At 54.8% G+C, this 69,990-nt stretch overlaps 3 long non-coding RNA genes across 7 annotated transcripts in view; all 3 read left to right on the top strand.

Moving 5' to 3' along the window:
• Nucleotides 1-11,443, top strand: part of LOC116665496 — a 12,863-nt gene extending 1,420 nt beyond the window's left edge. The window contains exons 2-5 of one of the 4 annotated variants that reach the window (XR_004322149.1): nt 123-5,074; nt 6,263-6,338; nt 6,734-8,174; nt 9,254-11,443. This is a non-coding gene — a long non-coding RNA (uncharacterized LOC116665496). Of the gene's footprint in view, nt 1-122; nt 5,075-6,262; nt 8,175-9,253 lie in introns of all 4 variants that reach the window. The other 3 variants (XR_004322150.1, XR_004322148.1, XR_004322147.1) reach the window with 3 other exon arrangements.
• A 20,825-nt stretch (nt 11,444-32,268) lies between these two features.
• LOC116665497 lies at nt 32,269-35,797 on the top strand. 2 transcript variants are annotated; one of them, XR_004322152.1, is made up of 4 exons: nt 32,269-32,337; nt 34,090-34,277; nt 34,708-34,744; nt 34,855-35,797. It is a non-coding gene; the product is annotated as an uncharacterized LOC116665497 (long non-coding RNA). The 2 variants fall into 2 exon arrangements; XR_004322151.1 differs by lacking the exon at nt 32,269-32,337 and having other exon boundaries at nt 32,798-34,277.
• A 5,396-nt stretch (nt 35,798-41,193) lies between these two features.
• Nucleotides 41,194-47,087, top strand: LOC116665495. The gene is made up of 3 exons (XR_004322146.1): nt 41,194-43,727; nt 44,307-44,513; nt 44,607-47,087. It is a non-coding gene; the product is annotated as an uncharacterized LOC116665495 (long non-coding RNA).
• The last annotated feature ends 22,903 nt before the right edge of the window (nt 47,088-69,990 follow it).

Below are 69,990 nucleotides of genomic sequence, written 5' to 3'. Positions count from 1 at the left end.
AGGGAGGGACTCCCAGAAAGGGTGAGGCTGGACAGACAAAAAGTCCCTGGTGATCACACACACCCGCACATCCTTCAGCGAGATACCCTGTTTCAGGTCCTGATCCGCTTTCCCATCTGCAGGGGCATCCGCGGTGCCACGTTACAGCTGGATGAAAGGCCCGGGGAGCTCGCGGCCCCAGGGCTGAACAGGCACCTGCGTCTGTGCAGTGGCCGCCCCGCTGCACCTGCCAGGACGCTGGCTGCGTGAGCTCCCGCCCCCGATGGAGATGTGGAGGAGCAGAGACCGGCCTCTCAGCTGATTTGGGGTCTGGGTGGCTGGACCGAGAGGCCCGGGGTCCCAAACCTCCTTTGAAGAGCTACATCTTCAGTCACAGGGCCCAGAGGAAGGAGTCCCCGAGTGGGGAGGAGGTGGGGCAGGGGCCACAGGGTCCACGGCCAGCGTGCCTGCGCGGCCGGTCTTCCCAACCACCTCTGTCCAGGGGAAGCCGCGTCTGCAGAGCCCACGACTGCACCTGCAGCGTGGGGGCTGCTGGGTAATTATTCACCAAAAGGATGAACCTGATGGCCTAATGTATGAGACATTTTGAATGTTTTCTGTTTCATTTCTTCTTTGAAAGAGGACCGAGCAGCTGAGACAGGGAAGGAAAGAAAGGACCCGTTTCTGTGTGGAATCCACCCCTCCAGCCTCCCCCACATCCCGCAGGGATGTAGGCACTTCTGAATGTCTCATCACAATGTTGGTTGATTTGTAGTCAATTACCATTTGAGAAATATGTTCTGGGAGTTTTTATTTTTTAAAATTATCTAAACACTGACATTTATAAAAAGACAGAGAGCATTTTTCTGTCTCAGCCACAGTAATGAGGCGCTGCCCTCGGCCAAACGCTTTGTGTCAGCCTTAAATGACATCAGAGCTTTTGATATTATCCGCTCAATCATAGCCTGTCCTGTCCCAATTGGGAAGGTATTGTCCTGTAAAATCTCCCTCCTGAGCCAGGATTTCCTTTCTTCTTTTGAATTCAGGGTAAATTCTAGCTCAACAAACAGCTGTGAAATCTGGAATCTCCCATTTCTGTTTTAAAATGAGGGTCTCTCTTTGTGAGGCTGGATTCACAAAACTGGCCTCAACCGCTTTGGGCCTCTCACTAATATATTTGCAAATGAGAAGAGAATTGGCACACGGGGCTCCAATTTGTCCTGCCAGTCACCCAGCGTCTCCTCCCCACATTCCTAACCAGACGGATTTTAGATCCACTAGCAGCTTTCAGCCTCAGCTCAGTGAACCCCAGCCACGTGGGTGGGGTGGGGAAGGGATGCCTGCCTGCCTCACAGGCCTCTGGGGGAGACCTGAGGGGGCTGGGTCCACATTCTGTGCTCAGAACCGGAACCAGGGAGGAATGCGAAGGGCAGATAACGGGGGCCAAAGGGCTTCATTCTGTGCCAGGGTGCTCCTGCCTAGAGCCCAGCTCGACCCAGGGTGAAGCACAATCTACCAGAACAGAGGTGGTGAGACGGTGGCGAGCATCTCGTTCGAGGGTTTGTGGAAGCAGAGCTCAGCCGTGCTGCCCAGCACGTGGGCACGGGCAGGGTGGGGCGGCCCTGGGCCTGGCAGACCAGATGCCTGAAGGCCTGAGTTCTGTTTGGTAGCCTGGTTGCTGTGACCAAAGGTGACCAGGCAGCCTCTCTGCGTGTCTACATTTGTAAAATGGAGACTGGTGATAACTTGCTGCTTGTGAAAAATCAGAGAAGCTCATGGATTTGAGAACATTTAACAGAAATTGCTCTATGTGCAGTATACACAAGTCACAGGCAAATTACTAGAAAGACTCTTGTGTTACTGCTGAAAAAACGTTTAAGATCAGTAAAACCAATGAGTGTGACAAGGCGCACTCATGTGCAGCTTGAAAAAGGGCTAAGAGGGGAAACGTGCCCTCCCAGACACAGGGACACGGAGAACAGCTGTCTGGACCAGGGTGGTGCGGGGGGAAACATTTGAACAGCCCGGAAAGGAGAGTCCAGACTCATTTCAAGTGAGTAATGGGAACTGTAGGTTATTTAATAAACGGTGTTGAGATAATCATTCATCTATTTGGGGGAAAAATTAGATTCCAATTCACAATCTTTGCAAAAATAATTTTCAGATAAAAAACGAATGCTGTGAAAGATTCTAAAACTGATGAATGAAAACACATGAGAGAGTATTTCAGTTTTCAGGGACAGGCAAGGCCTTCCTAAGCAAGACCCCAAAAAAGGCAAAGAAATGAAGGACTGATAAATGGGGCCACGAAGGGTTGGTGGTGTTTAATTTTTTTCCAGTAGACTTTAATGGAAGCACCACATACACAGAGAAAAGCTCTCGGATCTGTGCCTTGCTCTGACCAGCGGGCACCGTGTAACTTGGAGAACACGCCTGGAGTTGTCACAGTCTTGGAGCGCTCCCTCTCAGAGGCCAGCTTGAGAAACCCAGTCAGAGGCGGGAGGAGTGGGGGGCTCTGCACCGCCGGCAGCCGGGCTCAGCCATGGGTCTGTGAGTGCACCGCCTGGAACCTTCCAGCTCTTCCAGGACTGCGGCCTCCGCCCAGTGGAGTGCACCTGCAGAGACTGAGACTAACGCTTTGTTACTTTAAGTCATGACGTTTTGGGGTGCTTTGTTACCGCGGTGAGAGCCCCGCCTGGGAGGCATTTCGGGACCCTCCATTCTATCCATTGGTGCAAAGCCCCACTTCTGCCAACACCCCGGCTTGGGGAGAGCCAGTGCTCCTCCGTCTACAGGAGAAGAGAGCAGACCAGGAGCGCACCCTCTGCCTTTAGGGCTGATGCGCGTGGGCCCTGGGACGACTTTCCTCTCTCCTGCGTGTTCACGGAAGAGCTCTGTCTCCACAGAAGGACAGATGAGCGAATGCTCCTTCACTGGTGAGACAGAGAGACCCAGCTGCTCCCTGTGAAGGCGAGGGCGTGCTGGCTTTAGGCACAGACGGATCCAGGGTAAGACCGCAGATTTAGCAAAAAAACAGAAACCAAACCAAACCAAACCAAAACAGGACACCCAGCTGCATTTGAATTTCAGATGAAGGATGAATAACTTTTTCGTATCAGGATGGCCTGTATTAGTTCTCCGGCTGAAATTCCACTCTGCTCTTTGCCCGGCAACCCTGACCTCTGCCCTCTCTCCTTGTCTGTTGTTTCATCAGTAAACACCTGCAGGTATAACCCCGCCCAGATAGAGGCCTTTGTCTTCCTAGGGTTAAAGGGAAGCCTCAGGCGGAAAACCCCACGGCCAGTCCCTGAACTCACGAGGCGGCTGGAGCGGTGGAGCCTGTGGCCCCAGTGCGTGGTTTCTGGGGGGACCTGGGTTCTGCCCTGAGTCGGTTCTCCACGGGAGAGAGGGGTTCTGTTGCCAGAAAATGGTGCTGGGGACGTGGTGATGGCCGGACCCCAATTCACTACAGGGTCACGGCTTGCCAAAAGCAGGGCGAAAGTCACCCCACTGAAATCATTACAGCAAGCGTTGCTTCTGTTTTTAAAGGATTTTCTCTCGTTTTAGTTCCTTTCCCTTGTGTTTTAGAAGAATCCATCCGAGTCGGCAATAATGCTCCTCTCTTCCATCTTGTAAATCTGCCCAGGCCTGGGGGCAGACACTGTCAGTCGATGTCAGTGATCACGGAAGATGATGTAGAAAAAGAATTTGAACTCCTGCTCCAAGAGCTATTATTACAGCTAAACTTGGCAGCAAACCCCCACCCTGGAGCTCCATGCAGCCAATAATAATCATGAGGATGCTGATGATAAAAGCATGTTCTAGGGTCAGAGCCAGACCAGGTGGAAGTCCTGAGCTGCCCGTAGCTGGCGGTGCACTCCCAGGGCGTGGCGGCGTTTAGTTCAAAAGGACACATGGTTTACTGACTTTTGCCCTGTGGGGAAACACAGGGTTGACACCCTCGGGTCTTGTCCCCCAGGGTCTGCAGCACCGTAGGGGTGCAGGTGGGCGACCATGACAGGAGCCGAGGTGGAGACGGTCAAGAGTGGGTCTGGGGGCTTGCAAAGAGGCTGGTGTGAGACGAGGAGTGGGGAAGGGGAGAAGCAGGGCTCGGTTCTCTGTCTTTCCCACTTCTCTTCAGGAGATGCAGGGCAGACGCGGAGGGAGGAAGCCCAGAACCTTCCAGCTGAGTGTGCTCCCAGGTGGACGGCGAGTTGCAGCTGGGTGTTGTGGGGAGGGGGCGGCGAGGCTAGATAAACGCACTGCTGTCTGCGGGGGGAGCTGGCTTGGGGGGGATACCGCGCACAAACACCCCTGTTGCTCTTGCTGGGGTGTTTTCTGAGAAATGAGGGACGTGCGCCACCGGAAGCAGGCTGGTGTCCGTTTCAGATCAAGGGTGAAAGAGTGAAATAGAGACGATTTGAACTCCTCCCCCCTCCAGCAGTGCGTCGGGGCGGAGGGGCCGGCGGCCAGAGTCCTGGGCTCCGTCTGCCCAGCAGGTGGACCAGCGCCTGAAGCTGGCTTCATCTGTCGCACACGCGAGTAACGCCGCTGTCCCGAGGTGAAGAGGAGACGGCGCGACTCGCTTTCCCTGCTCCCCACACGCTGGTTACGAACAGGAAGACAGAGAGGAGAGGCCGCCGGGCTGTCAGAGGGAAGAGCGAGTCTGACTCCACGTGGGTCTGTTTCTCTCACGTTAACCTTTGTCTTCTGTTGCTTTGCTACGAGTTAATCACTGAAGGGAGGTGCCTGTACACTTAAATGAGACATAATGGCCCATCTCTGGGAACCCTGCCTCCCAGGTAGTGAGTGTTCAGCTAAAACTCCTTTGTTTAGCTCACAGGAAGCCTCCTGACCAGGCCACCTGTGAAGGACTGCAGGAAGGGAGAAATGAACAGTTCCCCTCCGGAGGTTGACCAGGAAATATTTGACATTAGCCCCTCCCTTTTTGCATAGAAGAAGCATGAATTCTAACTCAGGCAAGATGCTTCCTTGGGACACCAGCCCACCATCTTCTCAGTCTGCGGGCTTTCCTTGCGAAGTCACTCTTCCTTGCCCCAGCAACTCATCCCTCTACGTCCTGGCCTGCCGTGCGGTAAGAAATTCCAGCTTGGACTCAGCGACAGTGTGAGCCCATCCAGCCAGGCCACGCACGTGGCTCACTTCCACGCACAGAGCGTGTGGTCTTGTGGCAAGGCAGGGATAATCTATCATGCAGTTAGTTAATAATACACAGACGTATAACTCAGGGCTAAATTATTTAGTGCAAAGTATAAACCCTGTAGGAGTTCAGGGAAATGAATAGCTGATGTTTCAATAAAAATGTTCAGCTGGATCATTTAGGTTTGGGTTCAGTTGCACGTCACAGAAAACATGCATAAGAGAGATTTTTAACCAGATAATGGTTTATTTTTCTTTCCCATAAAATAAATCTGGAGGTAGGCTGTCTAGAGCTGGTTTGTTACACTTCCCTTCTCCCAGTATCAGGGATCCAGGCCTTTCCTTTCTGCTCCAAATTTCCTCACAGTTGCAAAATGTCTGCTGTGGCTGTGGCTATCACGTCTGCATTCCATCTAGCTGAATCAGCCATGTTTAGACAGCTTTCCTGGAAGCCCCACCCAACAGCTTCTTACACGGCCATCCCTGCAGCAGGAGCTGGGAAGGCTAGTTTCACAGAAGACACGTTTCTGCTTCTAACTTGTAGGGATTTTGTGACCCAAAGGAAGAGATTGGCTCTGGGACTCAGAGTGGTGGCTGCTGGGAGCGGGCTCCTGACCGAGTGAGACACTCGGGCTCCTTGTTCCTTCCGCAGGGTCTCCTTTCTCTCCACCCGCCCCCTCCCCTGTCCTTCCAGGCTCAGCTGGGCTGCCCAGGAGAGAAGCGGCCGCCCAGGCTGTGGTAAACACGTCCATGCCGCGGCCTGTTCCCGGGGCGGCCCGGCTGTCGGCCCAGCTAGGGTCTCATTCCCCCCGGGGCCCCAGCGCCTGCACGAGCCAGGGGCCCGCCGGCCCCGGGGGAGCGTGTCCTGTGCCGCCGGCGGCATCGCCCGCCCCGAGCGCCTCAGTGAGGGCAGAGGAGAGAGGCGGCTCAGGGGGCTCCCAGGCCGGGCCGCTATGGGTGCCTCGTAATTACTTGACCAAAGGCCTTTTTCGGTTCTGCTTTGTTTGGTTCTAAACACGGCAATTCAGCCAGGCCACCCCCTCACTGACCCCTGACCTCACTGCGGCAATGACCCCCTTTTGCTCAACGGAAGGACATTTCTGACGCTGAGGTGCCTTCTCAGATTATTTTAATTGGATGGTGATGACAAGATTCTGCGTTTAAAACGAGGTGGAGCAGGGAGCGCTCTCCCCTCACAGGTCAGCCCCGCGACGAGCGCACGGACGTGTGGGGAGGGGAGGCCCCGGGCGAGCACGAGGACAGCCAGGCCGCGGCCACGGCACCGAGAGGCCCGCTCTCCTTGTCTTTCAAAAGTAACATCGTGTTTATGAGAATGCTGTCCCCACGAAAGGCAGAACTTCATTCCAAATCTCGTCACCCAGAAATCATTACTGTCCATCTTTGGTCAACCCGCATGACCACCCTGCCCCTGCCCTCCCCGGGCTCCACGGCTCAGGGCTGGGGGCGGGCAGAGCGCTGCCCCCAGAGGCCCTTTTTATTTATTTTCCCCAGACTGCCCTTTGGTCGTTTCTTTTCCACTTCAGGTTTGTTGGTGGAAATTGTCAGAATTTTGTCCACTTACCTTTTCCCCAAGGTGTTGTTCTACGGGGCAGACGTTCGTTGGTTCCTGTGCTTCTCCACCGGACGTCACTCCTAGAAGACAATGGTGTGAAATTATCGCCTCTCCTCCTTTGGATGTGACTCCTGTGCTACTAAACCGGCGTTTACAGGTCGACTATTGACTAGGGTTTGCAGAATGATGGCTCTGTGGGCTGGCTGTATTTGGAGGAGGCCCCTTTAGTGTATTTTAAATAATTTAAAATTTAAAGGTAATTTCTGTAAAGGTCAGTTTCTGGCTTCCTCTTATGAAACTTACTGCTGGGGTCTGGCCCCAGGCCCGCCCCCAAGTGGTGCCACCTCTCAGACACTCAGCCTCCTTGGCTGCCCACCCTCCCTCAACCTTGACCTCTCACCCCTGGCCCCTGACCTCTCACCAGTCCTCAGACCTTCTTTTCTCTCCTCCCCTCTGGATGTTGATGGACCCACCCCCGCCCCGTCTGGGTTCCGGGCAGTCTTCTCTTCCCCCCGTGTCCCCCAAACAGCTCACAGGTGGCTCTAAGGGGCTCCCGGCCCACCTGCAGCCTGGCCCAGCATCCCCGCCACGTGCCCAGCTGAGCGCCTGGAGCCTGCGGGGTCCCTCCTTCTCACGCCCGCACCCAGTCTCCAGGAAAGTGGCTCCACCTTCAAAATTCAGATCTGGACCTCAGCCTCCACCCACCCCTCCCACCACCATCGTTCCCCCTGCAGTGCTCTAAGGGACTTCTGTATCACTGTTTAAGTGTCCTGCCTGCCGAGAATTGACTCTCCGCAGAGCAGCCGGCATACTTGCAACGGCTCCTCTATCCTTTCAGAATGAAAGCCAAGGGCCTGACACCGGTCCGGCCCCCTCCCGGCCCCCTCCCGGCCTCCCCCTCTCCCCATGCCTTCCTCTGCTGCCCTTCTCCCTCCTCCCTGCACGCGGACCTCGTGCCCCCGTGGGCTCCCACCTGGGGCCCTCAGCTCCCGCACCTGGAGGACCCTCCCCCGTATCCCTGTGCTAACCTCCCCACTCTTGAGTCCTTGCTTAGCTGCCCCTTCGTGGTGAGGCCTCCCCGGCCTTACGGGGTGTGTCCCCACATCCTGTCCCGTGGGTCCATCTCACTGTCTTCATCTGTCTCTCTTGCTAGACTGTCAGCGCCTTGAGGGGAGGGTCTATTCTGTTTTGTTCACAGCTGTGCCCAGCACATAGAGGGCGATACACACATAAGCACGAACTCAGCCAGTGAGCTACAAAGGAATAAGCCATGGAAAGCGAAGAAGGACTTGGATTCCAACCCCTCGTCCGCCAGTGCCGTGGCGGCTCTGTGATTCGGGGCTTCGCCCCTAAAAGGGGGGAGTCCTGCCTCTCAGGACCGTGGTGGCGCACCTGCCATCACACTGGGGCTCTGCTTGTTCACGGAAACGAACACACCTTCCAGCCGGATTGACCGCGTACAGTAAGGAGTTATTTGGGCTGGGAAAGTCACTGAAGGAGGAAGGTTTACAAGGAGGGGGTTAGAGAAGAAATAAAGGGAAAGTGTGTTCTGGAACCCCCTGCCCAGGGAAGGACATCTCCCACCCACAATTAATCAGCACAGCCCCACAACAGCCAGCGGCAAACGGGTGCCGAGTAGTCACGCCCATTTCAGAGGGTGGTGTGGAGCCGAGGCCTCCGCCCACCCCTGCCTGGCTGCCCGCGATGCCACAGCACCTAACCCTCCCCTGCTGTCACTCGTCACCACTTCACTTCTTTCTGAGCTTCTATTAATAGACGGCTTTGTGGGGACCTGGCGGAACACACCGCTTGCAATCAGCTTGAATTTAGAAAGTTCAGTTTTGAAAATCATCGATTAGATTCAGCAGTCCACGTTTCACTGAGAAATTTCAATTATCTAGACTCAATGCCTATTATTCAATTTGCGCATAGAAACCCGACATTTCTGCTTAATTTTGCTTGTGTCCTGCTGGGCTTTATCTCGTGTCTAAGGAAGTCATCGTAGTGACGATTAGGGAAGTTCCCAGAAGTACCCAAATCCCCCGAATCCTCACGTTACACTTAAACTCACCACCAACCTTCCAGAATTCCACTTTTCCTCCTTGGTTTTATGCAAATTCCAGATGTGAGGATTTACATAAGTGAGTGTTTCTTTAATAGCTTTTCCTTGAAATGCAGAGAAAGGGGCTCTTATGTCTTCCTGAAGTGGCTCTGGTGCCACTAAAACCCAGCTGGCACCTGCCTGACATGTGGGCCACACGGCGACCGTGACCGGGGCCCGTGGGGACCCGAGTGCGAGGGGCCTGGGGTAGCCGTGTCGCCCCCCTCCACCCAGAGGGGGCGGGGGGGGGGGTCTCGTGCGTCCCTGTGAGCACAGCTCACACTCCTTTCCTGCGGTGCCAGCTCGGTACTCACGAAGCGCTCGCGGGGGAAAGCGGCTCCGTGCGCGTTCGCGTTACTAGTGCGGCTGGACGGAGCGCACGGAAGCTGGACTGAGCCTGGAGTGAGGTCACCGTGCGCTCCCTCTTTTTTTCTGATGAGTTTCATAGCGAGGAGACGGGCAAGGACTTGGAGAGCCTTAAGTCATCGCATGGCGACACCGGGCCACCAGGCAGAGCTGGTTTGCTGCGGGCCCAGAGAATTCTTCTGAATCCTGTGTCCTCAGTGTTCTGGTCCCGTCCTCGTGACGAGAACTCCTCCTCCCTTGGCCAGGCCTCCCCCGAGAGGGGACGGGAGGCAGGAGCGATTTGGAAGGGGAAGTGGACAGAAAGCACTGACTCAGCCCCGGGACCAGCCCCACCGGGAGGCTGTCAGCCCCTCAGGGCGCCGCCCCCGCCCCCCCAAGATGCTGGGACACACCCCCGGCGGTCCGTCCTGATGGCCTCCCAGCCAAGCTGTAGGGCCACCTGAGGTGTCCAGAGTGCCTTTCCCCTTCATCCAAAGAACACACTCTTTTTGAAAATAAAGCTCCTTGTACATAAAAAACTGTCACTAACCATTCCTGAGCCGGCATATTGGGGTGCTTCAGGCACTTGTCCCTAGAGAGTGCCTCACTAGCTTATTTAGAACAAATACGTTAAACAGTGGTTCACACTCGGCTGGTTTTCCAGGTACCGTGGACGTCACTGCTTGCCGTCGTCCCAGGAATGTGCTGCCCTCAGTCCTACCGCATGTGTAATGCATTTACCTGAAAAAGAAAGCAGTTTTCAGGGGCTCCAGGCCATGCTGGCTGCTGGGAATCCGGAGAGGGAGGCACATGGGCCTGTGTTTGGGTCCCCTCCCTCCCGAAACCTGCCAGAGCTGCTGCCTGCCCCGGCTCACAGCTCTGCTTCTGGGGTCCCCCCCATCCCACCATGGCGGCAGGGCAGCCGGCCTCACTCCTTGTAGTGTCTCTGAAGGAGCCTCGGGCGCACGGAGCAGGTGGGCCTTTCGTGTGTGTTTGAGAGACTCTTCCTATGAGTAAACTTACGTCAGAAAGCCCACTGTTGGTGGGTCCCTGGCTTTTTAATGACAATATTGTCACCGCGCCTCCACCACCTGGCTGGCACCCGCCGTCCCGCCTCTCAGTGAAGTTGCTGGACTTTTATAGACATCTTGTGTTCTCAATTAGCTCCTCAGCTTTTGAAACCAGGCCTGCTCCTCGCTGTGTCCCTTCTGTGCTGGGGGCTCAGTGTCAGCTTCACACGCCCAGCACGCCTACCCGGGTCGCACACCAGCTGGGCTCAGGCCCCCACCAGGGACAAGCTGTGGGGGGGGTCCCCATTCTCTCTAGCAGCCACCAGAGAGAATCTCACTGAGACTCTAGCCCTTTGTGTTTCACTGTGAGTTTGTGTGCATTTTCAGCATGTAATCCCTAACAAGGGTCGTGAGTTCTGCTTCTAAAACCTCATATTTCAAAAACCACATGCAGCTAAAACCATCTATGTTCTTTCGCATCGATGACAAGTAAAAGCAGAATAAATTAAACTCATCAAACATTATTTATCAATATTTTCCAAGATAAATTCTTCCCGAGTGTGGGACACAGGCTTGGCACTACAGGAAACAGCTTCAGGGGCACGTGCAGTAAGGCCTGTATTTGACCAGTTATTTGTTGTGATTTGTGTCGGGAAAAGAAAATACTGCAGGCCTAAGGCTGCACTAGGCTTTTAAGTTAAAAAGAATCAATTTAAGAAAAACTCCAAGGCAATGATGCTGTGTGTGGTAAGAAAAAATGGCTGAAATTTTGCGAAAAAATAGTAAAGTTTGAGAATTGCAAAGTGTGAATAAAACATGTCCCCAAACTGAAGAGTTTACTTCTCACAGCTTGTTTCCTTAAAGGTGCGTGTGTGTGCGTGTGCGTGTGCGTGCGCGTGTGCGTGTGCGTGTGTGTGCGAGTGCCTGTGTGCATGTACGTGTGCGTGTGCACGGGTGTGTGTCCTGTACGTGTGTGCGCGTGTGAGTGTGCACGTGTGCAGGAGGAGGGCCATGCACGGCTCTGTTCTCCTCCCTGCCCCCACGCTCAGCCCTCTGCCTTGGCTTCCCGGCTTTTGTGCATTTAATCTGGGGTTTCTGTTCCTGATGGTTTTGTTGTCACTTTTATTGTGTAGATTTTTTTTTGTTTTTGGAACTTGGTAGGTGCAGAAGGTTGTTAGTTAGTTAGTCTGTTTCAATAAACTGGCTTCCGTGGCCTCGCCAGTGTTTCCGCGGGTGAATCTTGCCTTCTCGAGCCAGTTCCTGCTTCTCATCTCAGTCGGCTGAAGCGTATTTTCAAGCGGATTTTTCCAGGAAGGTGTCTTTGTCAGTTCTTGCGGACTTGACATGATTCCTGTTGCTTTTAACTAGATTATATTTTTTGATCAAAGGACAGGACATAGTTTAAATGCGCAGACCTGTCTTTACACAGGAATCCAAGCCCGACTGGCTTCAGGGTGTGGGGGCCACGTCTTCCTCCTCCTTGAAGTCTTGTACAGGCCTCGTCACAGGCCGCTGTGGAGCGTGGTGTGCTGGAAACTGAAGATAATCTTAATTTGCTATTTCTTTGTATGTAATTTTTTTTTCTCCTTCTGGGCATTTACAGTGTTTCGACTATTACTTCCCTAATGGGGGTGGTATTTATAAGGTTAGGCAAGATGTCCTTGTTTTGCGATCCATAAACCCTTATTTCCAGACCCAAAGCTCAATAACCATGGAGACAAAACCATACACTTAGTACTTGAACACGCCAAGTAATAGCACATCAGTGTGCTGATAGTTCCTGAGAAAGACATCTTAATTTGGGGGGGAGTAATTATGTTTACTTGTGTATATGGGGGGACTGGGGTTTGCACCCAGGACCTTGTGCATGGCAAGCACGCGCTCCACCACTGAGCTACCCTCTCCAAGACACCTTAAATGAAGAACACTGGGACTGAAGCAGCTGTCCATGGGTTTTCTGTCCATGGGGGGCGCAGAGCTCAGAGTCAGGGCCCCACGGTCTGGGGCTCATCCCACCAGGAAGGCTGGGAACGGTTGGCAGGTGATCCCCGGGACCCCCTCAGGCTGGACCACACGTGCTTTCACGGCTCCAGGAAAGTGGGGCAGTGGGTTTTAGCCATGAATGGAAATCGGTGTCGCTTTCAGCCACGAGAAGCAGAAACTCTGACTCAAACTGGATTTAAAAGAAAAAAGGAAATGCATGACCTCACACATCAGGAAACCGGGGCAGGCGTGGCTGCAGAGGCTGGGAATCAGCACGCCATCGGTCATCCACCTCTTCATCCCGAGGCCGGTGTTCCCTGTCGTCCGAGGCTGAGAGCAGCCGGGCGGGGAGGCAGCCTTCACGCCGGCCCCAGCCTGGGGGTGGGCCTCCTCCTCTTCAGTCTGACCAGCGTCCTGCCCGCATGACCCAGACTCCTCCCAGAGGGGCACCTGCCGGGGGCCCACAGCTCACTGGTGGTTCTGGACCCCAGACACTGGGGGGAAGCCCAGAGCCTCCTGGGGTTTCTGATGCCACCAGGCTCAGACCCATGCCTCAGGAGGGTGAGATGATGTGGGGAGGAGACAGAAGTGAGAACAAAATTGGGGTTCTGTCAGCAGGGAGAAAATGCGCTCACGGAGGGAGCAGCGGGGAAGTGCGGGAGGAGCAGCCTCGCCTGTGTTCTGACTGATGGAGGAGAGAAAGAAGAACCCGAGACTGAAGAATCTGCTCCATGAAAAGGCAGGTGCCGGGGTCCCTGGAATTTGGGGCCCTCTTGCGAAGCCGAAGCAGAGACCCCGCCTAGCACCTGGTCTGGGGGCCTCTCCAGTCTCCCCCACCCCTAGCCTGGGGGCTGCTGGGAAAAGCGTGGGTTCTGCAGGACTAGGTCCAAGGGGCCCCAGCTGGCCCCCTGCCCTATGCCTGGACCGCGCTGTGAGAGGGCAGGGCCCAGACTTGGGGCGGGAGCAGAGGACCCCCTGTGCAGGATCCTGCCTCGAGGGCAGGGACGCGTGTCCTGATGACTCGGGTGCTCAGTCCTTCCCGCTCTGCTCCTGTCCCTGACGCAGGGTGGAGATCACCCCGGTTAAGGAGGGTCTCTGCAAGAGGAGACGGGACAGCCCCCGGGCTGCCATCCCCTGCTGGACCAGGCCATGTGGCCTTTCCCCTGGACGGTCCGTGGGCCAGGGCCTGGCTCCTCCCTCTGGCCAGCGGCCGTCTCTGGAGGAGGCTCCGATGTCCTTCCTCCCCCACCCCGCTTCCCGCTCTCCTGGGCCTGCTCTGTGGTCTGCACGCTCTCCTTTCGCCACACACAGCTCTGGCCCCCTCACCACCTTTCCAAGTCTTTCATGTCCCTGCACATCCACCACACAAACTCCAGAACATCTATGATGGGGCAGGTGGCGACTGCCCCACACACATGTCCCTGTCCGACAGGCTAAACCAGTGCTTAGCCAGTCCTCCTCCAGACTGCTCACCACCTGGGACCCCTCCTGGATGCACTGGAGCCCCGGTCAAGCCCCCAGTCTCCAGAAATGGATGCCTGGGTTCCAATCTCAGCCCTCCCTCCATGTGGACGAGCTGGCCACACGACCTTAAGAAGCTTTGTCATTGCTTAAGTCTCAATTTCATCAGCTGGAAAAGGGGAAGTGGTCATTACCTTGTGCAGTACAGTAGCATCAAATAAAGAGTGACTCCAGAGTGCTCAGACACTGTGAATGCTTCACACACACGTTTAACCACGGCCCCACCTTCAGTCTCCTGCGGTGGGGGCGGAGTTATGGGGGGGGCATGTCAGGAGTCCCGTAGCAGCAGCTGTGAGCATCATGGCCCCTGACCTGCTGGGAATTAGTGCCGCCCTTCAAAGCCTCATTAAAAAAAGAGAAGAAAGAAAGGAAGGAAGGAAGGGAGAGAGAGGAAGGAAAGAGAGAGAGAAAGAAGGGAGGGAGGGAGGGAAGGAAGAGGGAGCTCCCAGCAGCAGGAGTGGGACCACTCACACCTGAGGCCGCAGCCCGGAAGAGCCCGTGGGCAGCTGGATGGTGTTTCCGAGAGGACTGGGGCTGGCAGTTTTGGGATGACTGCCTGATGGCCTTGCCTCAGGTGTCGATTTGACAAGTGAATATCCTCCTGTTGTTCATCCAGCACCCACACCTCTCCAGAGGACAGGCTGCTCGTGGTGCCAGGGTGGTAAAGGTATAAAGATGCTATTTAAATTATCTCATTAGTTTTATTTATCACTTTGTTTATAAAAACGATGATAAATGGAATGAGCTTTGAATTTCCGAGTGCTTTATACACCCTGCGGTGTATATTCAAAACGAATTCTTTCCCGACACAAAAAGAATCCTTTGCCAAGTGGGTTTTTCACAGCCCACATCCCTTCTCCCCGAAAAAACGGCCAGGAAAAAAAAAAAAAAAAAACCCAAGACAGAAGGACTTGGCAATGCTCAGTTGTGTAACATAATAATCCTGAAAATTCTGGGTAGACAAACAGATCAGATAAAGCCCGAGGTGTCAGGGTAAATCCTTTCTTATCACAAAGGCCAAGAGCAATTTAAAAACTCATGTAAAGACAGCTTTACAGTTAAAAAAGAACCATCTCTTTATTGCTTCTCCCTTATCTGTACAATAATACAACCTGGGGGAGAAGCCGCGGAGAAGCAGGAAAAGACTGGAAAATAAAAATGTCCATTTCCGCTGCGTGGTGCGCCTTCTACTCAAAGAACCACATTCACAGCCAGCAAATATCCTTCCTGTTCCGTCTGTTTTTTGCTTTGTGCCCAAAGCGCAGAAGGCTAGAGCACAGCCTAACTCCCACGGCCCTGGGTGCTGTTATGCACACGACCCTCGCACCTTCTCCTGCTCAGTGAGGTGTCCTGGGCGCCTTCCCACACCAGCAGCTGCACGTCTGCTCTCGTCCTTTGCCCAGCGGCGTTGCAGGGCTCGACCAGCACTTGCCCACCAAGCCCTTGCCAACTGGCATGCAGGTTTTCCCCAGCTTTTGCTATTATAAGAAAATGCTGCAGTGAACATCTGTGTGCATAAATCTTTGTGAATTTAGGTGAGTCTTTTTTGGATGCATCCCTAGGAGTCACTGCGTCCTCTCCAAGCCCGTGGGAGAACGGGAGGGGCGGGCGGACTTCCGTGGGGCTTCCTTGGCAGCAAAGAGCTTAGCCCCTCTGGGCAACAGCCCGTAGGGCTGTGCCCCCAGGCCCACGAGGCTGCAGGAGGCTCAGTGCCAAAAGGAGGAGGGGGGAATCACCTCTGTCCGAGTCAGCACATGGAACACAAATTCCTGGTGCACGGTGACCCTGCAAATTCGCAGACCCGGATCGTTGATCTTGTCCCGTGATTACAGCCGTTTCTCAAAGCCTGGTCCTCAGACGTCTGAATTAGAAACTCCAGGCAGGGCACCGACTGCCCAGGCCCAGGTTGCAAGACGGCTCTGCTGCCTCGGATCCAGGTGGCTCCGTGTGACGATCTGAGAACGTGGGGCTCGGCCGTCTCTCCTGACAGGGAGTTCACTTTGTGTATTTCCTGCGCCCCTCACATACTGGGACTTACCCGTGAGCAGTTCCTGTCGGCATTTCTTTTTCATTTATTTCTTTTTATTTATTATTATTTTTTATTTTGGAGGGACGTAATTAGGTTTACTGACTTATTTTTTTTAACAGAGGTACTGGGGACTGAACCCAGGACCCCAGGACCACGTGCACGCTAAACACGCGCTCTACCACCAAGCTCGACCCTCCTGGCCTTGTGTCGGTGTTTCTGTTGACCGTGACCTCCCTCACCTTTCTTCAGATTTAGTTTTTTGCACTCTACTGAAATGATCACGCTTATCTTGTCCCCCTTTCTCCTCTGGAGGCTAGAAGTCACACATTGTCCGTCTAGCCCCTTGGTGCTGCCCCTAAACATCAGAGCAAGCCCGCCCCACACAACAAGACCTGAGGTAAACGGTCTGTCCCCGCGACCTCCGGAACACGGGGACACCCGAGCTTGCACCCCTGACCCATCTTCCCGGTGCTGGTCTCGTTTCATCTTGTTATTAACCGCCTTGCAGTCACTGCGGTTCATGTTACTACTGTGAGGAATGTCTCTGTCCATGTTTATTCATGTGTACCATCATTTTTATACATCTCATTGCTCCCTATTCCCATCAAACCCCATCCTTCCTCTGGTTCTAACTTTCTTCTCACTGAATGAAGTTCCGCAGTCATTCCGTGGAGGGGGGAGCGCTTCAGGATCTTTGTCTGGAAGTGTCCTCTCTCTCGCCGTTGCACAGTGGTTTATCTGAGTGTGGTTCTTGGCGTGATCTGGTGTCAGTCCAACTGCAGTGACATTGCGTTTTGGTGGCAGTGTGTCTTTTCTTTCTGGTTGCTTTAAAAATGTTCTCTTTGTCTTTGGTGTTACTCATCTTTGCCTTGATATGCCGTGAAATAACGAAAAACACTGTATAGGCAGGCTTCGGAGATACAGCAGGTTCCATGATTCTCATCTCTGGTTAAGGGAAGGTCTCAGAATCAGAGCCCGAGTGAAGGGGGGAGGAAACTTTCAGAGAAACTCAACCAAATGTGGGGATGACTTAATGGGGATAAAACCTGGCCCAGCAGCCTGGTGCCCACGAACCGACCAGGCGCGCGGCCAGAAAGCTGTGCGGCTCAGGGCAGTGGGGGCCGCCAAGCACTTCTGTTACAAACCCACCTGTCTGTACTGTGTCCCCAGAGATCTCTGGGCAAAGGCTGCAGGAGCGTCAGCGTGAGTGTGCGGGTGGGGCAGAGCCCCGTCTCCCGGCCACCTGCCAGGACACCGCTGCTCACCTGGGCCCACTGCATCTTAATTACAGCAGCCAAGTCCCAGAGTCCCCATTTGTCAGGTCCGTCACAGCAGCTGCGGCGTGCTCGGAGCATCCAAGACCAATCTGTGAAGTTCCCAGGCTAAGCCACCGCCGTACGCAGTGCCAGGGAGGGGGAGGGGTGGCGCCGAGCATCATTCACGGGTTATCCCGGCCTCCAGACGGGCAGCATGGTGGCCTGGCCAGGGCGAGACCCTCCCTTCTCTGTAGAAGAGGAATCTCTCGTGGCTGCCAAACTCCCGGCGTGGGACCCTTCCTTCCAACCAGGGGGCTGCGGAAGCCAGGGAAGGAGACCGCCATTCTTCAACAGCAGACTCTGGTCTGCAGGCACCACAGGGAGGCCCAGCCCCAGCACCACATGCTCTGCGTGAGCTCACAGCCCAGGCAGTGCTGTGCACCCTCAGACGTGAACACACGTGTCCTCACCTGGACACCAGGAGAGCGGGCACACACCGCGCTCCAGAGGGGAAAGCGAGGGAGGGGTGGGTCTCACCCGCGGGAGAATGGGGGAGGGGCGGGGACCCTGACAGAGCAGAGCTCGTCGCTCTGTCTTCTGGGAACCCCTGAGTCCCGCGCGGAGGGCGCCCTGGGAGTCTTACCCCTGCCCTTCTCCCCGGAGCGTGCACGCGAGATCAGCGTGGGGCAGCCGGCCGCCAGCAGCACCGGCGGGGGCGGTGTTCCAAGTGGGGGCCTGGGAGGCGCTGCCCCAGGACCGCCCGCACACGCGGGACGCCGCCTCATTCTGGACGCTCCTTCCAGGTCGCCGACTCGATTTTCTGAAAACCATCTGGATTCTTCGAGAGCGGATCCTGCCTCCATCTGTTCTTTGTCCTGGTTCCTCTCTTCACAGGAACCGCACTCTGGCCTGGGGGTTCGGGGAGCTGGGCTCTCAGGCTCCCAGCAAATCACACGGCGGTGGTGGCAGGGTCGCAGGCGTCACACTGGCCCCGAGAGGCGAGACCTCCCTGCTGTGGGCTCCACGCGAGCGCTTAGCCCCCAGCGCACCCCGACCCGTCACCTCTGTGGAGTCCTGGCATCTCTCCCGCTCTCTGCTCGCTTGTGAAACCACAGCTCCCCTCGCTGAGAAAGGAGGCAGTTTCAGTGGAGGCCCAGGGTCCTGGAGCCACGCGGCACAGGGCTGGACGTCTGCTATTTCTCTTCCTCGAGGGGCAGGAGGAAGGCTCAGACTGGGGCTCTCGGGCGCTCCCTGCTGTCGTCCTGGGGAGAAAGGGCAGCTGCTCCTCCAGGTCCCACGTGCACGCTCACACACGCGCGCACACATGCACACACGTGTACACATGCATATACACACCCACCCACATACCCACACAAATACACGTGCCTGAATACACACACACACGCACACACACACACACACACACACACACACACACACCTTCACATTCATACTTACACCTTGAATGCGCACACTCACACATACATACACTCACACGCATGTAAATACACGTGTGTATGTACACACACATCAATACACACACACACGCATAATCACGTTAGGGCTTTCCCAGATCAGCACGTGAAGTCCGTCTTGCTCCTGAACCTAAAGAGAGGGGAGCCACGTGCGGGACCTTCCTCCTCTGAGACAGGGGCACATCGCTGCGGGGACAGGGTGATGGGCAGACACCTGTGGTCCTTCCTGGCCCCGCGAGGGCAGAGGCTGGCAGGGCCTGCCACCTCCTGCGTCCTGGCTTCCAGCCCGGCCTCCAGCTGATCCAGACCGCCGGGATCCACGCCTCACCCTGTGGCCGGGGGGCGGGCGTCCGGGACTGGTCGCTCACACATTTTTAAACGCGGCACTGGCCGCTGCCTGTAAGACCTGGCATCGGCCAGCAAGAAGGCCAGACTTCCCAGGGGACAAGACGTTGGTAACTTGCGGCCATTGATTGTGGCCCCCACCTTCCTGGCCTGCAGGACGGCTCCCACTCTGACGTTACCGCTCTCCAGAGGCGGGGAGGAGGCCTTGTTCCCAGGGGCGCCCGGGCACCCACGAAGCCCACCGCCACTCCTCTCCCATCGTGTTCCCCATGAGTAGGAAGAGAGGAAGGAGCCGTGTCAGGGAAGGGAGACCTTTGGGACTACGTGATGGTGACTGAAAAAGCTGGGAAACTGACGCGTCAAGTTTCCAGGCACAGCCTGGGATTAGGGAAGGCAGAAGCGGGAAGCATGATTTTAAGCCTCTGAGGAGGAGATAAGATACCAAGCACTGAAAAGTCAAAGTGCACAGACAACCTCTGGGGACGCGATGGAGCGCTGTCCCGGGCAGGATGGTGGGGGCCGGGGGCAGCCGCAGGCATCTGACAGGTGAGCCCACAGGGTTGCCCTTCCCACCCTCCCGGGGACAGCACCGGTGCCCGAGCTGCCAGAACAGACCTGGGGAGCCAGCCCGGACGCATCCAGACCAGTGGGACAAAATCGTGGTGGTTTCCGTGTGTTCCCCCGAGGTCAGACCAAGAACTCTCTGCAGTCAGGGATGCTCACCAGCCCGCCTTCCCTTCTATTTGGCGAGTGCTCTGGGGGAGCAGACGCCCCGCTCAGTGCAAACCAAGGCTGTGTGGGTCCACTGCTCGCCCCCTCCAGGGCAGGGGACAGTGGTCGTTCCTCCTTTGTAAGAGTTTCAAGTGACTGTTTCTCAGGTGTCTCTACTTTTCCTGGGGGTGGGGTTAATCTGCATCAGAAACTCTGAGCTTGACAGACGCTCTTGAGAACCCAAAACAAGACGTTCAGTTCCCAGACACGAGCGTGCCTCTTGCTGATGGCTCTGCGCAGAGCAGCATGGCTGGTCCAAGCAGGGAGCAGCTCCCTGGGTCTGGGTCTGCAGCTGGCGTCTGCGTCAACACGCACGTCTTGAGTGTAGGACTGTTCTCTATCTGCCGTGAAAATCCATCTTTTCTCAGAAAGGTACGTGCAAACAGGACAGGACACTAGGCCGGCCGGCTCATTGGAGCCCTGGTCTCTCAGCCTCGGCCCCCGGCGTCCCTGTCTCTGGTTTCCTTGCACGTTCAGCACGAGGGTCACCACCCTCTTCTCCCTTCAGTAGGTGCCACCGCGAACTCTGTTGTCAACCGTGAACTCCTCAAACTGCATCAAAGACTGGGGACCAAATCATATTTCCCACCAAGTCAGCAAGGGCGGACACTGTCTCACATGGAATGATGAGTGCGTACTCGTGTGTGTTTTGTTTTGGGCCAAACTGCTTGGTGGTGTCACTTGGCATCGTCAGGGGGATGCACATAGTAAGTGCAGGGACAGGCGCCCTGGCCACGAGGACGACAGGCTTCTGTGGGGGGTGCGGGTGGGGGTGGGGATGCAGCACTGGGTACTGAAGAAACATTCAGGGGACGTTGTCTGAGATGGGAAAACCCACACGCCCACCGTGGTGAACCCTGACCTCCTGGCCAAACAAGGAGCAAGGCTCTCTTGTCCTCAAGCCTGAGAAACGGCTGGAAGAACGCATTCCAGCTGTGAGTTCCGTGCGGATGGAAACGGGCCCCTGCTGGTTTGATTGAGGTGGGGGAGATAGGGCAGGGTTTGGTCCTTGTTGGTGGAACGCGTGCCCAGCCAGTGAGTCACCCCCCCAAATCCATCTTGACCTGGGGCAGCTCCCCCGACAAATGAATGCTCCTGGGGACACTGAACTTGTCATCAGTCGGAGGACTTTTTGGATGATCACCAAGTATTTTGCTAATTAAACCTATGTTACTACATATCTAAAAAATGGAAATATTGAGAACTTTCTTTGTCCCAAGCAACTTTTGAGGGGGTTGGCGGATTTTGACTAAATTTGTTTTGAATTGAGAAGGCTCCTCATGCATCTGACATCTGCGTTATCACCCGATCATCTTGGAACCCACGAGGCTGGAACCAACGTGGAGGGTTTTATATCTAATCCAGGCACTGACTGCAGAGCCCCCAGGGAAGGCCGATTTATTTCCCCTCCACTGAGATATTCAGCAGCTTCTGCAGCTGCTCTGAGTCCCTGAGAGTCCCCGCAGGGCTGAATGGGCTGGCCCTGAGCAGCCTCGCCTGAAGCCCTGGGGAGAGCCCACCTGGACCATGGAGGCCTCGGGGAAGGGGCGGGGCTGCTGCTGGGCGGCGGCTAAAGCAGAGCCTGGCCTGGTGACTGGCCCGGCGGCTTGGTTGGTCTCTTGCCGACTGGATTCCACACTGACACTGCCTCTGTCTTCTGGCCGATGCTTTCCCTTGGAAACCAGGCATTGCACCTGAGCCCCATCTTTTGTATTGCGGGAAATCTAGTCGCTCCCCAAGTGTTTCTGAGGATTTCTGTGTTTTGGGGGTGGGGGAGTCAGTGGGGGCTGGAGTTCTTCCAGATCTTCTAGATCCGAATCGCAGTGTCTACGGGTCTCAGCTCTCGCCCCTCCTGGGCCAGCCAGCAGGTCACCACGGTCCTCTGTCACGTGTGAGTGGTACTCTGTGGCCGCTCCCCCAAGAGCACTCTAATGCAGAGCTGGACCCTCAGAGCCACCCGAGGGGGTGTGAGGACGCGGGCACAGGCAGGGACAACCTCAAACTGCTGACCGAGTGTCGCTTCACTTGCCCCCTCTCCCTTCCCGGGGGTCTCTGCCGGTCTCCCTGCAGTATGGCTGCTGTCTCCAGGCTGTGCCCACCTCCCAGTCGGTCCGCATTCTGGGCTCCCCCGAAGTCGCTGGGGCCCATCCTACCGTTCGTCTCCCAAGAGCAGGTTAGCCTGAGTCCCAGCACTCAACCCGGACTGGCCTGCGCCTACTCACATGACCCAGAACTGCTTCCCAGCACAGGTGCCACCTCCCCCGAGCTGCACCCCCAGGTGCCCAAGACCAGTGGAACGTTCCACCCTGTCACATTTCCTTTCAGAACCTCCCCCGTCGGGCTCCCTCCCAGCCCCCTACCCCGGAACCAGCCCTGGAATTGTGATTCCCTGTTCCTGCCGCTTCTGTGAAGTGAGCTCAGTCACTGTGATGTCAAGCTGGTGGTCAGTGTCCAGGCCGGTGGTCAGTGTCCAGCCCCAAGCTCTCTCCCTGCCATGGGTGCTGCCCATTGCCCTCCAACTTGGCCCCACCTGGGACCAAGCCTGGCAGAGATGAAGTGTACCCCTCAGCAGTCACGTCCTAACCTGGTTAACCACACTAGGACATCACCGCTGGGCCCGGGAGAGCCATGTCGTTATGGAATCACCAGTGGTGCCCAGGAGCTGGGGGCCGGGGCCACACGTGAGCTCGGGGGCTCTTGGGAAGCAGCGTTGACAGGCTTCTACCTTGGGGTGAGAAACACGGACCCCCTCAGCTCCCAGCCACGTCCCAGATTATCATCAGCCATTCAGATCGGGTCCCAGCCAGGAGTTCTGAAACCTGGAGACTGCCCTTCCTGCTCCCTCCTGAGGACCACTGTCTCTGGAACAGGCACCGTCTCCAGACAGACGCCCAGTCTCGCTGACCTCCCCGGGCTCCCCCGGGATCCTGCCAGCACCTCTGGAAACTGGCTCTGGGGTCTAAACGTGCTGTCACCCAGGGTGGGATAGGGCAGGGGGGCTGGACTGCTCGCGGGCCCCTGATGGGGGTTGAGCCTCCCCATCGGAGGATGTGTCCACTGGAGAGAGGAGAGGAGCCCCCCCCCCCCAGGCCAGCAACCTTGGCAGACCCAGCCCTCCTCCCACAGAGCGTGCCAGACACGCCAGCAGCAGCCCTAATGTGCTCCCTGCTCTCCCCAAACAGACAGGAGGTGTTTAGGTCACCAGGAATGATTTCTGGGTTATGTGCTTGGCATCCCTGGTGCCAACAGAGTCCAGGGGCCGCTTACAACAAAGCTTTAATGCCTGGTTACAGGCTGAGCAAACAGCGTGCGGAAAAATGCAGTGCATGAGCTGGTAGAGCGGTCTCTGCAGACTCTGGGTGCCTCAGCTCCTCACACGGGCGCCCTAACCCCGGCTTAGTGGAAAAATAAAGGGTTGCTTCACCAGATCCTGCAGGAGGGGACTGTTCAGGTCTGGGGTATGTGTATAGCGCCACGGGGCGATAATTCATTGCTGAACACCCTCCGCTAGCCTACGGACCCCAGACCACAAAAGCCCTCAGTCCTTTTGAATAATCTCTTCTCTGGCTCTTAAACGGGAGATAATTGAAGACTGTTGTAGACGGTTAGTTTATAGAACAACAGCCCTGCAGGACACTCAGCTGCCTCTCCTTTCCCAATCGCTGGTTTTAATACGGACCCTTCTAAGGCCCAGGCTTCCTGCCCAGGAGAGTTATGGCACTGTTGGCCTCGCACACCTCCCTGCTTCACTTCAAAACGTTTTCTGTCATTTTATTCAACGTGACCTGCAGCCTGTGAATTCACAGCAGCATCAGAACACGAGTTTTCCTTAATCTCCCCAAAATAGTGATATGAAAAGCACCGGCCACGGAGAAGCAGGAACCAGGGACCCCAGGGGTGCCTCCTTCCAGAGGAGACTCAGGTCTCCTGGCCCACCTGAGTCTCCAGCATCCTATTAAGTTTTCCAGCCCAGGAACCAGGGAGGGGCCGGAGCCCTGTACCTTCTGCTCTGACATTCACTCTAAAGTATCTGTCTCCCCATGGCTGTGGGTTCCAAGCCACTTTGGGTCCTGTGGGATCTGCTGTCCTCTGCGGGCCTGACCCGGGGGAAGCTGAAGCTTCTTGGGACTCCTGGGGCCAGGCCCCTGCAGCCACCCTCTGCCTGGAGCTCAGCACTCTGCTGCCTGAGCTGAGAGCGGCCCAGAGGATTTGTGCAAGCAACAAACGCCCCAGGGCGCTTCGGTTCGTATGTTAGGAAGCTTCTGTAATTGGTGTGAGAGGAAGTGGTGCGGCTGCCTCAGGCGCCCCCCGGGCTGAATGGCTGTTTTAAAAATAATCCCCCAGCCCCGCCCGCAGGGACAATGCAGCGGGCAGCTGGCTGGGGCGGGGAACACCCTGGGCCGGGGGCCTGAGGGCGGGGCAGCGCGGGCCACCCCGGAAAGCGCAGACACTGGGCTGGCCCCGGCGGGGACCTGATCCCCGGACGCGCCAGCACGTGCGCCTCCGCGTTCTCCGCGCTTCGGGAAGACGAGCCCTGCCGTGGAACGAGCGGGCGTGCGCACGCGTGCAGAGGCCCGCCGGGCTGTGTGTGGCGGTCCCCGGTCCCCGTTACTACTGCGCCGAGGGCTCCCCCGGGGAGGAGGAGGCAGAGCGCCCCCCACAGTCCGCGGCTGTGGGCGGAGCCGCCCAGGTGTGTGAGCCCGGCTGCCCCTTCGCCAGGGTCTCCCAGGCCGGCTCCTTCCGCCGCCCCTCTTGAGGACGGTACCCGCCGGCGGAGCTCGGGGGCCGTGCATGTGGAACGCTCCACCTCCGGCCGGTGGGCCTGGGCTTGCCGTGGGGCCTTGCCGCGCCTGTTTCGTGCAGCGCTGAGCAGCGTGAAGACTCAGGAGACCCCCCTAGTCTATGGAGCCGCTCCTCCTATCCACGCGACCGGCGGCATCCAACGCTAGGTGGCAACGCCCACCCCCATCAGAGGAGGGTGCCGTGGGTGCGGGGCTTCATTTTCCATCTCACTGGGTCGGGCGGACTCCACCGTGGCCAGGTCTGGTTTTCTCTCCTTCACTCCTGGTCACAACATCCTGGGTACAGGATGTCTGTTTATCCGGGAGGATCGGGACTGAACTTAAACAGGCCCGGTATGCAGAGTCAGAAGGGAACCGGAGTGAAAAGTGCATGGGCGTGCGTGCTGCACACAGGCGTGGGGGTCCGGGCCTGTCTCCCAGTGCGCGATGGGAGGGGGATGCGCCCGCGGGGCTCCAGCTGCAGGCTCCCCCGAGGTTCCTTTGCATCCTGTTCTGGACCGAGCTGCAGCAGCCCCTGCCGTGGACGTGGGGGAAGCCTTTGCTTCCCTTGGTGAGTAGGTGCCTGCTTGTTGCCGTCCACACCACCCCGGCTCTGAAGGAGGAGGTCAGTGGTGAGTGACTGCCTGGGAGAAGGAGAACACGAACACATTGTGGGGACAGAGGGCATCACTCAGCAGCGAGGCCTCCTGGCTTGGGAGAGCCTGGCTTTTCTTCCGAACCGGCTTCTCTTCTCCTGAAGGGATAACCTGACCAGGGCTGTCCGGGCCTTGCCTGGGTTTGGGGAGCTGGGACTGGCCTTTGTCTAGGGCCATGGTGCCGCATTTCCAGTAACCTCCTTTATGTGAACGTTGCCACGTGGCAGTCAGAAGTCGAGCTCAGCACACAGGGTAACAGCGTGACAGCTCCTGCGCAGTCTGTGTAGTGGGAGGAGCCAGAACAAGAGGTCCTTAAACACGTCTTGTTCATGTGACTCCGCCCATTTGCATGCAAGGCCCCCAAGCCTGGTGTCGTTCTCAGGTCCCATGTGGCAGCAGCACCCGGATCAGACCCGGCCTCCCGGTTCCCTCCCAGGGCCCACAGCTGCTCTGTCTGCTTGTCTCTAGGGAGATAAAGCGAGATAAGGGCAAAGCTTAGGGTCATCGCTGACGCAGAATCATCAGGGACATGGGCTTAGTGGACAAATGACTGCCTGAGGCCGCCGAGCAGTGCGCTGAAATCAGCACAGTCCTGCAGGCAGCGCACCGGCCACTTTTGACGGACAGACAGGAAACACGTTCCTTCCGTCAGAGCCGGGGTCCCAGGCCACTGCGAGTCCGGCAGCAATGATCTGTAACAGTTATAGATGCTCCGAGGAAGCGAATGGGGTGACGCGAGGGGGCACTGGCCCCGTCTGCAGCTGAGGCACTCAGCTCCCATGGCACATCAGATCAACAGAGGGGCTCTGGGAACGCCCCGGTCCCGGTTAATCGGGGTCTCCTGGGACTGGCCCTGGGCACCAGTACTTTTTACTGATGATCACCAGCTGGTTCCAATGTTTGGGAGCCACTGCTCTAGAGAAACGTCACTAGACAGAACCCTCAACAGTCCCGGTCATGCACAGCTCACCGCAGTTCTCATCTGTGAGACATCACGAGATGTAAAACAAAGCCCTGACTTAACACACATTTTTCAGGAGAAAACATTACTCACATTGCATGTGAGATGCACCCTTTCCCCAGAAATATTACAAGATGAAAAAGTACACATAAGAATCAAGGATGTATGATATTTGAGTAAAAATGAATAATCTAAGCTTCCCAAATTTAGGTGTATCTTCCAGGCATAATTAATAGTCACATGTCAAACCAAGATTCAACATAATCTGAAAGATGGGAACCACGAGCTGATACCAACCAGCGGGCATGTAACGGGGATGTGAGCAGAGAGGTTCAGAAGATGAAATGTACAAAACACAGCAGAGCGAAGCATTAGATCTGGGAGCCTCAGCAGACTGAAATTCAGAATGACTTTGTGCTAAAACATAACAGCTAATATTGTGACAACCAAGCACTTTATATATGCTGGGAGTATTACACAGAAGCCTTGTCATCGCCTTTCTGAGTCGTGAGCCTCAAAGGCCACGGGCCCCATTAAGTAAGACTCCCAGGAAAATGTCCGAAAGCAAATGCTCAAGATGTGTTCACTGCCTCCCCGAAGTCAGCCCTGAACCAAGTTCATACCTCCTTTTACGGTAACATCACTGACCTCAGTCCATCCTCAGAGGCTGGCCAGGCTGATAAACGTTCTGACACCACTTCTTAGAAGAAAGGGTAAGGGCATTTTTTATGTTTATCTTGGAGACGAAAGAGAAAGAGTATGTGAGAAATCTCAGAAATGGCTCCAAAAATTTCCCAAGTTGTCATACGAAAGAATTTGCAGATACAGTCAGCAGTGGACCAGAGGGCAGAGCTAGCAAGGACTGAGAAGTGGAAATTAGAGGGAAATTTCCCCTTCACAGAAAGGATGACTTTTCCCCATACAGTTGCCTCCAAATGGATAACTCTGATTGTGAGTGACAGGAGTCTCTCCTAAACCCTAAATCTCCTAAATCTGAACAAAGTCAAGCAGAGGAATGGAGAGAGACCAGGGAAGATAAGGGAGTGGGGCTGGGTCTTCTTCTGGGATGTCCTCGTCTCTCGGAGCTTTTTTAAGATCATAATTACACGCAAAACAAGGACAGGGACCATGGAGTAATGACGTGATGATGGTGGTGATAATGGTGATGCTGATGCTGGGGATGGTGATGGTAGTGATGATGCTGATGGTGATGATGGAGATGGTGATGATGCTGATGATGGTGGTGATGCTGCTGCTGATGACAGTGGTGAGGATGGTGAGGATGGTGGTGGTGATATTGGTGACGATGACTGTAAGGAGACTGCAGTGCCTTAAATTCAAATAGGCTTCTGTGTGCATTTCCATACTAAATAGAGAACAAGATAAACTCTATATTAGACTACATAGTGGAACTAAGATGAAAAGCCTTATGAAAAACTGGTCAGCTTGCCCTGTGTATATGAGGTCATTTTGACTTGACCCTGGACTTCTGAGAAGGCCCACAGTTGCCATAAGCCTCAGCATCTGAATTTTTTTTTAAACCACTTTGAACAGCAATTTGGATTTTGTCATTTGTTTACTTCCAAAGAACAGCAGTCAACTTGGACTGGTCAAATTGTTGTCTTAAATTCTGATCAGCCTATGTTAGCGAAACTGTCCAACTCCCTCAACGTGGCCCTGGGCTTTGTCACTGATGGTGGATGTTCAGTGTGTCGATGTCACTGGGACACGGATCACAGCTTTTCACGTTGCACCCAGTTTCTGCGAAGGATGTCTGCATTCTTGCAGCTCCTTAGATGTTTAGTAAGAACTCTGCCTAATGCTTACGTTGTATTAATCTTGTGTTTTCAGCCCTTCCCTTTGTGGGAAACTTGGAAGGTTTGTGTGCTTTTAGGAAACATCTTGATGAAAAGGAGGTCTTTCCGATTTCACTGCTGTGGGCAATTAGAACGGTTCAGAGCAGCCACCTTCCCTGAAGTCATGAGCACGCATGCTTCCAGGACGAGGAGGAGGGGTCTTCCACGATGAGCCTTTCTCAGGACAAGGCCTGTCTCTGCTCCCTGGGGTGAGCACCTGGACTCCTCCCCCGCCGACTTCTGGCTCAACTCCCTTCGGCCAGGAGGAGAAAACACAAGGACGCTGAGGTTCCGTGGGCTCGGGCGCTCAGCCCCGCCCCGCGCCGACGCCCCGCCCCGCGCCTGATGCCTCTCGTGCCTGCAGTGTCGTTCCACCTCCTTTTGGTTGAAGATGGTTGCCCTTAAATGCTTCCCGGGATCATTCGTGGCCTCTGCGTCCGTGCGTGTCACCTCCCGCCTGCAGCAAGGCCAGGGTGGAGAGGAAAGGTCACCGCTCCAGGCCACCCGTGCTGATGGGAGCCCCGTTTCCGCCACGGGGATGTGCAGCTGGGCGACGTAACAGTCCTCAGGGTGGAGGCCCAGAGCAGGCGGTCCGGGCCTTGGGGGGAAGCCGGATGTTCAGCGGGGTGATGTCTCTGGCCTGCTACCAGCCCTGCCCTGTCGAGGTCAGGGGAAAGCATGACACAGGAATTCCTGAGAAAAAGCCAAAGGGAGCTGCCAGATTTCCCGTGAGGCCCGGGCAGGGAACGGGGGTCTGAGATCCTTCTGGCTCACGGTGGGGTGTGGGGGGCCCTGCGAGGAGTACAGGGAGAGGGGAGGCCAGAAACAGACACGTTGGGTTCTCCCAGGATCCCGCTGGCCACTCCAGCGAGGCTCCCCATTTATCCTTTAATTGTGTGACCAAGAAGAGCCCATTCGTGCCAGGGGTGGGGGCCTCACTGCTCCTCCTGGACCACAGGATGAGAGGTGTGTGGTCATGGCCCGCGGAGCCTGCGTGTGTGTCTGGCATCCGGGACCCCCAGGACCCATGGGAGGGGTCGAGGTCAGCCTCCTCCAACTTGGGCCACGGTCCCTGCATGCCCTGTGTGTCCCTGTCCATGAGAGGGGCCACGTTGGCCGGTGGGTTGGTGTGGGACAAGGCCTGCAGTACCCATACAGGCAGCCCTGGTAGGTCAGTCCCGGGTTGAGGGGACCCATATGCTTACTGCACTCCGTGAGCAGGAAGGTGTTGGACTCCTTGGCTGGTGTCTGCAAGTCGCTTGTGTGTCTTCACAGCAATCAGCGCGGCCTGGCCCTGGCTCCTCCAGAGGGTGGGGGCCTCTGCGGGGCTAGTGATTTGTGGCACTGAGCCCCCTAGTCTCCTGGCCCGCAGTTCTGCAGGCCCGCCCCTTCCTTCCTGTGAATGTGAGAGCCCAAGTGCAGCCCACCCTGGGGGTAGGGGAGAGGGCAGACCTTCTACTGGGCTTCCCCAGAGTCCCTGCGGCTTGTCCATGCAGCCAGGCTGCAGGGGGTGGGCTGTGGGCAGTCCCTGTCCCCGGGCCCAGCCAGTGGGGAGGCTTTGCAGCATCCACGCCTGCACCCGCCCCTGCCTGGCCAGCCTCACTCGCACTCTGCCGCCTCTAGCATCTTGTCATCCTACCTTCCCAGTTGCCATGACAACGCATTACCTCTGAAGATGGTTTCTGGAAAACATGCCGTTTTTGGAAAATGTGCTCAGGGGATCAACTACTTCCTATCTGACCAAGCTTCTGGCCTTTCCACTTCCAACCCCCCTGGGGCACAGGAGGGAGAGCTGGGGCCCAGGAGACAGCAGGGGACAATATTTGTCTGCGCCGGCCGGTCAGGGCTCCAGGTCAGCCAGACAGCCGTCCACTTGTGTTCTGAAATTCACCATGATGCGAGGTCAGCTTCTGTGTGAAGGGCTGAGCGTCTGCTCTGCTCCCGGGGCCGCCGTGCTGGGGTCTGCAGGGGCTGGTGCCTTGGACCTGCAGCTGCTCACGAGCCCCCTAACCCCCTACCCCACCCCCCTGCTGGCCCCATGCCCGGGAGCTCTCTGAGGTCAGGACCCAGTCTCCAGGCCCACGTCCCCCGCAGAGCCTTGCAGGCTGCAAAGGCGGAGCAGATGCAGAAGGCGTCAGACAAACAAGTGAGCCGGAAAAGCACGGGAGTCAGACGTTCGGCGTCTGCCTCCCTGGTCCGGCTTTTTAGAGTTAGGCAGGGGAGGGGGAGGGGGGAAGAGACCACAGAAGCAGCAGTAAACAGAAATACAATATTCTGGGGAGAGCTGTGTCTCTGAACGGCAAGAAAAGCCAAGTACAGACAAAGATGACAAATGAGGCTTATTCAGAGACAGCCACTGTCCCCAGAAGGCTGTGTCATGCTGCTGTCTCATTCATGTACATGGCTTGGCCCGAAATTCAGTGAAAGAAAATGTCCTGTGTTGCTACTTAGTGCTGTGATTAGGAAGTAAGGGCAGAAGTGCACTGGTGTTTGACAAAATCACAGTTTCCCCTTCAATGGATGAGATAATTTTCAAAATCAACATGCAGAGACCAGTGACAGCTCCTTCTGCTAAGATACCAGCACAGGTGGCCTCTGCGTCACTGAGCAGATGTTTGCCTGTTCATCCCCTCTTTGAGCATAAACTCCGGCATCCAGGGGCCTCCCCACAACACCAAGGAGGTTTGTGGAAGGCACCCTTGGCACCTGGGTCTCCCATCTCTGAGCTTGGTCCACACCAGGACATCACAGACACGGTGCCATTTAACACACGTGCTCCCTGGTCAGGGATGTGAGGGCACTAGAGAGCTCGTTTCAGGACAGACGGAGGAGGGAAGCCCTGCTTCATGAGGGAGGGGAGCTTTGTTATCTAACGGAGCTCCTGCCGAAACGCAAGGCAGTCAGCCAAGGCTCAGCTCTGCTGCCCACGCCTGGGAGAGCAGAGGGGGTCCTGCTGTGGGACCCCAGGTGGCTGATGGCAGGGAGGGGGCGGGACTGGGCGGGGCTCACCCTGCCAGCAGCTGCTCACCCCGCACGGCCGCCCGTCTCTGAGATGGACACAGCCCTGGTACTTGACATGCGTGAGCATGTTCAGGAATAGTAGAATGTTCTAGAATGTGAAGTGCTTACGGACTTCTGCTTTGTCCTGTGCGCACCCTCACTCCACTTTGCTCTGATTCTGCCCGAGACCACTGGCCACACGGTCACGGGAGCAGAGACGACTCCGTCAGTCTTGGTGTCCATTTCCTCCGACCGCAGAGCCCACCGGCCTCCTCACACACCCCCGGGAGACCTCGGGACCTCGCGTCCCTTCCCTGGCTGGAGGGAAGAGTAACAACGGGCCAGCACGGTGCGTGGGCAGTGGCTCTCCCCCAACAGTAACCTCGTATTTATGTGCTGATTTACCATCGCCAAAGCTCTTCTGTGTGCTCTTCTGTACCTTGGCCTTCATCGTAGCCTGGGGCGGGGAAGGCCCCCAGTATGCAGACAGGGAGCTGGAGCCTGGACATACAAGTCCTGCCCGAGCAAGGGGTCTGCTGACAGGAGCCGGATCTTCTGGCCTCGAGGCTCAGACCACCTGTCACTGACGGCCTTGAATGGGCAGGTGTCGCATCTGCCCACGAGGACGGTCACCACCGGTTCCCTCCCCGGCACCCCTCTGACTGCTCGCAGCGGTGCCCGGATGATGTTCAGGAGCACGCGGAGTCACAGCTTCAGCCCCAAGGAGCACCACTCTGCTCATTCCAGGAGCAGCCAAGGCCCCGGAAATTAGCCGATGTTTCTTTCCATTGCCAGTCAGAAGGCCCCGGAAGAATCCAGAATCACACCTGAGCCTCCTCACCCCTGGCCCACTCTCACGACACCCCCCCCAAACCCTGCACCCCCCTGCACTTTTGTCTGCAAAGGCGTCATGGAGCACGGTGATTCCGCCCTCCCGCTGTGCGCGCTCCATGTGCCACATCCACAGGAGACAAGCCATGCTCGGAACCAGGTCTTCTGTGGCGCCGGTCAGCGAGGGAGGCTGGGGTGTGGAAGGCAGGGCTGTGTGCAGCCAGCAGGCCTTGTCTGAGAGCGCCCTTTGCTGGGCATCCAGGGTTGGAGACTCCGTCGCGAGCCATCTGCTACAGGGAAACACAAGAAGACAGGGGACCCCAGGAAAGGATTCCTGCCATCGAGAAATTCGCAATCTCTGGGAATTTCTGCCCCTCATTCACTTGTGTGGTTCCTGCAGGGACCACAGCTGCACCAGATTCCTGTTCCCATAGGACCGAATCCTAGCGGGAGGGCGGACGAGGAACGAGGTGACTGATGTCAGCCCAGACTGGAATCAGGACTACGATAACCCAGCCGAGAAACAGGTCAGAGCGTGATGGGGAGGGGTGCTGTGGGTGGGGAGGTGCTCTTTGAGCAAATGCAGGCAGATAAGGACCAGGATGTGGGCGTCGGGGCAAGAGACTCTCAGGAGGTAGGAACCACGGCACGAGGTTGGACCGGCTCGTTCTGCTCCACGGAGAACACATGGCCGCCCAAGGGAGGTGAGTGGGGCGGGGGTGCGGGGTGTGGAGGGAGATGAGCGGCTGCCCCGTCTATTCCAAGTGAGGTGGGAACCCCTGAACAGTTCACGCCCCGGGGATGATGACATCTGATTTGCATCTCAAATCTCTGGCTCCCATAGGGTGAGCACGTCGTCCGGGAAGAGCCGGAGGGGGAAGTGTCACTTGCTGGTCAGGCGGGAACTGTCTGGACCACAGCCAGCGCGTGGGTGCTGAATGTGGCCGGGCAGGAAAACAGGGTGGCTGTAGGAGTGGAGGTCAGGGTACAGGGTTGGGTGTGGAATGGAGGTGGAGTGTGACCCTGCCTCTCTGCCTGAGCAGGTGGGTTGTGGAGGTGCTGAGAGGGGGCAGGTGGTGGGGGGCCTGCTGGGGGTGAGGTTAGAATTCCAGAGCTGAGAGCGAGGGGTTCTGCTGAGGGCGGCCATGTGGGGGGCGTGAGAAAGGTATAGCCAGAGGCTTTGATGGGGTGAAATCAGACTGGAGGCGGGTGGTGTGGACGAGTCGCCCAGGAGACGGTGGGGGAGTGAGAGACTGGAAGGCGCTCCTAGTGACCCTACTCGGGAGACAGAGGGGGACTGAGCAGCCATGGGGCCACCAAGCAGGCAGGACGGCCTGGGCCGGGCGGGCACCCGCAGCAGTGGCCGACAGTACGCACAGAGGCCACCGTGGACCGGGATGGGCCTCACAGCCCTGGCCCCAGAAGTGGCCAAAGAAACCCTGTTGTCGGCCACTCTGTCCTGTTGTCGGAGCTCTGCTGTCTCAGCCTCTGGGGATATGGTCGGAAGGTGGAGTCTGCAAGCAGCCGTTTGTGAAAGGGCCTCTTGTTCATCATGAAACCACGAGCCAGTCCCTGGGAACGCAGGCCACCCAGGGGCACCTGGCTGGGGTGGGGGCCGGCCGCCGTCCCGCCCGCTGCGGGCTCTCCGTTCACTCCCTATTCAGATCAGAGCCGCGCAAACGTCTCCCGAAGAACCAGGCCCTTTGTTTCCCGAGACCAGATACAGATTTGGAGCGTTCTCCTCTGAGTGAGCGCAGTCACCTCTTCACGAGGAATCTCAGTGTCTCTGGACATGCCTGATGAATGTGGTGGCCGCTCAGGGCAGGACAGCGTGGGGTTCAGAGCCCTGGACTTGGGTCCCAGCCCCAGCGCTGAGGAGTGGGACTTCTGGAGAGACACACTTGCAGTCTCAGTTTCCCCCTGAGAAAACGGAGAAACAAAGTCCATCGGATTCCTTTAAGCTTTAAACTAGTCAAGACACACGAACGTACCCCTTGTAGAGCTGTGAAGCCGTGGACAGCTGTAACTCCTACTGTAATTTATAACACACCCAGAGAGAAAGGTGTTGTTGAGACAACTTTGTGAGAAGAGGACACACTGTGGGCGTCTAAGTTAACCATTAGGAGGGTCCCCTGGCCTGGCATCTTAGGACGCATTCTTTAACTCAGGATTTTAAACGAATGACTCATTCTGCAAAAGGAAATATGCCATTTACTCCATCTACTTATTTTGCACCGGTGTGATGGACCGGAGGTTGGTGGGCCGCCCGGATTCATACGCGTATGTCGAAGCCCCAGCCCCCACAGTGGCTGCACTGCTGATGGGGTTTCTGAGGCAGAGACGGAGGTTAAATGAGGTCATCCGGGTGGGGCCCTGGTCCAACAGGATGAGTGTCCTCACAGGAAGAAACACCAGAGAGTCTCTCTCTCTCTCTCTTTCTCTCTCTCGGCATACAGGGAGAGGTCGTGGAGGACACAGGAAGACGGCGGCCCTCTAAAGCCGGGGGGAGAGCCCTGACCAGGCACCAAACTGCTGGTGCCCTGGTCGCGGACACCCAGCCTTCCGACTGAGAGAAAGTGCCTGTTGTCGCAGCTGCGCCATCTGCGGCTCTCTGTTAAGGCAGCCAGAATGACTAACATAACAGGTATATTTTAAATGATAAGTCACAGAAGGAGAAGGAAACCCCAGTTTAAAAATACAGGTTTAGATGAGGCAGGTCCCCGGGATTCAGGCCGGCACACGAGCTGCTCGTAGACTGAGTGACAACAGCCCTGGACATTCCGCGTGACCACCCGGCCCGTCTCCCACTCCCTGGTCCAGGGCTGGGAGCTGAAGTAGGGCAGCGGCACAGAGCTAAGTCCGGCCCGGTGGCACGCTGACAGCGCCCCCATCAGGTGGTTTAGGTGGCTCCTGTGACGTTAGCATCCAGGTCCAACCAGACTGCGTGTCCCTTGTTTATCAAAATCTCTAAGATTTAGAAATTTCTCAACACACACTCGGTGCCACGTAAATACTGTGACTTTCAATTTTATTAATTGCTCTAACATGATTTTTTTTTCATCCTAACCTCAAAGGTTGTCATTCAGTCCCAGTAGACCATCCACGAAGCAGGTAGTGATTTGAAAATGTCACCCTCACCACGTGAGTTCTCAGCTCACACAGACGGCCTGTTTCTGTACAACTGTACCCTAACTCTGCGTTTCGTTTGGGTGTACTTTCAGTGCGGCACCTTGCAGTCTCTTTTCCCCTCCGGGCACGGTTGTTCGGAGTTTCCATGAACTCCCCACTGAGGTGGAACGATTTCTCGGCTTTCGTGTACTTGAAGGTACTTTACAGCTTGCAAGCCTCTCTCCCTGCCCTGCATGTCCGAGTGGCCCGTGTCGGTGCCCCGCCAGTGGTCCCAGGAGTCACGCCCCGTCCGGGGGGCACAGGCAAGGGCTGGGAAGCCTGAAGGGAGCCTGGCACCAAGTGTGCGGGGCAAGTGCCCTCCTCCCGGCGTCTTGGGGTCAAGAGCTCAAGGGCAAGCGGGGGGGTGTCCGGCTTCACCTCGGCTCTGGGCTCGGTCGGGCCTGGCGGGTGTAATACAGGCAGGTGGAGGACACGCCAGGCCAGGGCTGCCCTGACCTCCCTGACTCACAAGGACTCTCTTGTTGGGGTCAGTGAGGGCTCCATCCCGTCCACGCTCTGACCAAGGACGCCAAGCGTGTCTGCTCGCGGCTCGGAGCTCCGTCTCTGGGGAGGGAGGGTTACCGAATGAAGTCGCTCAGGCCCGCAGCCTGGCGGGGTCTCTCTGCCCGGCTGGGGACGGCTCTTTTTCCGAGGATGGAGCAGGGAGAACCTTTCTCTGAAACCCGGGCTGGCGTCTGGAGTCACACAGGAGATGCAGTAGCAACCCTCAGAGAGCTGAATGACGGGGGCTGCGAAAGCGCCCACCCCCGCCTGCTCCCGGGACTCCTGGAGGAGGCCGGGCACCCGCAGGAGAGCCGGCCCCGGGGCTCCCCGCTTGCTCCAGCTGAGAACGACTCGGAGACCATGATGCCAGTCTGACGTCCCCAGCAGCGCCTCCCAGACCACCCAGGAGCCCTGGGAATGAGAATGTAGCTCAAAAAGTCCTGGGAATTCTGGGGGACTTTCCTCCAGGATTTGCTTTATTTTGGCTCTGTGGCCTGGACAACATGTCTTAGGTATAAAATATTTTTCTAATTTTATGCCACCCTGCTCCACAGTGTCAAGTTTTTTAACTCTCAAATTGGATTTTCCTTGTACAACCAGGCAGATACTTCTGTTTGGAACTTTTGGGGTAAACAGAGTGAGTGATAAGGCCGGATAACATGCTTTTTGGTGAAAAATGCAGAAATAAGATTGGGTTACTTAGGTGTGTCACACGCTGTCCTGAAGTCAGGTCCAAAGGGGGATTCCAAAAGTGCTTCAAGCTCTGGAAACAAGACTGGTGTCAGTGAGGGGCTTCCTGAGGGAACTGTTTCAAAAGACAGCATTGCACGGATGTAAAAGGTACGGAATCTGATTGAAGAAGCAAAACTGGTTATCGCTTTAAAGTCACTTTCTATAAACTCATACATCAACGAATCGCAGAAATAATGCTGTTTCTGAAATGTTAATAAAGCATTGCAGCTGGCAGCCAGCGCCCCTCTCAGCCCTAGGTGCAAGTTGAACAAAGTGAAATAGGTATGTTTCTGTCTCTGGAAGATTTCCAAGGCAAGACAATGGCTCCTTCACTCAAGATCCTCGAAACTTGGATGGGATTAGTCCCTGCTCTGATGCCAGGAAATTTATTTTTAAGATTAGGGAAGAGTATGTGGGAGGGAGGGCTTGGGGTGGGGCCGGGAGTGCTAGCAAGTGTCTAACAACTGGTTCTCCCCAGAAGTGTGTGTGTGTGTGTGTGTGTCTGTGAGTGTGTGTGTCTGTGTGTGAAGTCTTTCTGATAGAAAGGATGTGAAGCACACAGCTTAAAACCGATGCTGAATGCACAGCACTCTTCATTGTAAGTCAGCTGATTCTCTCCGATGCTTCAGGTGATTCTTCCCAAACCTTTGTGTCTGCAGCGGGCCTGTGGTGCTGCTTCTCTGCTGTTTCCTCAATGGATTAATCACCATTCAATCTGATATGTGATCTGCTCTTAAATGTTTCTCCTTCTCGCTTTGTACAAGTTATGCTGATTGAAGTGAAACCTCTCTCGGCCCCCGCCCTCCTGACCGTGGCAGTGCTGCCTGTTTTTAGCTTTGTGCACCGTGGTCAGGGCTGGAGCAATGTTCTTTCATTGCGGCTGTGGTTAACAAGTAGTTTGAACAGTCCCCTCAGGGCAGCAGTTGCTGTGTGAGCTGGTGCGGCATCGCTGCGGTGTGTCCAGGAGTGGGGCTGTGGGTGGCCAGCCTAGGGTACTGAGCTCTATCATTCCCTGGTAAGTTTAAGGCTGCCTCAAGAGAAAGAAATCTTGGAATTTTCTGGCCTCGTGTGAACTTGCCGGCATGTCAGGATGTTCAGTTCATCTCTGCCCCCGATTTAGGGAGATGAAAGACGAATGTGGGATGACCTGGGAGTGTCTTGGGGGCCCACAGGACTTTTGGGATGGGTTTGGGACAATCAGAAAGAGATTTACCATACCATTCCCTTCCTAATTTAACTCCTGATTTAAAATAAGAGCAGATACTAACTAGTATATATATAATAAACAACAAGTTTCTACTGAACAGCAAAGGGAACTATATTCAATGCTTTCTAGTAACCTGTAATGAAAAAGAATGTGAAAACAAATACACGTATGTACACGTATGACTGAAGTACTGTGCTGTGCGCTGGAAATCGACACAACGTTATAAACTGATTGCACTTCAATAGCATTTTTTTTTAAAGAGGCACTCTTGAAATTTACAGAGAAGATGGGTTCACCTGGGGGCCTTGGGAACCAGGGAGAATTGCTCAGCTCATTTAATTAATACTCATATTAGGCCCAACCCCTCTCCCGTTTGCTTTCATCTTTCATCAAATTCTACAGAACTCAGAAAATCAGAAAGGAATTTGAATATTTCTCTTTCCACACAACCTGAATTCACTGACTGGCGGGCTGTTCATGACCTCTGGGTGTGTGTGGAGCCCACACGGTTTTTCCAAGCCTCTGCCTTCTCTGCCCTTCGAACTTGCCGCCCTGCTTGTGACTGGAGAGGTGGCAGGCGGCCACAGTGGCCTTTGACTCCGTGAGAATTTACGATCTGTTTCGAAATCCAGGCTGTTGGGAACACACAGGCATTGCCACTTGGCTTTGTGCTGAACAGGTGAATAAAGTTCAGCACAAATTGGCGTGAAGAGCAGTGTGTACACACACGTGCACTTACACGCACATACGTGTGTACACGCAATCGCGCACACGCTGGCTTACATACATCACCCACAGGCACAGAGAAGTACGTGCACGTGTGGGTATGCGCGTGGGCGCACGCACACCGCGGCCGGCTTGCCCCCTGGATCCTGCATCCCGGGAGGCTCAGCTCAGGGGAGCAAGGAGCGGACCGGCCCACACGGAGCCAAGGTCTCCAGCGGAGCCGGAATCCCAGGGCGCGGGCGCGGCGTGCGCACCGGGGACAGGCGTGCCGGGCTCGGGGTGGCGGGGACGGGGCCTCCCGCGCACGCGCTGTGTCGTGATCACTGTCCCGGGGGCGCCCCCTCGCCGCCCACGGCGGGTCCCGCCCGCCCGCCTCGCGCCGGGGGGTCTGGGAGAGCGGCGGCCTCCCCCGGAGGTCGCGTGCTCAGCGGCACCGTCGCCCCCCCCGACCGGCCCGTTGCCAGGAGGGTCCTGCCCCGCTCGGACCTGCAGTCGTGTGAGGCCGCGCCCCCTCGTCCCGCGCGCGTGCCCACGGCTCGGCCGCGCCCAGTGGGCCCCGCAGTCGCCCCGCGGAGCCGCCCGCCTCCCGCCACGCGGTCTCGTCGCACGTGTCACTCTTCACGGGGGCTTGTTTCCCTCGGTTTCAACGCCTGGCGGCCAAGGGGAGCTTACTAAGATGAACTGAGGCCCAGTCTTCGCGAGCCCAGTGCAGCGGCGCTGACGACAGTTAGTCCTAGGAACTGGGTTATCTGGGAGCGCCGCGCCCTGCTTTCCCACGCCCACTCGTCTTTTGATGTGTCCGAGACCCCTACCCTCTCTGCCTGCGACCGGAGAGCATGCGTGTGAACTGTCTTTAAACATAATGGTGCAGCGGCCAATATTTTACACGTGTTCCGTATTTTAAAAAGCAATCATAAACAAGATGACAATCCCACAGGAAAAAGCTCAGTATTAATAGAATGGGAAAGTTCACATAAAACAAACGATGTTCCTATTGTACGGAATATGTGAAGTAATGTCTTTGCAAGCACCTGTTTTTGAATAATCAGAAATAATAGACTGCAAAGATACGGCCAAGGGAAATCAAAACTAACTTAAGGTTACAGGGTAAACACCAGAGACCATAATTAAATCTTGGTATTTTAATTTCAAATTTCACCGTAACGCTGTGCTACATCCCACCTCCAGCTCTGTGGGGTTCGCCTCAACTTTATCAACGCCCAGATTTGCAGTTTGTCCTTTTCCTCTTGGTCAAAAAACACTGTTTTTTGAGATTTGTTTGGTGAACATGCTAGATTTTCACATGATTTTTATTAAATGCAATTGGAGACACTTCTTGTCTGGGTCTTAGAGAGCGTGCTCTGTGTGGGGAGGACAGGAGCCTCCGTGCTGGGCAGGACTGAGTGTGCAGGGCTGGGGCGGCCCGCAGCAGGGGCAGGACGCAGGGCCGGGGCTCAGGGGACCAGGAAGTGGACTGAGGGAGACGTGGCTCTTGTGGGACAAAGACGATGGCTGGTTGAAGTTGTCTGAGTGTTTCTTCCCTGACAGTGAGGGATAAAACAGCATGTCCCCAAGTGAGGGAGGGAACCAACCTTCCACTTCACGGGGTGTCCCCCCACCCCCGCTACTGACGTAGTAACACTATTAAACAGTAACGCCGCCTCCTCGCCCGGCTTTCCCTCCTGATCTCAGTTCAAGGCACCATCTCCACTGGGAAATGCAAGCCAGAAACTTCTCACTGCGCTTGTCTCCAACTCCTGCCTCCAGAGTTAGTTGACCGTTCATCCATCCATCGTTGGTCTGTCCATCCATCCACCCAGGAGACATTTTTCAGCACCAAATACGTACCACTGTAGTAGGTGCTAGGGAGACAGTTGTGAGCAGAAACAGAGAACCTCAGTCACCCCCCTCCCCGCTTTGCCGGCTGGAGTTGGGGGCAGACAATCAAATAACCACCCTGAACAAGGCTGACTTAGCAACTGTGGAAAGTGTTCTGAAGGAAAGGACCCCGAGTCTGTGAAAGCATGTGGCAGGAATCTGACTTTGCCCTCCTCCCTGGAGCCAGACAAGTGAGTGGGGGGTGGGGCGTGACGGTGACGTCTTCTCCCAGACGAAGAACTGAGTGTGACGGTGTCCTGCTGAAGGGGCAGGACAGGGGCCTGAGAGGGGGCCCGTGCAGGGGAGGCCAGGCCGCAGGGGGCTGCAGGAGACAGGGCCAGACCAGCCAGCGCCTTGGGGGTCAGGCGAGGGGCTCGGGTTTCATGTGAAGAGCAAGGAGTCACAAGATGCCACTGAGGCATCTCTGCCGAGAGGGTTGTGACATGTTCACTACAACAACTAGATGCGTTTGCTGTTTTACAGAAAACCTGCATCAAACTGGCCTAGGAAATCAAAGGCGGTGACCGTGTTCGTTCATGTCACAAAACAAAATTCACGTAGCAAAGGTTCCGTCTGTGCTGTAGAGAACATGGCCCGTCTGTGTCTAACTGGCCCCGTCCCCTCAGGGCTCTCTCTGGGGTCAGGTGGCCTCTCCCTCCCGATGAGGGCGGAAGGAAGCCGGCTGGTTCCAAGATGGCCGTCTGGGTACAGGTTTGGTTTTCTTGGCCAGCGGGGAAGAAGAATTCTACCTCCTTGAGAATTTCCCCAAAGTCCCAGATTTTAGATGAAATCATCTTGTGATGAGTTTGCCTGAATGTGTGCCTAACTTGAAAGAATCCGGGGGGCAGCAGGAGCGTAGAGCTCAGGGGTAGAGCACGTGCTTAGCAGGCACGAGGTCTCAGGTGCAATCCCCAGTGCCTCCATTCATAAACAAATAAACACATAAATAAATAAAACCTAATTACCACCCCTCAAAAGAAAGGAGTCCTGTGGGCCAAGCAGATCACAGCCCCAAGTGTGGCTGGGCATCTGGGTCGCTGTTTGGACGGGCCTGGAGCGATGTGGGGGAGGCGAGGAGCGACTCTCCCCTAAGGCCACTCTGGCAGCAGCCCCCCGGGTGGCTCAGAGGGCCCAACGCGGTGCACTGAGCAGCCAGGAGGGTGAGTCGGCGACCCTGAGGGCGCCAGATGGACAAGAGCGGTAATAATGCAAGTGGGGAGAGATGGGTGAATTCCAGAGATATTCAGGAGGGAAACACACGTGGAAGACGGACTGGGCACGAGGCTGTGGGAACTGTCCTGGGCTGGCTTGCGGAAGCTCCTCCGCGGCGCTGCCGCGGACCAATGCGGAGAGCCCTGGAGGATGGTCTCCGAGGGGGGGGTGAAGTTTGCTTGTTTACCCTTGAAGCTGAGTTACGACACCCAGATGGAAATGCTGGACTGCAGCCAGAGACGCAGATCCACCCCGAGCCCGTCAAAGAGGTGCGGGCTGGAAGTGAGACTTTGAAAGTCATCTTTATTTAAAGGCCTCCTGGAGTCATGGTCCCAGGGAGACTGTAGGATGAGAGGAGAAGGACTGGGAGGAAGAGGCCTGAGGAAACCTAGCATTTCCTGCTCAGGAGGAGGAAGAGGAATCAGACAGGAAGCAAAGAATCAGCAGCCAGAGGCATCTCTGAGGTCAAGGAGCGAGCGGAGGGATGACAGGTCCTTGTCCCGGGACACCACGATCCCCAGAACAACATGCAGGTGTGCCTTTGCTCAGAGTCACCACCTGGCACTCTCATCGTGACCTCCCCTGTGTGCACAGCATCCGCTGGCCACACTGCCTCCTGCACCCCGATGTACAGGCCCCCAAACCCAAGCCCCGGCAACCTCACACCACCCGTCGTCCTGTTACCACATTCCTCTCCTTCCCGACACACGGTCATGGCCCTCCCACCGCTCTCTGGCCGGATGCACTCAGTCCTCTGAAGCCGGGAGGCCCTGGTCCGGTTTCCTCCTGTTCCTGGAGCTTTGTCCGTCCGGACGGGGCCTGCCCCGAGCTGTCTGGGCCGCACCTCACCCCTTCCCCTCTTCTGGGTCTGGCTGGCCCAGTCGCCGTCTTACTTCTTATCGGCTCCGTCCAGCCCCGGGTGCCCCGACAGGGCAGGCGGCCTTTCTTCCACGTCCGCGCTGCTCGAGGCGGTTCCTGCTTCCTCTGGGCTGCAGGTTGGCACAAGGTGCGTCCTGTTTTCCCAGAGTGGGTGACGGGTGGGGGGTGGGGGCGCTTCCACTTTCACGCTGGTGGCCGTGCTGGCCACCGTGAGACCCCCTCCTGATCTTCCCACCCGACTCTGCGTCCACGCCCCCGCCGCGGCGAGGGGTCTGATGCGCTGTGTCCCCACTGCCCCTCCCCGGGGACCTCGTAGGCGCTGGTTTACCTGTGGTTGTGTGAACGTCTGTGCTGTGTGCCGGACGCCGGGCGCCTGTGCAACATGCATGTGTGCACGTGGAGCTCAGGGGAGGGCAAGGCAGGTCTCACCCGTGTGGAGGGGCTGGTCCTCACCCGCCTTCAGCCCTGGCCTCAGTGATGCAACTCAGCCCGTGGGACGTGTGCGGAGCCCCGCGGCTCCACCCTGCCCTCTCCCCTCCATCGCATTCCCCATCCCTCCCTTCTAGTGTCACACGTGTCGGCAGCACCGATCACTTGCATCGCGACACGCACAGGCGCGTGCACGCGCACGGTGCTTTCCTATCTCTGTGGCTCTGGTCAGGCTGCCCCCCCACCCCACCCAGGGAACGGGCTGTCTCTCAGGACGCAGGGTTCTACTAGGCATTTTATAGCCTGTGTTCAGATACAGCGTCCGTGCCTTCCTGGCTGTTCACGCTGCCCGACGTCCAAACAGCCTTTCTCTCCCAGAGAAGTGTTGACAATCACCTGCTCTAATAACTAGCTTCTGCCTTTGACTAATTTGATTTCAAATGCTGAAAACTCCAGACTACATCTCGTTGTCTTTGCAATAACAAGTTTTAAGAAGCAGTGAGCTCCCCTCTTCTCCCTCCCCCCCTCCTTCCCTCCTTCCTTTACTTTCTGTTTGCCCACAACTCGTCTGCTGTTCACAGGCCGAGGCAGCAGCAAGACGACCAAGAGCAGAAAGGGTGGGAGGAGCACTTCCCATGGATCTGTAGATGGGAGTCCCACCACCTCGATTTGTCTTTTATATAACTTTCTGCTTCTTAAATTATCACCAGACACATGAGTTTTACACCCAGCTGCACAGGAACTGTTTGAGTGTGGTTAATTATATCCCTTCAGGACATGTTAATTTTTCCATAAACATTATATTTGTTCTGAGTTTTCATCCTCCTCTGCTTACGTAATACAGAGTAGATTCCAGAAACACAGGTGAGAATATCACCCAAAATGTGCACTGTTTTAGTTCAGTGCATTTGCTTAATTTAACTGTATGGAATTTACTACAACTAGACAAGCTAAAATAATAAAATGAAGTGAGATGATAAACAGCACACATACAGGTTTAGCTGCAGAAACAGGCGAGCGAGTCATCTTGATGACACTGCTGCTTCCTGGTGCTCCCGCGAGCTGGTGCTGTCTGCTTTGGCCGCGTCATCTCACGGGTCTCCTCAGGGAGGGGCTGAGGACGCTCAGCCACAGAGGGTAAGTGACACTCCCAAAGTCACACGTCTGTCCCACACACTGAGACTGGACCCAGGCTCCCTGTCCCAGAGACTAGACCCCGAATCTCTGTTCAGAAAGTCCTCGTGATCCACGTACTGTGAATTTGTCAAAAGTGAGCAGCAACAACTCAGCCATAAAAAAGAATGAGATCGTGCCCTCTGCTGCCACGCGGACGGAGCTGGAGGCGATCGCATGAGTCAAGTAAGTCAGGCAGAGACAGACAGATACCGTGTGATATCACTTGTGTGTGGAACCCCCCAAAAATGATACAAATGAACTTATTTACAAAACACAAATAGACTCACTGACAGAAAACAAACTTATGGTTACCACCGGGAAAAGCAGGGTTGGGGAGAGGGATAACTTAGGAGTCTGGGATTAACAGAAACATACTACTATATATAAAATAGATAAGGTCCTGCTGTGCAGCACAGGAAACTATATTCAATACCTTGTAATAGCCTATATTGAAAAAGAATATGAAAAGGAATATAAATGTAAAACTGAATCACTATGCTGTACACCAGAAACTAGCACAATATTGTAAATCGACTTAACTTCAATTTAAAAAAATGGGCACCAAAAATTCAAAATAAATGGCATAAACAGTTTTGGTTTGGGACAGTTACTGAAAAATAAAACTGGAAAGTATGCAAATAAATTTATTTTGTTACATACTTAGCAGAACTTAGATTTTCATTGCAATTCTGCCAAATACTTATTAAAAAGGAGAAGGAATCGAATATTGTGGGGGGTTTCTGGTATAATTCTTCTCAACAGAATTTTAGGTGGCAGATCCTTCCCTTCACGTTTGGAGGCTTGATCGTAAAGAAGGTAATTCTGGCGAATGTGTAGATGCGTTTTCCCAAAGGACCGTCTTGGAGGATTGGACGGTTCTCTCGTGAGCTGTGGCCGTGTCACCATCTGCCCTGCTTCCCCTCGAGTTCCGGCTGAAGGTGGCCTTCACGGGCTGGTGTCTGTGTGAGAGTCAGTATTTCTTCTGCGTTACATTCATTGAGTTCGTGGGTGACACCTCCTGCCAGATCTGTAATTTTATTTTGTAATCATCTTGCACTGTAGTCAAATGTTTGCCATTCAATAACCAGTGAAGGACCTGTGACCAACCCCTGTGACGAGTCAGAGTCTTGCCCAGCGGGATATAAGCCCCTCCTACCGGCTTCGAGTTAGGTCTGTGACTCGCCTTGGCCAATGGAATGTGAGTGGACACGGTGTAATCAGAAGCTTTAAGTGTGCTGTGTGTCTGGCTTGGCTCTGCTGTTTCTGCCACTGATGGTGAGAACATGGTCTCAGGAGGATGAGGGATATTTGGAGCAACCCAAACACAACCTGCAGTCTGTACCTAAGACCAGGCGGACTTCGGCTCAGCAGAGCCCCTCACCAAGCCCGCGTGGACCAGCTGGGCAGCAGTCCCCCGGGAGCAGGGGCGGGATGCCAGGGGCCACGACCCTGGGCTTTGGGTCCTTTGCTGTACAGCCCGTTGCACCAGTAACTTAGCAGTACATTGACCAACAAAGGTGTTGGCAGCCTGGGCAGAGCTGGAGATGGTTTTGTGTGGAGAGGAAGATCTGAGCATCTGAGTTATCATTTCATTGGCGGAGATCTTCATCTTAGGACATTTTTTGCTACCCTTACATCTGAAGAACTGTAAGGACTGGGTTTCCTAGGATTTTGCAGAAAGGCCTGAGACCTGCCCCAGCTAGGACAATGGTCTATCCCCAAACTCAACTTTCAACTGACTCATACACAGTGAGCACTGGGCTTGTCACCAGGCCCCCACATCTGGTGTGTCTTTGGCGTGTTGTCTCTTCCAGAGCAGTCGGGGGAAAGGACACCAAATAATTCTGTTAAATGATAAGCAGGCTTTTCCAAGGTCCTGAAGGGTCTCTCCTGCCACACAGGTGGTGTCACTGACACTGGGATGCCTAATGGCTTTAAAATCTGAGTTTCTGAGCTACAAGAACAACAAAGGAAAGTGCAGCTTCTTATACAACAAAGTATTCAAATTTGCCAAAACATGTCCAAAGCAGTTGGGTTCATTGATCTAACCCTTCCTCCCCCGCCCCCAAGGAGAAGCTAAGCCCCATCACTGGGAGAGGAACCCAGAGCCAGGAGGTGCGGGGGTGGGTTTAGATGGGAAATCTCTCCGAATGCTGGGGTCACCGTTGGAGGCTGACAGAACGCAGCCCAGGCAGATAGGAGCACTGCAGCCTCATGTCCTGTCCCTGAAAGACAGAGTGGCCTTCACGGCAGTGATCACAGAAGAGCCTGGGGCAGGACCACAGGCCTACGGTCGTGGCCTTTCACGCACAAGTCAGCTGCAAAATGAAAATTAAGCAAAACGAAAAACTCTCCGTGGCTCTGATAAGACAGTGACCCTGAAGCCTGTCACGTGTGCAGATCAACCAGGGGCGATGTCATCTGTTCCTGGCAGGTCAGCAGGAACCGCTCGCCCTGGCTGTCTGCAGGGCCACATAAAAGAGCCACATAAAAGCGACTGCTCAGCCTGTCCGGTTCTGGCAAAGCCACGTCCTCTGTTCCCCGTGACGCCGCCCCGGCCCCTCCCCCCTGCTCTTCTGGGAGAAGCACTTCTTTTCAGCATTTCTGCTCAGCTGTCTGTATGTGCTGCGCGCCCCTGACGGGTACGGTCCCGTGTCTCTGAAGGAGACCGTCGCGCGTTTCTTTGGCTCGTTTTCACGATTCTGAGTCACCCTTTTGCTGCTGGTGGGCGTGGTGGGTGCGTCTTCCCCGACACACACACACGTGCCCTTTCCCTTTGAGCACGTGCCCTTTAGCCTTCTCCTGGGTGGAGTTTAGAATTCTCTTCTGTTTTCAGTCACCTGGAAGCAAGCGATACTGTTTTACGGGGTCTGTGAAGCCGCACACTTTGGGACCAACCCCAGGACATTCGAGTTGGAGAACAAGGAAAGAAAAGACAGCAGGCAGACGTCTGCTAACCGGAGGGGACCGCTCTGAAGTTTGAACGTGTTGTCAAAGAGGCAGTGTGCAACACGGCCCTTCAAAGCAAGTGGAAAAAAATGTAAAATAGTGAGCTCTCATATTTGAGTAAAGGAAGTTGAAAATTAGAAAAATTAGGTTGGATTGAGTCGTGACGATTCCACTCACCGGCTGGTGACTTGATTCAGGACTTCAGAGTCTTTGATGGAAAATGGAGAAGAGTTAGAAGTCAGGGCGGTCCGTGTGCGGGGAGGCGCTGTCCTCGATCCCCGCCAGCACACACGCTGCGGGTCGCCACAGGGAGGCTGTGGCAGTTTCCACTTCCTCCTTTAAAATCTTATGCATGTGTATGTGGTTAAAGATGCCAAGATGTCTCTGGAAAGACAGCTAAGAAGCTGTTTCCATTGGTGCCTCTTCAGAAGGAAACTGGGTGTCGGGGGATGAGGTGGGAGAGACTCTGCCCTGTGGCCTTTTGCTGGTCTCAGTGTTGACCTGTGTGCAAGTATTGCTAAAAAATTCAAATAAAAAAATCCTCAGCACGTGAACTGTTTCTGTTTCGGTCACTGATGGCATGGGGTACTTCTAGAATCAGAAAATAATTCCACTTGTGGATACTGGGGGGAAAAGGGGTGGGAAGGGGTACATTAGGGAGTTCAAGATTTGCAAATATTTACTATATGTAAAAACAGATAAAAAACAGGTTTCTTCTGTAAAGCACAGGAAACTATGTTCAGTATCTTGTAATAACCTTTAATGAAAAAGAATATGAAAACGAGTATATGTATGTATATATATGACTGAAACATTATGCTGTACACAAGAAATTGACTCAACATTGTAAACTGACTGTACTTTAATTAAAAAAAAAAGAATATGCTACAAATACACGCAAAAAAAAAGCTAGATTCCTTGGCAATGGCTTTCTACTTTTCCTGATACTTTTCTAAATAAAATCTTTTTAAAAAAATTGTAGCTAAAATATGCATAACATAAAATTGTCTAACATTTAAAATTAAATCAACTCTATTCTATTCTATTGAATTAAAGAATCATCTCGGTGAAAAGGAAAAAGAAAAAGAAAAAGAATCCCACAGTGCATTTGGTGAAAAAGAGCATTTACACTAGAGGACTGCTAGAGTCATTTTGATTGTGTCATGTGATGTTTTATGGGTTCGGGGACGGTGAGGCTGCCGGAGGAGAGGGCTGGGGTGAGCAGGGGTGGCCCCAGGGCAGGGCAGCCGGCTGCAGGGAGATGAGGGAGGTGAGGACCAAGGGCCCCTCCCCGCCCAGAGGGACACCGCGCGGGACTCCAGCTTCGAAGCGTCTGAAGGCCCAGATGCAAATAGAAAAGATGCTGAGAGAACATTTCGGTGGCTTCAAATAACTGTGACATGTGACAATTGCCTCTGTTATTTAAGGCTGTGATTAGAACCTATAAGTAACCTGAAGCATGAGGTTTCAGCAGACCAGCCCGGGTGCCCCTCGTGGCCGGGCACTGACGCTGGAGACACGTTTCTGGGTCTAACTGCGCAGCAGAGGAGAGGCCCGGGGCCGAGGGTCCTGCAGGCCTGACGCTGCTGGGGACAAAGAGCCCAGCCACCCTCCAGAGAGTCTTGGGGGGAGGGGTGGCAGACAGGGCTCTGGGGGAGCCGTGGCCCCTGACCCCGTGGGGCTGCACACCTGCCTCATCCTCTGATCGCCTCTGCTCTCCTCCCTCTGGGGACCCAGGCCTTCTGCACTGCTGGCTGCATAGCTCAGGGGAGCCGCTGGCAGGCCCTGTGTCCTGATGCCTCCCTGCCTCCACTGCCTGGGTCTAGGCGAGAGGAGAGAAGCCCCCTGGTGACACGTGCCCGTTACAGTGCAGGCGCCCTGCACGCTGTCTGGGAGATGCCTTGTCCTCCGGAGAAGAATCAGGATAATCAGAGAGTCAGTTATGAGACTCCCCCAGAGGGACCCAGCCAGCCCGCCTGACTGCAAACTTACACTCAAATTTTCAGCTGTGTGGGCGGTTGGCGCCCGTGACCCCGGGTGGTTCACGGGTCAGAGTACTGGGTATTCAGTGTGTACATAAAACACAAGACAGCAGCCTGAGTCTGGCCCTGGGAGTGGACTGGCCGCTGGGCGAGGTCTAATTCTTATTTTCGGGAGGGAGTTGCCTAAGACGGACCTAAACAGATCACAGGCTCATCAAAGCAGGTTAAAGGTTGAAATGTCCCGTTTTTCTGATTTGTAATAAGAACCTTGTACCGGGGCCTCACTTTTAAATGCAAGCAGGCTCTTGTGCCTGCTAAGCAGGTGCTCTACTGGGAGCTGTACCCACCCCACTAAATGCAATTTTTAATAAGAAGAACCGAACCCAGTCAAAACTCTCTGGGTTTCCTAAGAGGGGCAGTGGGGGAGGCAGGGGTGGGGCAGAGACAAGGCTGGCTCAGAGCTCTGGTGTCGGTGTGGACGCCCCGTGACTTGATTTGAAACAGACCCTCACACCAGGAGCCAGAACGGGTGGGTCCTCACAGAGGGCTGAGATTTTCAATGTTTGCTATAAACACGCGAGCTGAAATGAAACCAACTTTATAATTTAGAAAACGTCCCAGCTTAACGCTCCCCGGTGGTTTGGCGCTGCTATGTTTATTTTGATACCTTCCCTCCTCGGCGTGGAGACGTTCACGTTTTGGGAGGAGCACCCAGGCACCTGCAGCGCCCAGCCACAGACACAGGTGTGCTGGCCAGAGTGGCCGCAGGCGCCGTGATGAACCCTCGTCACCGGACGTCGCAGACCAGCTTCATCTTTACAGCATCACTCACATCCGATTTCCACCCCTCTGTCCTGGTTCCGTGAATTTAACCTAGTGCTTTTACATAGAGGCTGAGGCCGCCTCCGGAAGTCCACTTACCACCTGGCTAAACACGCGCGGTGGATCTGAACAGCATCCTGATGAGAACTGAAGGTGGAAGAGGGCACGCAGGAATCCCAGGCGGAGAAAAGACCAACCTTGTTTCCTCCATTCTGGTGCTGAAGTCACAAAAAAATTGTGTGCGGTGGTCAGCTCTGGGGAGAATTCTGCTTCGACCTACAATCAGAAACGCTGTTAGGTCACTGCCTTTAGGAGAAAGGGACAAGGACCCCAGCCTCAAAGGATGTTGATTTTATTTTAAAAAAAAGGTTCTTTTCAGATACAGCATATACCTATTTAAATACAGAGGAGGACTTCATGCCCTAACACTCACTGAGTATTTATTACACGCTAGCGGTCATCCCATGTGATCCTAACGTAACCTTATGTGGAAGGCACTATTGTTATTCCCATTGTACAGCTGGGAAAATCAAAGGTCAGAGCAAAACCCAAAGAGCAACTCTTGGGTCAGAACCAGGGTTTGTACTCTGGTTGGTTGGACCCCAAATCCTAGCTCTTGTCAACGCAAAATGTCCCCATCCCCAGCTCCATCAACCGAGAGCTTCCACCATTTTGTTGAATTTCCTCCTGGTTTCTTCCTCTGTTCACACACACACTCACACACACACACACTCTGCCTCTCTCTCAGTCTTGTGTACACAAACTTGGACAATTCATGCTCCTGTACAACTGGTTTTTCTCACTCAACCACTTATCACAGAGATCTGACCGTGACAGCTTTGTGCTCAGAGTTCATGTGTGGGAATCATTTGGGGAGGTTAGTTTAACTGCCTGAGACGAGCTCTAACTTCCAGGACACCTGCTGTAGGGTGGTCGTTACTCAGGAGCATCCCAGTGTTTCGAAAGTTGTTCAGTTTTCTTGCAACGCTTCTTAGTTTGCAGTGAGCACATCCGACTGGAGCAGGACAGCCAAGCGTAGGGTGTGCCTTGGTTTCAATAAAAGACAAAACACTGTTGAGAACCTACCAGAAAGGAGACAGCCCTTTCCAAAATGTATATGTGACTAACATGCACTGTATTTAAGTCCATAAAAGGAGACCAGTCTGCAGACCAGACAGTTTCCCGTCTGATTCTGCCACCGCAGAGCCCCCTCCTCTCTGGGATGGCTGAGTGGTCCCAGGGCACACGTCCTTCGTGCTCCATGTGGCTGGACCTGAGAGTGCTCGCTTCCGGTGGGGGGCACATGCTTCTCAAGTCTGGTGTCTCGCTTGCTCTTTGCTCTTGGATATTCGCCAGGACTCCAGGGGCCTGGTGGTCAGCCCAGTGAGAGCAACGCCTTCTCAGAACCCACCTCCCCCTGAGGTGGGGACCAGAGTCAGTCAGGACCGGTCTCAGCATGCGCGCCCTTCACCCTGGAAACTGCTGGGATGGTGCCCGCCCTACACACATTCCGCGAGGTGTGCAAATCCACAACACAGGGTGTGTGGGGGTCAGCGGTGTTTCCTAGTTTGCTGGTCTGGTTCCCCTCAGTCAGTCACTATCACTCCTCATCCAAAACCTGACCCTCCTTTTTGGATTTCTATTATATGCCCTGCTTTTTAGAGGCTGACTTCTGTAATAGGTGGGTAGGATTTATACTGGAAAGTTTATTTTTCCATACTTCCTGTAGTCTGTGAGGTCCTTGGGACAGGGACTATGGGTTATTTATCTTTATTTCTCCAAGGTCTAGCATGTGATGAACGCATACAGGAAGCACTTAATCAGTATGAATAAATGAACGAACAAGAGGGGTATGTGTGCACAAGGACGCTGAATGAATGAATGGAAAGACAGTCCAAGTTGGTGATGGTGGTGATGGTGGTGATGGTGGTGGTGGTAGTGGTGGTGATGGTGGTGATGGTGGCGACAGTGATGGTGATGATGATGGTGGTGATAGTGGAGGCGTGAAACTGATGGTAACAGTGACTGTACTGATGGTGGTGGTGATGGTGCTGATACTGGAGGTGGTGGTGATGGAGGTGGTGTGGTAGTGGTGTGTGTGTATGTGGTGGGTTCTCTGTGTAGGGATATTATGGTGGCGACGCGGTGTGTGTGGGCACAAGTGTGTTTTCTGTGTGTGGGGGAGGTGATGATGACGATGTGGTATGCGTGTGCACACGTGTTTGTGTTCACACCAGCACAGTCCCCCAGGAGCCACCATCCAGCAGCAGGTGCGGTGTGGTTTGTGGCTGCATGTGGCACGCCTGCCCCAGCACTCAGGAAGGACTTCGTTTTAGACTCCCAGGCTCTTGTCCAGCATTGGAACCAAAGAAAGGGGTTTTTTTTACTCCAATTTCTGTTCCTGTTTGGTCTCGCGAGTCCACGTGCTGTCCTTGCCCTGGCTGGCTCAGCTGAGCAGATGGGCTGGCTGTGACGCCATATTGCAGGGATGCTGGGAAGAATAACTAATGGAAAATGATTGCCTGTAATGATACCCTTTAAAGCACCCAGATGATTACACACTGAAGGAGGAGGGGTAATTGCTGGAATTCCAGTGAAACATTCACTTCACATTACCTGAGGAAGGAGCAATTTAACTTTGCTTCTCCCACCGGCCTCCAGCTCCAGGACCCATTAGAGGCTCGTCAGGGGGCTGAGTGTGCCGAGCTGCTAAATTCCATCATCAGGTTGGTGCTTGACTCCACGTCAGCCGACCGATTCTTTAAAATTATGGATTAACCCTCTAGGGCTCTTGATTCTTAAGAAAAATGGCGAAGAACTTCAGTAATGGTAGCTCTCAGGAACGCGTGTTGATCTAAGGAGCATCTGATGGTGACTAGCTTGCTCAGATTCAGTGACCATTTATGAAGCTCCCAGTGGCTGGGCAGGTAGACCCTGGGCTGAGGTGCCACCCAAAGTCACAGGTTGCAGCGTAGGAACCCTGGGGCCGCCTGTCCCGCCTACGGTGGATTCCAACAGGGACAGGGCTCACTGCTGAAGCCCAAGGCTGCCGACCCCCCACCGCAGGACCAGGGCCGGTGTTGGCAGCGGGGTGATGGTGGTAGCGGGGGCTGGGACTGTTGCTGCCTCTGGCCCTGTCACCAGGAGCCTCAGGGAAAACCCTCCAGGTCCCTGCTGCTCAGTGTCGCATGTGATGTGGGGTCCTCACTCCACCTCTGAAGGAGAGATGTGATGAAACGTAAACTGCTCTGGGAGGTTCACGGCCCTGCGTGAGGCAGAGGGGTGGACACGCCCGGGGCCTCGTACGCGCCCGGACCCCTGGGCCCCTCCTGGGTGTCTCTGAACCTGGTGCTTCCTGAAGGAATTTGCCCCAAAGCGGGAGGGTGTCCCAGGACAGCCGCTGGGCGAAGCTGGTGTTCCGGGGTCATTTGTGCATTTAACACGCTGCTTGTGTGCAGCACAGGCTGTGGTTTTTATCTGTTCCGATCCTGGCTCCTTGCCAGCGTGTCTTCTGTTCCCAGATCCGCGTCGGCAGAAGTTGATGAGTGAGGCATTAGTGCTTCAGATCGTCTGTATGAAATCCAATTTCAGGGAGAAATGTGACTTGTAAGTTCTGTTTGGGGCTTCCTGTCCCTCTCCCATCATGGCTTGGGGTGTCCTGGGTCTGGAAAAAGGAACCCCAAGTAATGCACAGGAAGACTGAGTCTGGAGGCACCCTTGAGCAGTGCCCTCCCGTCCCGGGGAGCAGAGGGCGGGGGTCGGGCTGTGGGTTCCGCCTGGTTCCGGGGCGGGCTGACCGCAAGGTTCTGATGCTGTCACTTCTTGTGGTCTCGCTGGTCCAGTTCCCACAGTCAGCCAAGGCTGGGGAAGCACAGAAATGAACCCAAAGATGAGACAAATGACACCGAATCCATTGCCTTTCTCATGAAATCAAGACTCATTACAAGGTTTATGCTCCTTAGAGAAAAGTATTCTTGAAAAAACAAACACACAAATGAACAAAATCACCTTTTCCCCACTGAGACAGACGATCTGAAACACTAACTCCTCACCACCCAGACTCGTCAGCGTGTGACTTACAAGGGAGGACGTGCTACAGCTGTCAAAACCTGATGTTGGAAGTAGCTAAAATCACAGTTTACGCTAAATGCAAATAGTTTTCAACCTACGACTAACCTTCAAATTTATCTCATTTATTAAAAGCCAGTCTCGAAACCTTTCAAACTTTAAGCACACGCACTTCATTTAAAAAAACAATCTTAGAGTTTTTTTTAAGTTCTTTTCTACGTCATGAAAATTCCTGAGCAATACGACTGTGTCTCCGGTCCCACGTGGACGTCCACCGTTGTGCTGGTGATGTCACTTACGTGCATTAAGCAGCAGGTCCCATGTCATCAGTTTTGGGTCGGCAGGGACCTCTGCTCCCGCTGTCTCCTCATCTCTGTTGTGCTGTTGGAGTCCAGTCTTCGCAGCTTGCACGCCGTCAGCAGAAACCTTCGTGCAACCAACTCCCAAGCTATCTACACACTGCGGAGACGGGTTGTCCTGACGAGTCACGTGCGTCATGACTTGTTCATGCTCCCAAGCAGAAGCCATAAAGGAGGGGGTTTTGAAGTGTAACTGCACCTTCTCTTCACCGCCTGGAGGACCATCTTGCCCAGCCGCAGGGTGGACACTGCTGACCTGGACGTCTGCGGAGCAGAGCGACAGAGAGGGCCCCCCGGTGTGTGCTGCCGTCCAAAGGGGCCACTTTAGAAAAGCGGGTGCTTGCTCAGCTTTCTCTGGTCATTTATTTGTCTTTCTCTTTGTCACTGTTTTGAATAGAAGACGATATCCAGTGGTCCCTTGGCGGGAGTCATATGGTCCACTAGATTATTGACTTTGCCTCCAATTTCCTCGCTGACTGCTACATTTCTGTTGCTCTAGGGAAGCACAGAGCAACTCAAAATGCATCCAGTCCACGGAACCCCCTGCGCATTTTAACTTTAACCTGGGAAAAACTCTCTTTAATTCTCTACTCTTTTCATTGACAGCTTGTATTATTATTATTATTATTACTGTTACTATTATTACTATTACTATTACTATTTTTGGCTTTCAATGTGTTTGTGAATTAGTTTCTCTCGTAGCTCTTGCTTTTAAGAAAAAAGTTCCAGTTGTCATTTTGACACTAACTTTACTTGAAAAGTCCATGCACACAGCACTGCTGCGCCGAGCAGGCTGAAACCTCACTTGCAGGAAAATCTTTGAAATTAATGTGAATATTTCGTCTCCCACCAAGAGACGAACCCCTCTATTGTCAACCAAAGCAATTTTTTTAACACCGTGAGCATCTTTACTAGCATTTCTAAAGAGTAACATGCAAATGAAAACTGACAATTATGGAAAGCATGAATATTTATTGGCTTCCCATCATGTGCTTGGCATTGGAGCCACGCAGTTACCAGGCGTCATCTGTTCCATTAATTCTCCCGGCTGTGCAAGGGGTGGGAGCGGCCCTTCTGTGATGGGTGAGGAGGGTTTTCCAGAGCCGCGGAGCAAACGTTTACTCCTCATGGTCTTTGTTCCTCCAAATCTCGGCTTGTACCCACCCAGTTGTCTGTCCCGACGTGGCCCCTCTCCTGACACCTGGCCTCTCTTCTCTGGAAACTTCCCTCCGTCTCCCCATCACCTCCAGGGCTCGCAGAGGGCAGAGCTTACACTGATGGAGCTGAGAGCTTCCAATCAGCTTCAGTCCCTGTTCTGTAGAAAACACACAAGAGGAAGACCCCCAGCTGGGAACTTCGGGCACCTGGGCTGGCCCTCCAGCAGGCGGTTTTGAGACAGGAGGGAAGGGGCCAGGCACAGCCATTCAAGGAATGACACAGCAATTTACACTAAAATGGTGGAGATTCAACGCCCAGTAGACTTTGAGGCTCAAGATGGCAGGGGATTTGACTTCCAGGAGACCTTGAGCTGCATTATATGCTCACTGTGATATATTAACACCGTAAGTGGCCCTCCCGCAGGCGCCATGACAGCTCTGAGGCTGACCATGAAAAGTCCACGAGCAGGGATGGCTAGTTCCTGGGCCTCCCCCACTTCCCCACAGTCGTTGGAATAATTCTCCCACCTGCTAGCATATGAATTACTGAGCCCACAGAAACCAGCCCCCCGCGCCTCGTGGCTTTTGTCGTGCCTTCTGCACCGCCTCTGGGGTGCACGCTTCTCTGAGTAAATCTGTCTTCGCTCAGCTGTGGCTCGCTCCTGCATTCCTTCCTGCACAAAGCCAAGGACCCACACTTGGCAAGGTGCATCCCAGGGACTCAGCCGAGACCTGGGACACAGCCCTCCTCTCACCCCACGTTCTTTTCCTGCATCAGTTTCAGTGACAAATGGCCACATTCACAGCAGGAGCTGGAACGCCGTCTGCACCCGGGGGGGGGGCGGGGAGCGCGGAGGGCGCCGCAGCAGAAGCACTGGCAGGCACTTTCTGGGTGGGGGGCAGGTCCGCGCTCTCGGGACCTGAGTTTAGCAGGCATGAGATGTGAACAGAACACACGTCTGTAGGTTCAGATGGATGCAGACGTAAAGAAAAGAAAGTGTGTTACCTAAGTGATTGGGTCTGTCTGGTTTTAAAAACATCTCTGACTTGACATCTGTGATTGCTGCGGGTTGAACTGTGTCCCCCCCAAAGACATGTTTAGGTTCTGAGTCTGCACCTGTGAAGTGACCTAACGTGGAAACAGGGCCTTTGTAGACAGAATCAGATAAGGTGAGACCATTAGGGTGGGCGCTGATCCCCTGTGATGAGCGTCCTTATAGGAAGGAGGGTGCCACGTGGGGACAGAGTCCCAGGAGAACGCGTGAGGGGACAGCAAAGCCCCAGGGGGAGCAATGTGGGGAGGCGGGACAAAGGCAGGGGACAGACCCTCCCAGGACCCTCCCAGAGAGCCCGCCCTGTGAGCCTAGACTTCAGACCTCTGGCCTCCAGAACTGAGAAAGAATAAACTTCTGTTGTTTTAAGCCGCCCAGTTTGTGGCACCCTGTTAGGGCAGCCCTGGGACACCAACCCAGTGACCCTGGAAGATTGTCCCTATGCTGACACGAGCCTGAGGGATGGCGGCTGTGACGGCATCTTCCCGCGAGTGTACGTTGCATCCTCGGCCAGGACCACAGCCAAGGAGGACAGGAGCGAGTGTAGCTGTCCCCACCTGTGCCCGTGAGAGGATGGAACCCGGTCACTTGGAGAGTCTCTGGGCGGACACCCAGAGTGTGTGATCACGGTTTGTGGAGAACAAGTCTGTCCTCGGCAGCTTTGTCACGCAGCAGGACCCCGGCGCTGGGCGACTCCTCACGGACATCCAAGGCGGCGGTGTTGTCCCCTACATCATGGAAAGATGGGAGGAGCTCCCTGCACTACGGCCCCAGGAAACCCGAGGGGCCGCTGACGTCCTGTGCTCTGAGCTGGGGGCAGAGCGGCCTGTGGAGGCTTTCCTCCTTCCCGCTGTCCGTCACCTTCCGCTCAGATCAGACCTCGGCCACGATGAAGAGCCCTGGCCCCCCAGCGGTCGCCCCATCACCCTCCTTTCCAGCCTGATGGCTCCCCCAGGAGAGGCGGGGTCACCGCGTTCTCACCCCTCAGCCCTGACCTTCCCCTGTCACACCTCTGGCTGGTCCCACCATCAATGCAGAACTGCAGGTTCTGATGCCCACGTTCCTGTCCCCGCCCCTGCAGGGCTGGGTCTTGGACACAGGTCTTTGCACAGCACCCCAGAGTCAGGGGCGTGTGCCACGTCTCCAGGCGGACACTGATGTCGGCTGAAGAGCACCAGGAGCAGGGCCTGCGGGGATGAATGCGGCCTGTGCCGCCCTCTGGGCTGGCGGGGCAGGTGGGAACCGGATCCCTCGGTTAGATTCCAGGATGTCGGCAGCTGACAGCTGGGTGCACATGGCCAGAATGGTCCTCTTCTAAGACTGGCTTTCTCTCCACCTTTCCCCACCCCTGTTCTGTAATCAAACACCAAAGCACAAAAGGTTAGACTTTCTGCTTGTTTTTCACCTAAAATGCCCTGGGGAGTGTTCTGAATCCTGGGACTTGAAAAGGAAAAAAACATTTGCTTTTAAATAGCACTCCCACCCTGGGAGATTCCTCCAGATCTGACAGCATCACGGCCCCCAGTCTACAACCCAGACACTGCTGAGGGCCGACTGCCTTCCCCCACTCTGCCCAGGGCTCTTCTGGCATTTTCTGATTCACAGTCACTAAAGCTCTAACAGACTGTTACACACACCATCTCCTTTAACAGACGCAAGGACAGAATGGTAAAGAGCAGTGCGGGGCAGAGGGCCTAAAAGGAGAGCGGGGCCGGCAGGGGACCCGGGGCTGGGAGGGGTTGCTGCTGGGGGGGGGGGGGCCACTGCAGGTGTGGCCCGAGGGGAAGGGGCAGACAGGGCTTAGGGGAGGATCTGAGGGAGGCACAGGCCGCCCACCTCTGGCGTCCCCTTGTGTCCCCACGGTCCTCTCCCTAGGGGTCTCCCACCCCCAGGCCAGGTTCTCTTGTGGCTGCAGACGCTATAGACCCGAGGCCCCAGGAGGGTCTGCGAAGGCTGTCCTGCGGCGTGTAGGTCAGGCGGGAAGGCACCACCCCTGATTCTTGAGCTGAGAGCTCCACGCCCACCTGGGAAAGCATGTCCGCCTGCTTGGAGGTTTCCTCCTTCCTCGGGGATTTAGGGGCCTGTCCCCTGTCACCATGTGGTGCTTCGTTGTAGGGGCAGGGTCCCAGCCTCCTGCTGGGCGGGCCCCAGATCTGAGGGCTAGGACTTGGGGACCCGGAGGAGGCAGAGGAAGGGTAGGGTGATGCTGAGGGTTGGAAGGGGCATGTCCCGCGATGGTCCCCTGACACCTCCCCCAGGCAGTGACTTGCCCCATCCCCACTGCTGACTTGGGTCTCTGGGAGCCTGACCAGCACAGCAAGCCCCAGGCTGGAGCCACGGCCCCCAGTGCCAGGCACGTGCGCACACGCACACACACACGTGCACACACGCAGGCACACACGTGCACACACACGCACAGGCCGGTGCCACCCTCACCCACACCCTCTGCTGCCAGGACCCCGAGGGCCCAGGCACTGCCCTTTGGGCATCTCCCCTGCGGCCTGGCCCCCTGAGCCATCTCTTCCCCAGGGAGCCTCCTGGCCTCGGGACGGCCACACTCTTGCGGATGAGGGGCCTTGTCTCGGGGTCTGATGAGAAGACAGCCGTTCTGAATTGCTGCCTGGGCACTTCACAGTGTGATCGCGCTGCTTACATCCGGGGTCGGGACATTTAGGACCTGAGCCCAGGATTCCTGCTGCAAGTTTCTGGACACCTTTGAAAATAGCCCCTGAGAGGTGAGCCCTTGAAAGCTGCTGACCCCTGCCCCGGCCACCTTAGAGGGGAGAGGTGCTGCTACCCTGGTGGCCGGGGACCTGTGCGGGGGCTGCCTCCCCAGCTCATTGTACCGCCCCAACCCCACCCGACCCGGGACCTGTAAGGAACAAGTCTGTGACACCACTTCCTTTGTGTGACTGTATTCATGCTGTGCCTTCCATCAGAATGACCCTGGGGTTTCCCTTCCCCAAAGTGGGAGCTTGGACGCTTAGGGAGCTCCCTGCCTACGACCCGTGTGGCATTCGTGCCCGCCCCCCCCCCCCCCCCAGTTCGGTGGGACGATCTGCACGTCCTCAATTCAGCACGCCAGCTCCAGGCCCCCAGCACAGGCGGCCCGGCCCTCCGGGTTCCCTCGGACTTGCCAAGTCACGTCACTGTGACCCGCGGCCTCGCCTCCCGCGCTCCAGGGAGAGGTCTGAGGTGTGTGTTTGACTTTCCAGTTTTAGAGGGCATAAAGAAGCCCATCTTCTCCCATGTCCTCCGGGCCTCCTTCGGGGGCCCCCAGCTAGGTGAGCGGGGTCCCTGCCCCCACCCCGGGCGCCCCTACTGGGAAGCCCCGCCCCGGGAGCTCCCGCAGCCCTGGGGACAGATGTACCAGGGGAGGCGTGAAGTGAGGCTCTTCCAGAAGCGACGCCACCCAAACTGACGCTTAGTGCCTGTTCTAAACAAAATGTACCTGCCTCACAGGCTCATTTTTATGACCGTCCCTTCACCTGTCTTCCGGTCCGGTGATCCCCCCGCCCCACCCCCAGCTCCTGGACACCTTCGCGGACTGTGTCGAGGGCCAGCGCTGGAGCCCAGCTGGCGGCCGGCTCGGGCCGGGGGTTAACATGAAGGATGGTGCGACCTGTCTCCCAGCTCACGCGTCCAACCTGGAGGAAACACCTCCTCTCGGCTCCAGGAAGCAGCTCGGTCCTAAGGGCCCTCCTGTGTGGTTTCAGCTGTGGAAGCTCACACCCGGTGGGGGCAGGGCTCGGCTGCTGGACGTGGAAAAGCTCCCCCAGCCATTCCGACACCCCCACAGGTCAGAAGTCTCGGGCCCTGCAGAGCTGAGCCGCCTATCGCCGGGGCCAGCCGCCTGAGTCGGAGCCCACCCACCTCTGACTCGCAGGACATCCTGGAGTAGAAAGAAGCTTTTTTGAACGACGACGGGGAACAAGGGAACAATTCAAACGAAGACGTGGGAGAAGAAAGGCTTGGCTCTCTTCTTCCTCCCCTCTGTGGGAAGTGTTTCCAAATGCTCATCCCACCACACACTTAATTAGCAAAAGTTTATTTTTTTCCCTTTTTGTTATGCTGATTGCTTTTGTCTGCTTTTGTCAGGTTTTGAATAATTATAATCTGTTGTGATTTCTTATATAGTCTAAATGATTTTTCTCATTTGAACTTCACTTTGTGCCTGAATTTTGTATGCTTTTCCTTAGGAAGAGCCCCCAAGTTGCCCTTGGATCCTGGGGTGGCCCCTCCTCATGGAAACACGAAACTGGGGGTGGGAGCTGCGGTGCAGAGGTGTGGGTCCCAGCCACCGTTGGGGCAGCAGTTTGGCCACCACAATCCAATGAGAGTCTGAGAACAGAAAGGAGAAGAAAGCTTTTGAGCAGTTGCTGTGGGTCTGGAATTTGGGGAGTGGCAGAGATGTCAGGGAAGAGGTTTAAGGAGTGCTGAGTGCTGCAGGAGTTGCTCGCACTTCCGCTGGGTGTGTGTGTGTTTTAGTGGGAGGAGGAGAAGGAGGGTGGGGGGCAGAGAAAGACAGAAACACAAATATTTTTTAAACATTTTTCCTTCTGGCAGCTAGAGTTTACTTGAATGTTGCTTTAAACCAAGATCGAGCCACATGGGACCTGGGTTTGTCAGGTTACACTGTGATGGATGGTCAGGACCGTCCCTCCTCTGTGGGACTCCCTGGCGCCCGGCCAACTGACCTGCGGTGTGTCTTGGTCACTGAGCACCTCCCCCCTCCCCCCCACGCTGGGGAGCTTCTGTCGCCCAGCCGCAGTCTGGGCGCCCCTTCAGGTCCAGCTGGTTGGGTTACTGGCCCCGGAGGGAGTCCTGGAGGCAGAGCTGCGCCAGCTGCCCACATCCTCCCAGCCCCCTCCCCTCACCCCGCCCGCCCCCCACCCATCCCCCACCCATGACCCCCACACCACGGTCCAGCCAAGCTCTCCCCAGCCCCAGCGCCTTCGTCCATATTGCTCCTCCCTGTCTCTGCCTGCTGGCCCTGCGCACCTTCAGGTAGAAGACCCTCTTGTGGGAGGCACGTCCCATCTTGGGGGGTTGGCGGCTGCTCTAGGTCTGCGCCTGGAGTCTGGCAGGGACCTCCTCATCGGGGACCAGGTCTGGTGCTATCTGTGTCCCCAGCACCGCGCCCGGAGCCTGGCTCACAGTGGGCGTTCTCCCCAGGGCAGGACCTAAGACGCATCTGCCGTGTGTTCAGAGGAGAGAAGGGTTCTTGTCCCTGTGTCACGATGGGGCTCAGAGAGGCGCCTCCAGCCTGTGGTCCCTCGGCTGGCGAACAGGAGCAGGAACCCCTCCCGCCGCACCCCTCGCAGGGGGCCATCTCCCCCTCCCTTCTCAGAAGGACACCTGCCTCGCTGCGGAGCGGATTTAATGTCACGTGAGCCCGTTGCAGTTCTTCCAGGGTCTCCGAGGGAATCCAGAGACCACGACTTGACTGCCGTGTGCCCTTCGGGTGGGGTGGGACCCTCGTGGGGCGGCCCGCGGCCCGTGGGCTTTGGAGCAAGGGCTTGGGCACGCCCAGTCTTCTCGCGTGCAGGGGTAGGAGGTCACCACCTCCTCCAGGGCTGAGTGCAGCTTCGCGCTGAACGTGGAGGAGGGCGCAGGCCGCCGGCCCTCCTAGGAGGCAGCCCGGGGGTGCGCGTCCCCGAGGAGCTCGCACCTGCAGGGGCAGCCCACGAAGTCCTGGGGCCCTAAGGGAGTGGGCTTGCCCTGGAGCAGCCAGCAGCCAGGAAGTCAGCCTGCAGGGGCTTCACGCTGTCTAGGGGCACAGAGAGGGGCGGAAGGGAGACTGGGTGCCCCTCTAGGGTGCAGGGGGAGGGTCAGGACAGGCCGGCCTTGGGAGCTTTGGAAGAATTGATGGGACGAGAGGGAGGGTGAGCCTCCCACACGGCAGAGGTGTCCCAGGGAGCTTGTCTGGACCCAGGCCAAGGCTACCGGCCTAAGGTCTTTTCTGCACCTGCAGCAGGTCTGAATAACACCAATGGCAGGTGTGGGGTCCCAGGGACTAGGATGGGACCTGGACTCCACTTTCCCTGCTGATGTGAGCTCATCACCCCAGGTTCACCTGGTAAAGCCCCAGCTCCCTCGTCCATGAATGGGAACCTCCATGCAGGTCTTGCAGGGTTGCTGTGGGATGGAAAGAGCTCACCTGTGCCCAGGTCCAGGCCCGCAGCTGGCGCTCTCTGGGGACAGCGTGGGGACCCCTCGTGTGCTGCTGCCTCCTTGCCTCTTCTTCCTGGCTGGCTCCAACTGCGGCCCCTGGGACCCCCACGGCAGCCTGAATCACCATTTCCAGAAGGCTGGACCCTGTTCCCAAGACTCTCCATCAGTAGCCGCTACTTCTGTCCTCCAGAAAATGCCTTTGTATCAAGATTCCACTGGTCCACCCACCACCCAATGCACCCGCATTGGTGACCAGCCCAGTGTGGACTCAGGCCCCAGGGGAGGCTGTGTGTCTCTGCTCATCGGGGTGGGACACGGAAGGGAGCTGCCACTAAGGCCCAGGCCCCTGGCTCAGCTCTGCCTTGGAAACTTCCCCCAAGGAGTAAGGTCCCTTGGGTGGCAAGTGGACCCCACGACTTTGAGGAAGCTCGCCAAGGAAAGGCGTCGGGGCCAGTGGTCGCTGGGCAGAAGTGTGCCAGCATGGCCTTGTGCTGCAGCCCCTCAGTCCTGGGGGGGTCCTTCTGGCAGGGCTGACAGCGTCCCCCTCTCAGCAGTGCAGACATGGAGATGCAGGGAAGTTACAGGACTCCCCGAGAGTGTGCAGTGCATGAGCAAACGAAAGCCCCTTCGTTCCAAAGTCTCACAGTCGAATTTGGGGTGCATATGTGTGTGTGTGTTGGCTCAAATTCAAGACCAGTCTCTTTTCTAGAAAATCCTGTGGTGCTCCTTTCCATTCTACTCACCCCACTACTGCCAACTAACCACAGAGATGGTTCTATTCAGCTTTTGAAAGACATTTGCATTTTTTTGAGGTTCCTTCAAGCCTAAAATGAGTTGTCATTGTGACTTGGAACAGTTAGATTTCACCAGAGTTGGAAGCTTCCAGGAGGGAGGGGGCATCCTGGTGTGACTCTGGCACCTGATGGGGACTGAATGGAGCTGCTGGAAGAGAGGGAGGGAGGGAGGGAGGAGGGGAGAGAGGGAGAGGGAGGTGGGAGGGAGGGAGGGCCCAGCCAACAGAGTCTGGAGCGAAGGCTGGAGGGTAGAAATAACCTGCGGCCGCCCACAGGTGTGGCCCCTGTGGCCCTAGCACAGCGATGCTGGAAAACACGAGCTGCTCATTGTGTCCCGTCTCTTCCCTTGCAGGTGCTGCTGCCCTTCAGGGGGGTGTTTCCGTCGGGTTATCAGCCGGTGGTTTTCTGGGCTGAATTGCGTCTTCGCTGCTGCTGGATTATACTTTCAACCTGTCTGGAGCCTTAATTCATATTCATGCTGTATACGGATGAAGTTAAAATTAAATGAACTAATTTCAACTTTTCACCTCAGAAACTTCACCGAGGAGAGCAGAGGGGAGGAAATCGGGGTCAGGCTGGTGACTCAGTGGTCCACCGGCCTGTGGGCTGACCTCTGCTCGCCCGTCCCGCGGTCCTGCCCTGGAAGCGGCATCAGAACTCCTGTCCGTCCCGCTCTCGCGCGATGGTTATGGGCATCTAAATAAGTTTCTTGTTCTGACTCTTCTGTTTGGGCCCCGAAAATATCAGGCTGACAGACCCAGTGACCTCAAGAAGAGATGCTCACACTGACCACAGCCGGCATCACGGATGCTGGCCACACACCGGACACCGTGCTGAGCCCGGCGTGTGTGAGCACCCTGGGGGGGGGGGCTGTCGACCCCATTTGATGGACGGGAAAATCCGGCACAGAAGGACAGGGAAACATGTCACCATTGGCGCAGCCAAGCTGAGTTGGCATCGTCCCTCTTCCCACACCCTGATCTTGCTGCCAGAAACCACTTACTTGTGCTGATGTGAACGTGCCCCCGGGAAGCTCCACTTCAGCGGGTTTTTTTCTTTTTCTCCCCCATAACTGTTTATCAGAATGTGAATATATTCCAAAACAACAAGTAAACAGAGCCCAGTCACAGAGCATGCGTAAGACACAAAGTAGTGATTTACAAACAGCAGGACCTTCACAACCAAGCCACCAAATAATAGAACGGCTGCAGAAGAAAACAAGCCACACCCGGGGCCGGAGCCCCCAGCGCACTCGTCGGGGCCCAAAGCGGCGGCCTGACGGTGCCACGCACCCGTGTTTGAGTCCCGGTGCGGTGGCTTGGAATGAGAAGGACTATGAAAAGGAACATGTGTGTGTGTGTGCGTGACTGTGCACCAGCAACTACACACTGGAAACTGACTGCTCTTCAACAACAACAACGGAAGTCCTGGCGCGCAGCTCGGGCACCGGGCTTCTCCCGTCTGCACGACCTGGGTCGCAGCACCACCGGCTCCCGGGGACGTGATGACGGCTTAGGGTCTGCACACGTGGATTCTGAGGACAACGCTGGCTCGGTGGGAGCAGCCTGCATTCGACACGGACCCCAGGCTGGGATGGCTTTTGTGACCATTGATGGAAATTTTGTGCTGAAAAACTGTGTTTTAAACTAAGCCATATGAAAAATGTCTTCTTAAAACTCACAGCTTTGTGGCTACTCTTACTAAGGCCGTGTGGTTGTATCCGTTTACAAGAGGACTCAGTTTGGTCTGCGTAACAAATGACTACAGACTCGGGGCGTCAACCACAAACGTTTATTTCTCCTAGCCCCGGAGACCGGGAAGTCCAAGATCAGGGTGTCGGCCGAAGTGGTGTCCTGTGAGAGCGCCCCCTCCTGGTTCACAGATGGTCCTCTTCCTCCTGTGTCCTCGTGTGCGAGAGAGAATTCGGGCTCTCTGGTCCTTATAATAACTAATCCCCCAAGACCTAAGCACCCCCTGAGGGCTCCAGCTCCTAATATTCTTTTGGAGGTTAGGGTTTCAACATATGAATTTTGGGCAGGTGCGAACATGCCGTCCACGACACTAGGCCATTTCCAATAGCCTTTTTGAACTACCATTAATGTGGACAAGCTGGGATGGCCAGGTACGATGTGTCTCCTGAGTCAATACCCTTTGCATCTTCCAGCCTTCCTCGTCTTCTCAGATTTCAGAGACCTGCGTTAGGACCACAGGGAGACAGGAAGCGGATGCTGCCCGGAGCAGGTGCAGGAAGCGGGAATCTTTTGACTAGATAGAGCCGGCTGCAAATAACAGAGCCCAGGGCTGGGGAGAGACAGGAACAGAGAAGCTGCAGCTCAGGATGGAGACGCAGGAGGATCGGGGTGGGGGCTGCCAGGACCCCCAAGCCGGAAGGCACTGGAACGAAACTGCTGAGGGGCCACAGAGCTCCTTTCAGGAAGCAGGAGACGCTGAAAGCGGGGGACATGAGCAGACGACACCCAGCGGTTCCCTGGCCCCCTGTGTTTCCAGCGGAAGCTGGGAGAGATGGCAGAGGGCAGGAGGCAGCTCCATGTCCTCCTGGAATTCCCCCACTCACGGGGGCGGGGGGAGAGCAGGGCCACAGACTCTCAGGCTTGGACGGGGCGGGAACTTGGAGGCGTATCTGCCTGCTTTTGTCTGATCCTCTCCGCCCTGTCCCAGCCCTGACTCGGGCCAGCCTGCCACTCCCATCCACAGAGCCCTCCTTGGACAACTTTCACCTGCAAGCAGCTGCCTCTGTCTTTGACCAGGTATGCAAGAGACAGCACTCGTGTTCCCCGGATGGATGGGACCGTGGGTGGACAGACAGATGGACGGATTTAATACCCTCTGCATTTTGAGATGTGCAAAGACGTTATCAATAAATTCATGATACTAAAATTTTGGTGAAAAGGGTTGCATTCAAATGTGCATGTTTCATTTTAGTTCAAGTCTGACCCTTGGATGCACCCAGAACCACACAATTTCTCCTCAAATACAGGAAGGGTGGGACACAGTCCCTCATAAGTCTTCCAGTCCCTGCAGCAGCTCCTCGTGACACGTGGTTTCAGTCCCCGGTCACTCCCGCCCGTTCCCAGTTCCTTTGTCAGTGTATTAAAACGTGGGCTCCAGACCTAAAGTACCTCAAGTCATGTGACCACAGGAGGAAGGTGGTAGCTTTTCTTGTTCTGTGGACCTTCTTTCAAGAATGCAAATCAGGAAGCTACCTTTAATTAACGGCCAGTGTCACCGAGGACAGCCTGACCCTGCGCTCCATCCACACCCTTCGTCTCTTACATTTGTTGCTATTAATTGCATCTTTCCCATCCTACTGTTATCACAGACTTTGTGGAATGTACTGTACATTTAAGTAGGTTTCTCTTAAAATCCGTCCCGTCATTTCAACCTGCTAAGTTTGTTAGTTCCTTAAAAGCATGAATACCATAGTCACCTTTTGTTCCTAGGAGAATGCCTCGCAAATATTACAGATTCGTGGTGAAACGCATAAAACGCAGTGCCTCAGCAACCACAATGCCGACTCCTGAACCTCGTTTAGTCTCCTTTGTTTCTGTGTGCGCGCGTTTTCCTGCAGGGCAGGTGGTTAGGTTTATTTCTGGTGGAGGCCCTGGGGCGGGGGGGCGCTGACCCCAGGCCCTCACGCTGCTGCGCACGTGCTCCACCGCCGCACTACACCTGCCTCCCCCCACCCCCAATTTGGTTTTTATGGACTTAGAAAGGCTGTAGGCTTGAAGACACCTTGTGATTTCCAAATGACCTGCTCATGTGGAAACTAAAGGCAGATTTATCCCCTGGCTGGTGGCCTGGGAGGGTTACCTCAGCCGCCTTGTCTGTGAAGTGAAGGGTTGACTTGGTGGCCTGCGAGTTTCCTTCCATTTGTAACAATCCAGTTACTGCAATTCAGGACAATTTGCTTCAGCAGGACTGCGATCCTGTGGAGACAGCCGTCAGTGGCTGTGCGGCCCTGTGTACCTCTGTGTTAGGGGTCTCACTCTGCATCTGTCGAGATGATGTGATGGGGTCAATGTCCAAAATGTGTAAAGAACTGACACAGCTTAGCAACAACAAAATGACCCAGTTAAAAAATGGGCAGAGGACCTGAATAGACATTTCTCCAGAGACATCCAGATGGCGGGCAGACCCATGAGAAGATGCTCAACATCACTAGTTATCAGGGAAACGCAAGTCAAAGCCACAGTGGGATACCATGTCACACCTGCAAAAATGGCTGCTGTTAAAAAGCCAAGAAGTAGCAAGTGTTGGTGAGGATGTGGAGAAAAGGAAACACTCGTGCACCATTGGTGGGAATGCAAGTTGATGGAGCCGCTGTGGAAAACAATACTGGAGATTCCCCCCAAATTAAGACTAGAACTACCACATGGATCCAGGATACTCTGGACCTCTATCCAGAGAACATGAAAACACTAATTTGAAAAGTTACGTGTGTCCCCATGTTCTTTACAACATCGCTTACAAGAGCTAAGATATGGAAACAAACTAAGCGCTCATCGACTGATAAATGGATAAGGAAGATGTGGTGTGCATATATACAATGGAACATTTTTCATCCATAAAAAAGAGAAGTCTTGCTGCTTGTGACAATGTGGATGGACCTGGAGAGCATTCTACTAAGTGAAATAAGCCAGATGGAGAAAGACAAACACCACGCGATTTCCCTTGTGTGAGGAGTCGAGAAACACCAACAAGCAAACAAAAAGCCAACAGAATAAGTGAACAACCCGAACCAAACAAAAACAAATGCACAGTTACAGGGGGCCGAGCAGTGGTCACAGAGGGGAGGGGGGCCAGCGCATGGTGATGGATGGACACTAAGCTTTTGGTGAGGAACACACCGTGGTGTCCACCAAAGTCGGAATATAATATTATACATGTAAAACTTATAGTGTTGTGAACCAGTAAAAAATAAATAAAAAATAGTAATTTCACTTTCCTGGTCAAAGATTCCTACACAGCAGGGCTCTTCCTGGGAATAAGCCCCATATCTGTGTTTCTGGAAAGGTCACAAAACAGCTCCTCCTCTACGAACGCTCCTGTGGGACATTCAGGCCTCAATGTGAGTGTGACAATCCCACAGAGACTGAGAAGATAGACGGGGTGCTGCGGGCCATTTAGACATTGGGGTTTTCTATCTTTAATTCCCAGAAAAATAATATTTTGGTAATTTTTAAAAAAGAATATCTATCTATCTATCTATCTATCTATCTATCTATCTATCTATCTATCATCTATCTCTTCTGTTTATCTGTGTACCTGTCTGTCTATCTCTTTTGTTTATCTGTCTGTCTATCTATCTGTCTATCTACCTACCACCCACCTACATGCCTATTTCTCTATGTGCACGTGCATCTGAGCAGCGTGATATGCTGGATGCAGGGCTCCAGACAGATTGGGGGGAAAAGATGATGCTGGACATTAAATCAAGTCTAGGTTTTGATGAATATCGTAGACTGGAATTCACATTTCTGAGCTGAGACAGTGTTGTGCCTTAAAGTGACCATGGGGCTGGCTACTCCCTCCGAGCGAGCAGACACTTCCCCAGCATGTTATTTCTCTATAATGAGCCTTGTGTGCCCACGTTGCTTCTGTTTCCGGCATTCTTCAGTCTTTCCATCTGGTATTATTTCCCTTCAGCCTCAAGACCTTCCTTTATAATTTGTTATAGAGCATGTCTGTGTATGTAATAAACTATCTCAGTTTTTAAAAAATTTTTTTATTTATTTAATTACATTGTCTTTTGGGGGGAGGTAATTACGTTTACTTTAATTTTATTTTTATTTATTTTTAATGGCGGTACTGGGGATCGAACCCAAGACCTCCTGCATGTTAAGTATGCGCTCTACCACTGAGCTACACCCTACTCCCTCAAGCATTTTTTTTAAATAAGTTTAATTAGCCTTAATTTTAAAAGACGATTTTCACTAGACATATAATTCTAGATCAGTAAATTTTTAAAAAATATTTTAAGATGTCTTTGTATTGTCTTCCAGCTTATTTCTGATGAAAAGGTTGTGGTAATTCTTATCTTCGTTCTTCTGTGTATAATCTGAGTTTTTCTTTGGCTGCTGTTAAGTTTTTTTCTTCATCATTAGTTTTTTAGCAATTTGATTGTAAGGTACTTTGACAGGGTTGGAATTTCCTCTCTGCACGCATAGTTAATATTCAACAAGCTCAAGGGAATGCTTATAAGGGTTTTTTGAAATTCTTTTTCTGCGTTGCTCCCTACTTGCTCCTCTGCAAATCCCAGGCAGCCTCGCACCACCGGGTTCCCACCGCCTCTTCTCGGCCCAGCGAGACCACCATGCACGCACGAGCCCCTCCTCGGGCTGCAGCCGGAAACTCAGAAGCTCGAGCGGTGCTGGTTCTCAGTGCCTTTTATTCTCCCCTGGAGCGAGTCCTGAGCTGTTTGTTGTCCAGTACTTGAAAACAGTTCTTTCATGTATTTTTTTTTTTTCAAATTTTCAGTTGTTTACTTTGGGAGAGCAAGTCCAGTACCAGTTACTCCAGCATGACTGGCAGTTCTACTGTTCTGATTTGTTCATTTTTCCAACAAAATTGTATCAGTTTTAGGTTTGCAGATACTAACTACTATGTACAAAATAGACGAACAACAAGGTTCTACTGTATCGCACAGGGAACTAGACGCAATGTCTTGTAGTAACTTACAATGGGAAAGAGTATGCAAAGGGATATGTGTCTGTATGTAGATGAGGGTGAGACATTGTGCTGTGCACCAGAAACTGATGCAGCATTGCAAACTGACTACAATTCAATAAAATAAATTATAAAAATATATTAGTTTTTAAGTAGAAAAAAATCACAATATGGTATATACATATATATGCATAGATACACTTAATGAACAATCTGTTGCTCTTTTACCATAAGGAAAAAGGAAATTATTTTTTTCTCATCTCTGTATCCCGGATCTTATCACTAGATCCTTTCTTGCCGTAACACCTGTCAGCCGGGGCAGAAGGGCCCACAGGGCTGCCCTCTACCAGGGAGCAGGCGGGTTTTCAGAAACAGCCGACCTGAGCTATAAGGTGATGTCAG

This window comes from Camelus ferus, chromosome 8 (assembly GCF_009834535.1).
Source record: "Camelus ferus isolate YT-003-E chromosome 8, BCGSAC_Cfer_1.0, whole genome shotgun sequence".
Lineage (NCBI taxonomy): Eukaryota > Metazoa > Chordata > Mammalia > Artiodactyla > Camelidae > Camelus > Camelus ferus.
The sequence above is the reverse complement of the archived record's forward strand: the minus strand, read 5'-3'. Positions and strand labels throughout refer to the sequence as shown.